A 72089-nucleotide genomic window follows, 5' to 3' on the forward strand; every position below is an offset into this window, starting at 1 on the left:
TTGCACAAATTTTCGCCTTTGCCACTTTTTGTTTTGATTTAGGGTAAATGATTGGGGGAGGGGGAGTGTTTTGATAAATCTGCAGAAATCGCAGTATTTCGGAAGTGAACTTCCGAAATAATGTTTTTGGAAATGAACTTCCGAAATAAGTCAATTTTTTCAAAAAAAGACGCTTTCGGAAATGAACTTCTGAAGCAGGGGTATTTTGGAATTTTCGCTGGGGGTGACCCCCCATAGGGAGGTGGCTAAAGAAATTTTCTTTTTTGTTTTACACTTGTAAAATTGGTTTATATTGTAGTAGTTTCTATAGTATATAAAATATTGGGTTAAGTATGTTTTTTTTTCTTATAAATATTTTAAATTTTATTTTTAGTCTTTAATAAAAAAATGACTTATTTTGGTTCCATAAAATTATCATGCACGTAGTTTTAGTCCATACTGTTAAATCGATGTATATTTTTGAATGATTATATTACAAACATGTTTAAAACGTTATAAAAAGTTTCTAGAAATAAAAAAGAAACTCAAATTTAATTTCTAAGTCGAGATTTGCATTACTTTTATCATTACTTTTTAATTTTAAAAAATTCATATTTAATTTTTATTATTATAAAAAATTATATAATTTGGTAAAGAATATTTTATAGTATTCTAAACACATATGAAAAAATTTATTCAAAAATTTAAAATTTTAAGGGTAATTAAACAGTTTTCAAAATTTTAAAAAATAACAGGGACTAAAACTGCATGAATAAAAATTTAATAGGGATTAAAATATGTCATTTTTTTAATAGAAATTAAAAATAAAATTTGAGATATTTATAAGGATCAAAAATATATTTAACCCAAAAATATTTAATTTTAGTCCTTATATCATTAATAATGAAAAAAATAAATAAAATATTTTATATATTACAAGGTCAATTTAATATAAATTAATTTTTCAAGGATTAAAATTAAAATAAAAAATATTTACAAAGATCAAAATCAAATAATTGACAAATAAAAATTTATTCAATCGGTAAGAAATTAACTCACTTCTCCCGCCAAATGCGTGTCTTCTTTGAGTTTTGGTTTGTTCTAGGTAAACTCCGACGTTCAATTCACATTTATGAAACACAGGCAACATCAATAATAATTTAAAATAATAAATAAATTAAACGTAATCACAAGTCTCAATGCAAGTGTTCGAACACACAATCAGACATTTTTCACTACATAGATTAACATAAGCTTTTTATAAAAAAAAAATATAGAAGTCCAAAATCACTCCAAAATAAGTGGAAAATCAAAATTGCAAAACTTACAATTTTTAATGGTGAAAAGTACAATTAAGCATTATTGTTATTATTATGATGATCATGATTATTATTATAATAAATTAGAATAAATCAACATCATGATAGCTTTTGAAAGGGCATTATTGGCTTCACGTAACGGCAGCTCTTGATTATTTCTAAAAGTCAATGATGAAACCCCTCTATATATATAATCAAGCCAGAACCAGCTGTGAAGAATTCTATACCTTCAACCATCTGAATAGACCAACATAGCAAAAATGGCTTCACAAGTCAAATTCTCATTGTTTGCAGTTTTGTTCATTGTTTTGGCTATGGGGGTTGCTGCTCATGAAGGTCATCATCACATGTCTCCTGCAGAAGCACCTTCAAGTTATGCAAGCAGCCTTAATTACCATGTAATTGGTGGAATTGTTCCTATTTTCATTGCAATTCTCTTTGCCAGAAATGGTATTTAAGATTTATTTGATTTTCATTTGTCTTAATGGATTCAATTTCCATTTTCTTTGTGCTTATTTTTGTATGGTATTTTTCATTTTGGCCTTCTATGTTATGTTTTTGATTGAATTGTTGTATTAATAAGCTCTGTACTTGAGATGTTTTTTGTGTGACTATGTATTTGATGTTATCTACCACATATATATGGAGCATCTTTTTTTGTGTTATCTACTATTTATTATAAGGAAACAGTAAATAAACATTACTCAAGATCACAGTTATAAATTAATTCTATATACTTGTTTCTTTTTTCTAGAGTTTTTGGGCAAAAACTGAATTTAAGGAAAAAAAAACTTAGTGGACAAAAATACTATAATTATATGACTAAAATCATATTGCAAAAACTGAATTTAAGGAAAAAAACTTAGTGGACTAAAATACTATAATTATATACTACAATTATATGACTAAAATCGTTAGTTGTTTCAACGATGATTGACGTTGAACTTGATAGGGAAGACCACGGACCTTCGAATCGGACTAAACTGGTAGTTATAAAAAAAAAACTCAACATAACTGGGTGGATGCCATTTAGGAAATTTCTTATTTGCCATATAGCTAAAGTCTTACACAGCAGACCCTCAAGAGTTCGGTTGGTTTATAAAAAACAAAATAAAAAACAGATTGTTAAAGAATATTTTTGGGTGGTTTTTTAATTTTTTTTGTTTTAAATTTTTTAATGATAGAATTCAATTTCAGTTTTGAATTTAAATTTTAAATTTGAGTTGACTTTCAATTTTTTTATATTAAAAATAATATAATTTTCTAAAAAGAAATAGTTTTTAAAAGAAAAATAATTTAAATATTATTATTATTTATTTATTTATAATTACAATTATAATAATAATGATTAAAAATATTGGTTTTCGTAAATGAGAGTAGATAATTATTAGAGTGATTATTGGAAGAACTTGTAACCAAAAAGTTTTTCTTTTCTTTCGCACTCTGGTTCCTAAGGGAAAGGGGCCCTAGTAATCCAGTTTTGAATGACAATAGAGAGGGATGGAAGAATAATACTTGGGCAATTGAACTATCTGAAATATTTTTTTATTGAGTATTGTATGCATGCACGCTTAGAAGACAACCAATCCTAACCAACGAATGTGCTTAATTATTTTAAATGACTTGTGTTGCAAGTAAAATACTCTTAGTTATACTTTACATACACAATATCTCTCCTAATTCATATATGATAGTCTTCTCCTTCTTATTAGTTCATTTATGCAATCAAATCTTGTTTTTATTAACGGTTTAATGAATATGTCTGCAAGTTACACTTCACCTTTGCGTACTCGACCTCTAACTTGTTCTTGTTCACTTGTTCACTCCAAAAGTGGTATTCTTTTTTTCCAATATGTTTGATCATACCATGACTTATTAAATGATTAGTCAAATCCATTGTTGGTTTGTTATCAACCAACAATTCGATCTTTAATGATCTTCAATTCTTCCAATAAAATTTCCATTCAAAGTGTTTGACAAGTTGCATATGAAGCAGCTACATATTCTGCTTCAGATGATGATAGAGCCACCATTCCTTGCTTCTTAGAGCTCCATAGATTAGAGTTGCTCCAATCATGAAAAGGAATCATGTTGTACTTTTCTGGTCATCTTGGCATCCTCTGATATTTGAACAAGAGTAGCCACATGTCTCTGCCTTCTTGCTAGTTTTATTTTAGTTTGGCATAAGTACATCATGATCTATTGTGCCTCTGATGTACCTTAGAATACTTTTGGGTGCTAGTATGTGACATACTCTAGGATTCTCGATGAACCTACTTACCAATCCAACACTTTGACAACATTCTGGTCTTTGGTTACCTAGATACATTAATGAGCGAATAATTTACTTGTGTATAATTATATCTATAAGCTCGTCATTTGCTTCCTTCTTCAACTTTATGTCTGTTTTCATATGAGTGATTGCATGATTGCAATTTCTCATTTTGAATTTCTTTAGTATATTTCTTATAATGAAAGAAAACTCCACTTATTGTGTTTACAAACTCCACTCCTAGGAAACAAGCCAAACTCCATAGGCCTAACATTTCAAACTCATTCATCATGCTAGCATTGAATCTTGTCACCTAAATTTTATTTGATTGTGTAACCAATAGATCATCTACATATATGCATAAAATGATTTGATCATACTCATTTGAACTCTGTACATATAGTCCATATTTTAGTGTGTATTTGTTGAATCCTAATTTGATAAGAAAGTTATAAATCCTCATGTTCCTTTCTTTAGGGACCTACTTCAGTTTATGCAGATCCTTTTTCAATGCATACACATTGCCCTTTGATCTCAAATACTGGTGGTTGTTTGACATAGAATTCCTTTTCTAGTGGTAAACTGACAAAAAATAGACTTCACATCAAACTAATGCATTTTCCACATTTTGTATGGTGCAATTGCAACCACTATTATTATGATTTCAAGCCTTGTAGCTGGTGCATACACCTCATTGAAGTCAATTGCAGGCCTTTGAAGGAATCCTATTGCAACTAGCCTTGACTTGTACTTAGCTATCTCTCCATTTAGTGCAAGCTTCAACTTATAAAGCCATTTTAGATATATAAATTTCTTGCTTAATCTATTTACCAACTCCAAGGTTTAATTCTTCAAAATTACTTTGAGTTCCTCCTTCATAGCTTCTATCTAGTTCAGATCTAATCTTTCAGTGCTTAATTTATGTCTATTTGTTATGATCCAACCATTATAGCTTATTCATGTCACCTTCTTCATTTACTGATTGATAAATAAATATCTGATAATCAGTTAATCTTATTGATTAATTTCTTGATATAGTTGACCTCACTTTTTTCTTGTGCAACTTCCTCGAATTGATCTTCTTATAACACATGTCTGACATTGTCTAAGTTTTCACCATTTTGAATTTGATTACTTGAAACTTTTAGCAACTTCCATCCTTTCCTCCCATCATATTGTACATCTTTTCTTATTACTGCCTTATTCATATTTGGTGATAATAATTTATATGCACCTATTGAATGATAGTCTTATGGGAATCATAATTAACTTATATCATCAGATTTTTTCTTGATTGTTCGGGTACATGTCTCAAAAAAGTGATCAAAATATTTTGAAATGAAAAACACTTGGTTTGAAACTTGTCCATGCTTTGTATAATGTATTTCTCCTTAGCTTATTTGTTGGACAATTGTTAATGATATGTACAAGAATTGAGGTTGCTTCTCTCAAAACATTATTTTGCATTTGTCATGATTTGTTAATGCTTATTGTCATATTTAATATGCTCATGTTATGTCTTTCTGCAATGCCATTATGTTGAGGTGTATAACAAGCTATAAATTCATGCTTAATACATTCTTTCTCACAAAATTGTGCAAACTCATTGGAAGTGTAATCACCTCTTCCACTAGCTCTTAATTTCTTGATGCTACATTCAACCAGTTTTTTAACCAACAACTTAAATTTCTTGAACTATGCAAGTACTTCAATTTTCTTATTCATTAAGTAAATCCACACACACACACACACACACACACACACACACACACATACACACACACACACACATATATATTGAATTCATCTACAAATGTTAGAAAATAGCATTTGTCTCCCATTAATTTCACTTCAAATGGTCCATAGACATCTGAATGAACAACCTCCAATTTTTGTTTTGACTATATAGGCAAGTCATGTTCGAATGACTTTCTTATATGTTTGGCTACACAAATTTTTCACATAGTTGGTTTGGCATTTTAAGTCAAGGAAGGTCATACACCATTTTCTTCATATACATCTGACTTAAACTCCTAAAATTTAGGCGACCATATATTTAATTCCGTATATAGTTATGACCATCAGTGATTATTGATGCAAGACATTGATGGTCAAACATATTAATCATAATTTGCAAAATCTTGTTGGTCAAGCATATTAATCATAATTTTGTAAGTAATTTTATTTATGCTAGACATTCTAATTCTTCCTTTTCCATTATTTTTTTCATTTGCATATTTTTGATTCATCATTTTTTCATTTGAAGAATTTTGCTTGCAATGCTTGTTTTTATCACTTTCTCATAATTTCTTTACTTCAGTTTCATCTCAGGAGCTTCCAATGAGGCTTGTACTTCTTTAAGCTTCATCTTAAAAAGATTTTTAAACTCTTAAATTTCCCCAACTATGTGATCAAATTTGGTAGTTAAAGTTCTCAAAAGTTTCACAATTTTGTGTAATTCAGTAATCTTCTCACCACATGATTTCATTTAATTGGTTAGCAATATCAGTCTTGAGAGTAAGTCTGCAACACCTTCGCCATCATTCATTTGTGTGATCTTATACCGGTTCCTCAATGACTGCAACTTCACCTTCTTTAGTTTTTCATCACCACCATATAGTTTATTGAGTGTATCTCATGCACCCTTAACCGTTCCTTCTTTGATAATATTTTCAAATATGTTTGAATCCACACATCAATGGATAAACAACATAACTTTCCCATCCCTCTTGCTTTACTCACGATGAATAGTTTTTTGTACATCAGTTGCATTGGCTTCTAATGTAGGTAAGCCATCATTCATTATTTCTAGAACATCTTAAAATCTAAATATAACTTTCATTTGTACACACCACCTATAATAATATTCTCTTTTAAACACTTATAGATCATGGGAATTGGTTTGAAGTTGTTCTTTCATTTGCCATTAATGAAAGCTTAATTGAACTAGTGGTCTATGAATGGCAATAAAGAGAAATGAAAAAAATACTTAGGCAAGTGTATTATGTGAAGTATATTTTTATCGAGTGATTAACCAAACTGAATGGCATGTGCATCCTATATAGGGATGCTCAAATTAACCAGTTTAATGGTTTATCTATAACCATATCCATATCCGGTTATTAAAAACCGGTTAATTTTATTTTGGATTTTCAACCAATCCATTTTAAAATTTATTTGGATATCCATAACCAATTAGTTGGATAACAACAACCAAATAAAAGATCTAATATGGCCCAAAGCCCAAAAACCTAATCACGTTCCACGCTTCTCTTCTCCTTTCTATCGATTGAAAACCCAAACCTTAAACACTATTCTATCTTCTCCATTCTCGATCGATTCGGTTTCATCAATTTCTCCATTCTCTATCGATTCGGTTTCATCGATTTCTCCATTCTCAATCGATTCGGTTTCATCAATATCGTTTTTGTGCTCTTTCATTCTTAATTTGTGGAAGGAAAGAAGAAATCAACCCAGGTAAATTCATTCATTTCCCACCATCCACAGCATGTGATAGTTTTGTTTATAATTTAGTGAATGAAATGAATTTTTTTCTTTATCACCATCTGCAGCATGTGGTAGCGTTTCGTTTGTTCAGCTATTTTCATGTTATTGTTTCTGAATTATTCTATTTCAATTGTCAATGTTGGGATAAAAAATTGAGTGTTGATTATATTTCACCCACTATGAAGATTTGTTAGTTATTTTATTAGAAAATGTTAATTGTTTGTTGTCAGTATGTTTCTTGTTGAAGAGTTCTTCAGGAAGTGAGCTTTGAAGGTGTTGAATCTGAGGTCTAGGTAGATTAAGCTTGGCATGTTTAAGGTAACTGTCGGAAAAGAACCTGAGAGTTGGTTGTTGCTGAGGTCTAGCTCTTGAAGGAAAGTGAAGTCTTGGAATGTTACAGAAACTGCGCGATTTTGATTAAAGGAATTCTGACACTGATTATGGTCGTCGCTGTGTGAATTAACCTCAAAGTTAGAGCATGTTAAAGGTTTTAGAGTGTTTGGTAGTAGTCCAAGTCAATCCGGGGTTGTCACAAATCTTGCAAAGTTTCTCATCAATACCTTTGATATTTACCTTATAATTAACCACTATCTTTTTCACAATGGAACTTGATGTTCTAGTTTTTTGAGGTTTAATTCATGGGTTTTCAATGCAAGAAATAATTCAGGTTAATTCATGGGTTTTCATTGCAATTTCATGATTGAATATGCACTTAAGTTGTAGATACTATTTAGAAGTAAACTAGTGGCACTAGAGTGCAAGGATGCATGCAAAATCTGTTTTGCTGCATAATTTCTTGATCAATGATAATAATTGAAATTATTAAGAGGTAGTTTAGTAGAAGAATAGTTTGAAAAACATTGCACACAACATATAAAAGCTTGGAGTTTAATTGAAGCACTCTAAAAATGACTTAGTGTGTTTGTATGGCTAAATTAAAATGCTGCATAATGTGTAACAAAGGACCCAGTACAGGTTCATTATCTACTTATTACGCATTGGAGTGAAGTATTAACTATTGGAATATGGTTTAGAATTTAGAACTTGCATGCTTGTAAGAAGCTTGATTATGTTTTCTGTAAAATTGCTGATTTTGATGTTTAATTTGATTCTTGGAAGAATTATTTGACATGATTAAAATTTTGCTTAAATGAAGTATGTCTTTTCAATACATTTGGTTTTAAATCATAGACACAGTGTAGCATATGCATTCTGTTGTGAATTCAATACCAAGAACAAAGTATAATCCAAGGGAAGAATAAAGGACAAGGAAGAAGAGGAACACAAGAATTGGTTATAACTGCTATTCTTTCACTTTCTCTTAAAACAAGATTACAAGTTTACAAGAATAACAAATAACCTCTCACACCCTAAATTAGGATTTGCAGCTTAGCAATGATGAGAGACTAGTATGCTATTTATAATAAAACCTAACATACTAACTAATGGGCTTTTTCAGCAAGGCCCATTACACAAGCCAACTTAATAAACAAGCTAACTTAACAAATTAGGGTTTAACCACTAAAACCTAATTTAACATGCTAACAACTCTAGCATCTTCGACACAAGCATGTGAACAACCTTCGACTTCATGCTTAACCCTGTCGAATCAAGAAGCTACCCTTCGGCCATACTAGAGTTCGATCCAATATCTCACAAATCTCCACCTTGGATCTAACTCTACAACATCAAAGGAACAAACTAGCTTTCTTCATGCAGCTTTAGCAACTGCATACAGTGGAAAAACTTGCAACTCGGTAATGTCTTCTTCGCTGACGTCAATTCTGCATTCATGGTTGCCTCTCCCCTCAACGCTTCCAAACAACCTTGCTGAACCAGTAGGGCTTTCATCTTCAAGCGCCACAGACCGAAATCATTCACTCCGGTGAACTTTTCAATCTCATACTTTGTTGACGGCATCTTCTCCACGCTCACCGCACCAATTTGTTGTGAATTCAATGCCAAGAACAAAGTATAAAACAAGGAAGAATAAAGGACAAGGAAGAAGAGGAACACAAGAATTGGTTATAACTGCTATTCTTTCACTTTCTCTTAAAACAAGATTACAAGTTTACAAGAATAACAAATAACCTCTCTCACCCTAAATTAGGATTTGCAGCTTAGCAATGATGAGAGACTAGTATGCTATTTATAATAAAACCTAACATACTAACTAATGGGCTTTTTCAGCAAGGCCCATTACACAAGCCAACTTAATAAACAAGCTAACTTAACAAATTAGGGTTTAACCACTAAAACCTAATTTAATATGCTAACAACCCTAGCATCTTCGACACAAGCATGTGAGCAACCTTCGACTTCATGCTTAACCCTGTCGAATCAAGAAGCTACCCTTCGGCCATACTAGAGTTCGATCCAATATCTCACAAATCTCCACCTTGGACCTAAGTCTACAACGTCAAGGAACAAACTAGCTTTCTTCATGCAGCTTTATCAACTGCATACAGTGGAAAAACTTGCAACTCGGCAATGTCTTGGTGATCATATCAGCAGCATTGTCTTCAGTCGAAACCTTCAGCACTTGGACTTCTCCACGCTCGATTACTCCTCTGACGAAATGCAGCCTCACATCAATGTGCTTAGTTCGCTCATGATAGGCTGAATTCTTCGACAGGTGTATTGCACTTTGACTATCACATTTAACAGTGATACCTCGACCTTGAAGTTTCAGCTCCTTCGCAAAACCTTCAAGCCACAATGCTTCTTTCACAACTTCAGTTAGGGCAATATACTCCGCTTCAGTGGTTGATAGAGCAACAACCTTCTGAAGTGTTGCTTTCCAACTAATTGCAGTGCCAAACATAGTGAAAACATATCCAGAAATAGATTTTCTGGAATCCATACAACCTGCATAATCAGAGTCGACATATCCTTCTATTACTGCTTTATTATCTTCACCCAAGGCTCCACCATAAATTAGGACTCTATTCAGAGACCCATTTATGTACCTTAAAATCCACTTCAATGCTTGCCAGTGAGCCTTTCCAGGATTCGCCATGTACCTGCTTACAAGACTTACTGCGTATGCTATGTCGGGTCTAGTACAGACCATAGCATACATCAAAGAACCGACTATATTAGCATATGGGATGCTATTCATATAGGCTCTTTCGACATCAGTACTGGGACACTGATCAATACTCAGCTTGAATTGAGGGTTTGTTGGAGTCACAACTGGCTTCGAATTCGACATACCAAACTTTTCAAGAATCTTCCGTAGATATGCCTCTTGAGATAGACATAACTTCGACTTCTTTCTATCTCTTCGAATGTCAATTCCAAGAATCCTGGAAGCAGCTCCCAGATCCTTCATATCGAACTCCTTATTGAGTTCAGCCTTCACCCTCATCACATCTTCAACATTGTTGCTTGCTATGAGAATATCATCCACATAAAGCAACAAAATAACAAATGAATTACCAGGTCGAAATCTGAAGTAAACGCAGTGGTCGAACTGACTTCTAATGAAACTTATGCGTGCCATGAACTTGTCGAATCTCCTATTCCACTATCGAGGAGATTGTTTCAGACCATACAAAGATCTCTTTAACTTGCACACATAATCTTCCTTCCCCTTTTCGACATACCCTTCAGGTTGCCTCATCAGGATCGTTTCATCTAAATCACCATACAAGAACGCAGTCTTCACATCCATTTGTTCCAGTTCAAGATCGAACTGTGCCACCATGGCAAGCAACATTCGAATGGACCTATGCTTCACAACAGGAGAAAACACATCATTGAAGTCGACACCTTCTTTTTGAGTGAAACCCCTTGCAACTAACCTTGCCTTGTATCTTTTCGACGTCACTCCTTCAATTCCTTCCTTAACTTTGAAAATCCATTTACAGCTGACTAACCTTGCCCCAACAGGTTTCTTGATCAGTTCCCAAGTATGATTATCATGAAGAGATTTCATCTCATCATCCATGGCCTTCAGCCATTCAGTCTTATTTCGACTCCTCATAACTTCCTTATAGTCTCTAGGTTCTTCGTCTAGAACCTCACTTGCAGAGATTAAGGCATAAGCTATAAGATCTGCATATCCAAGTCTCTGAGGTGGCTTGATGACTCTTCTCGACCTATCTCTCGACAATAGGTAGTCATCGTCAGTTTCCTCAACTTCAGCATCTTCTGCTTCTTCTTCGACTTCATCTGGGATATGCAATTCAGTATCAACATGCTCCACCTCAACAGGAATCTCTACCTGTTCCAGCTCTTCGTCAGATGTTTCTGTACTTCGACCAACATCATCAGTTTTCTTAAAAGCCATTTCAGCTTCATTGAAAACTACATCTCGACTGGTGATACACCTCCTGTGACCTGGCTCTAGGCACCATAGCCTATAAGCTTTGACTCCTTCAGGGTATCCCATGAACATGCATTTCAGAGCTCTAGGTTCGACCTTGTCTTGCCTAATGTGAGCATAGGCTACGCAGCCAAATACTCTCAGTTTGTCGAGATCTGGTGGATGTCCCGACCAAACTTCTTCAGGTGTCTTCATATCTAACGCTGTCGAAGGACATCTGTTTATCAGATATGTTGCTGTCGAAACAGCCTCAGCCCAGAACACCTTTGTTAACCCCGCACTAGTCAACATGCATCTGACTCTCTCCAAAATAGTTCGATTAAACCTTTCAGCCAAACCATTTTGCTGTGGAGTACCTGCAGTAGTTCTATGCCTTGCAATACTAGAGGCAGCACAAAAACTGTCGAATGCCTCATTGCAAAATTCAAGGCCATTGTCGGTTCTCAACCTCTTGACCTTTCTGCCAGTCTGATTTTCAACCAGAGTCTTCCAACTTTTGAAATTCTCAAAAGTTTCATCCTTAGTCTTCTGGATGAATACCCATAATTTTCTGGAATAATCATCTACTATGGATAGAAAATACCTTGCTCCTGAATGTGATGGACACCTTGCAGGCCCCCAAAGATCAGCATGGATGTAATCAAGGGATCCATGTGTTCTTTGTTTGCCTTTGTTGAACTTCACTCTGCAAGATTTTCCAAGTACACAGGGTTCACAAAACTTCAGCTTTTCGACTTTGTCTCCACCAAGCAGACTTTGTTTCCTTAATTCGACCAGACCCCTTTCACTGACATGGCCCAATCTCATGTGCCAAATTTCTGTTTTCGACAAAGGTTTCGTGGATGCAACATTTGTCGAACCACTTACAACTTCAGCCTCAAGGGTATACAAGCCTTGTTTCTTCACGCCTCTCAAGACTTCCTTCGAACCCTTCATGACTCTTAGGATACTTTTCTCTCCTTGGAAAACATATCCTTTCTTGTCGAATTCACCAAGAGAAAGCAGATTTCTCTTCAAATCAGGAACATACCTGACTTCAGTCAACAACCTTATTGACTCATCATGGAGCTTGAATCTCACAGATCCAACACCTGCAATCTTGCAAGCCTTGTTGTTTCCCAGCAATACTGATCCACCATCTTGATCACATAATTCCTCGAACAAGTCTTTGTTTGGAGTCATGTGCCAAGTTCAACCTGAATCCATAATCCACTCCTTCTTAGAGTCACTGCTTGAAACCACAAGAACATCAGATGATTCGAAATCATCTTGAACAATGGCAGCGTTGCCATTATCCTTACCTCCATGATATTTCAAGCGTTCAGGGCACACCTTTCTTGTGTGACCCTCCTTCTTACAATGGTAGCATTGAATGCCAGATGCTTCGCCACTGTAAGTCTTCGACTGGCTTTTGCCTTTCTTCTTGTCGAACTTACCATCCTTTCGTAAGAGTTTTCCTTTAACGGCCAAACCTTCGCCAACAGTCGAAGGTTTATGCTCATTTCGTTCATTCAAGTCCTTAGAGTACAAGGCTGATTGAACTTCTTCAAACGTCAGGGACTCCCTTCCATACAAGAGAGTTTCTTTGAAGTGAGCATGTGATCGAGGCAAAGAACACAATAGTAACAGCGCTTGATCTTCATCATCGATCTTCACATCAATATTTTCAAGATCAAGAATTAGCTTGTTGAACATATCCAACTGCTCAGCCAATACTTTGTCTTCAATCATCTTGAATGAATACAAAGCTTGCTTCAGGTAGAGTCGATTTACCAGCGATTTGGTCATATACAAACTTTCAATTTTCACCCATAACCCTGATGCCGTCGTCTCCTTTGATACCTGCCGGAGAACCTTATCACCAAGGCTCAGCAAAATTGCGCTGTGTGCTTTCTCGATCATATTCGTCTTCTCCGCTGCCGTCAATTCTGCATTCATGGCTGCCTCTCCCTTCAACGCTTCCAAACAACCCTGCTGAACCAGTAGAGCTTTCATCTTCAAGCGCCACAGACCGAAATCATTCACTCCGGTGAACTTTTCAATCTCATACTTTGTTGACGGCATCTTCTCCACGCTCACCGCACCAATTTGTTGTGAATTCAATACCAAGAACAAAGTATAATCCAAGGGAAGAATAAAGGACAAGGAAGAAGAGGAACACAAGAATTGGTTATAACTGCTATTCTTTCACTTTCTCTTAAAACAAGATTACAAGTTTACAAGAATAACAAATAACCTCTCTCACCCTAAATTTAGGATTTGCAGCTTAGCAATGATGAGAGACTAGTATGCTATTTATAATAAAACCTAACATACTAACTAATGGGCTTTTTCAGCAAGGCCCGTTACACAAGCCAACTTAATAAACAAGCTAACTTAACAAATTAGGGTTTAACCACTAAAACCTAATTTAACATGCTAACAACTCTAGCATCTTCGACACAAGCATGTGAACAACCTTCGACTTCATGCTTAACCCTGTCGAACCAAGAAGCTACCCTTCGGCCATACTAGAGTTCGATCCAATATCTCACACATTCATTGTGCTGAAAATTGAAGTGCATGATAAGCTATTGGATGTAATGTTGAAGGTTGTGGATTGCAAGTGATATCTAAAGAGATTGTGTGTAGACAAAACAGTAAGTCGGAAATTATTTTCATTTTATAACTAGACACATTAGACATTTCAAAATTCATCATCATGCATCAACCTGAATTTTCTTACAGGCTCTTACTCTGTATCAGTTATATGATGTAAGACTGAAGTTGTTATGCCTAGTGCTTATACATAATTTTTGTACCTTTTTACAGTATGTATTTGATCTATTCTCACACAATGCACATGTTCTTTCAAATGGATATAATGAATTAATTTGACATTTGGTTGGTCTTTTCAAAGCAGGAAATGTCTAAATCAAATCTTATGACGGATGAGACAACACAAAGCTTGGGAACTACTTCTACTCGAAGAAACAAATCTTCTGTTTGGACTCACTTCACTCCTGATTTAGATTTGATTGGTATAGCTAGATGCAACTACTGTGGCTCCAAGCTAAAGTCCAATAATGGAACGTCTTCCATGGCTGCTCATTCAAAGAAGTGCAAGAGTAAAAGAATGAAAACAACTCCTTCATCAACAACAAATGTGGCTTCCCCTTCAACAATGGTGTTAGTCAAATTTGACCAAGAGAAATGTCGAAAGACAGTGGTTGAGATGATTGTGGAAATGGAGCTTTCGTATATGCATGCGGATCATAAAGCTTTTCGTCGTTGTTTGAATGTATTTCAGCCAAGATATATTCCAATCTCCCGAAGCACTGTAGCACGTGATGTTTTGTCTTTGTGGGATTTTGAAAGGGAAAAATTGAAGAGATTTCTTTCCGAACATTGTCGAAGTGTGTGCTTGACCACAGATGGTTGGACTTCATGTCAAAACATGAGCTACATGTGCATAACAACACATTTTATAGACAATAACTGGACATTGCACAAGAAGATTTTGAATTTTGTTCAAGTCTTAAGCCATTCAGGAGAAGTAATTGCAAATACGATTTCACAATGCTTGGACAATTGGGGGTTGAAAAATGTTTTGAGTGTGACAGTTGACAATGCGTCATCAAATGATCGCGGGATTGAAAATCTCAAAAGGAGGCTAAGTTTGAGAAATAATTTGGTTCTGAATGGAGATCACTTTCATACAAGATGTTGTGCACACATCATGAATTTAGTGGTTAAAGAAGGTCTAAAAGAAATTGATATTTCAATTTCAAGAATTAGGGGTGCTGTCAAGTATGTTAAGTCTTCTCCGAGTCGAGAACATAAGTTTTTCGCATTTGTTAGAAGTAGACATATTCAATACAAGGGTAGTGTTCAATTCGATTGTGATACTCGATGGAATTCAACATATGACATGTTGAAGGCTGCTCTACAACTTCAAATAGCCTTTCTTGAGTTTGAGATTATCGATGCTAAGTATTGTGAAGAACTTGAGAAAGGGAGTGGCATTCCTACCGCTTTAGATTAGGAGAAAGCACGCGAGGTTGCTCACTTTTTGGAAGTTTTTAAGGCTTCAACTTTGCGCATATCAGGTTCAACATATGTGACAAGTAATATGTACTTGGCAGAGCTATTTTCAATTGGTTTGGCTATAAAAAACATGTGCGATTCTAAAGAGCCATCTTTAGCTCATACAAGGAATATAGCTTTAAAGATGAAGGAGAAATATGATAAGTATTGGGGAAGTCCTAAGAAATTGAACATGTTGCTGTTAATTTCTTTTGTGTTAGATCCTAGGAAAAAATTGGTGTATGCTCGTTGGTTTATCGAAAAAAACTTTGATAAACAAAATGCTGAAATCTTGAAGGATAAATTAGAATCGGATTTGAAAACCATATTTGAGGAGTATAACGGTGGTGCGACAAGTGGATCTCAAAGTAGCTTTGTTGAACCCCCTGAATTAGTTGGACGAATTGGAAATCCCGAATATTATTATGGGATATTTTTGCAATCCAGTGGTCTCAAGTCAAGTGGATTGAAATCAGAATTAACAAAGTACTTTGAAGATGGGTTAGAAGGTGATATTCCTAACTTTGATATCTTGACTTGGTGGAAGGTGCATTCAAGTCGACTTCCAATCCTAGCTAACATTGCGAGAGAGGTTCTAGCTATACTCGTCTCAACGGTAGCTTCCGAGTCTGCCTTCAGTACTGGAAGAAGGGTGCTTGATGACTATCGCGGTCGCCTAACCGCTAGATCCGTGGAAGCACTTATTTGCACAGAAGATTGGCTTGGTGGATCACCTTCGCCATTGCCTACGCAAGATGATATCGACGAGCTTGAGAAAATTGAGCGAGGTAATTTTAGTTTTATTGTTATTGTTTGCATTTTAAAGCTTGAGAGACATGATGTTACTACTTTCATTCCTAAATCTGCCTTCGTCCTGTTTTTTTATAAATAACATTGACATAACATTGTATACTAGTGATTCTCAAGACAGATTTGATCCTAAGAACTGTTTTCTGTTTTGTAAATAAACATTTGATGTGAGTTTTCTGTTTGAAATCAATTGCAAATAATTGTTTTATGAAGATGAGCAAATGGGGCCCCAACAATTTTGTAAGCCACTAGCTTAGCTTAGCATTTGGTGTGACATTAATTAGTGATGTAGTTAGTCTGCAGTTTGCTTTATACCTTTTGTACTCCAAATTTAGATACTAGATGCACACCGCCCTTAAGAAAAATTTAGATATTAGATATGGGACAATCCTCCGAAAATGGAACCTCAGGCTAAGAAGCTCGAGGTCTCTGTTTCTAGTCTTCTTGATGACTAGACATCGCAGACGAATCAGTGCCAGTGATTATATAATAGACAATAAGAATAAAAACCTTTGTAGGAAGCTGTGCAAGTTTATCTTATTGCATTGACCCGTGACCAGTAGAAGTTGGTATTTTATTTTGAAAGAAGAGAAAGTAGACACATTCTTTGGTCAACAAAGTGTAATATCAATCTTGAAATAGGATGGACTCTGTGCATAAGAAATCAAGAGTTGAGAGATGGAAAGGGGAAATGCATTTTGGTTGGGATTGTTTTGGAGGCTTTGATATTTACGGTGGATCCTCCGATGATACCGTGAATCAGTGGAGGATATTCTTCTTGCTTTCTATTGATAATGTTGTAATGTCTATAATGTCTGATCTCGACGATTCGTGCACGATAGCTAGCTTATTCTTTTTAGATTATGAATATGGTTGTCATTTTCCACTCTACAATCCTTATTTTTCTTTCCTTTTGACATCTTTTATACTATAGACTGGATACTAGATGTTTGCTGGTTCTGCATGTACACACATGCATGTCTTACTAACTTGCTGACTAATTTAATTTTTGGTTCCAAAGTTTGAATTATTGATTCAATTTGTGGTGCTTTATAACTAGTATATGTTCAATTATGCTGTACTTGAATTCTCAAGTCTAGCTAAAGTTTTAAGTACAATAGTTTTCTTAGCTGAAGAATTTATGTTTGAAGGATGTCTATTTCTAGCATTTGATGTTTATATTCTATGGCTTTTATATTTAAGACTTCTAGCTTGATTTTTCTGATTTTTTTCTGCAAAGTGCATCTAATGGAGATAATAGTTATGTTGCCCTTGATGAGGATTGAAGACAATTATAACTGAGGTATTATCTTGCTTTAATGCTTACTTCTTAAATGTCGGTATTCCTCTAGGATCAATGGTGTTAGTGTTAATTTAAGGGAATGTTTGAAGGTATTATCTTGTTTTAACATATTGTTTGTTTGTCTTCCAGTTTGGTACTAGTTGTCTCAGCTGTGCTTTGGTATTGGTTCTGACTTAGTTGCAATTTAGAATTGGTTCTATTAGATTATCTCATAGGATTAGTTTCTTATCATAAAGTCAAGACTGTCATAATTGGATTAAAATTGTGTCAAATACACAGAAACACCACTTTCATGGAATCCAAAAGGAAAAGATGCAGCTATTGTAGTCAATAATGAAACACCGACACAACACCGATACACCGATACATGTAATAATTTGATAAAGTTGAATGGAGTCACATGTGTTGGTGATTACTAATTAGGCTACATCTGATAACTTTTGTATCTTTTGAAGGGTGCGATCAATAGGAGATTCACTTATGCTGCTGCAAGGAGAATGGATAATGACAGAGTGAATAGTTACTGCAAAATGCCAATTTTTTAGTTATATATTGTTTTAATCACAGTCAAGAGATTTTTTATATGTAACAAACATGTAGCCAATTTTTTAGTTATATATTGTTTCAATCACAGTCAAGAGATTTTTTATATGTAACAAACATGTAGCTTTAACAGTTTATCTCTTGTAATAATTCCAAATGTTTGCTGAAATAGCTTATCAGTTTTATGCCGAAAACGATTATAAAAAAAATAAATATTCAATTTTTAAAAAGTGAATTTTTATGTTCAAAACTAAATAATTTTTAATAAGTTTAAATTTTAAATCCGGTTATCAAACTAAAAACCGGTTATTAAATCAAAATCGATTATTAAATCTGGTTATGGATATAACCGGTTTATAACCGGTTTTGAAAAAATAAATCCGGTTATGACAATTGGTTTTAAAATCCGGTTATGTTAAATGGATAATATATAAATATGGACTTATTATGCATAATAACCGTCCATGAACACCCCTAATCCTATATACATATTTGTAAATAGAAGGCAACTAATCCTAACTAAGTGCATATGCCTAGTAGTTTAACTGACTTATGATGCAAGTAACGAACTTGCAACATAAGTAAATTCCTTTTAATTATAAATTAGGTATATAATAGTGTTAATCAATGTTGATCAAACTAATACTAGTAACTAATAATGGTTAGAAATGATCAAAGTGGCAATTAAATAAAAAAATTGAGAGAAGCGTCAAGGATTATATGTTAGCATTTAAATAAAAATTAAAATGATAAATTTATTACTACGATTTTGAGATCTAAAAGAAATTTGTTTTCAAACTAAGTGAAAATCAAATCCATTCCATTCAATTTTATCAAAAATATTTTGTTTTTAAATTAAATCTTTAAAATAATAAAAAATTTACAAGCACAATTAGAAAAGAAACAATTTATGACATAAAGACTAAAATCAAATATTTCACAAGAATTAAAAAAAAACAAATAAAATATTATAGTTAGAATAAAAATTATATATTTAAACGTTAAATTATGGGTCATGCTAACATGTGCCCCAAGGGCATATGTTAAAAGTTAAATGTAGATTTTTTTTTTAAAAAATTGTGCATTGTTTTCATAAAAAATTTATAATTAATGTGTTTATTATGTTTTCCAATATAAATGTACTATATTTAGGTTTCTTAACATGTGCTCTTGGGACACATGTTAGCTTTATCCTATAAATAAAATCAGGAAGAATAAGAAATAATGAAGTCCTTAATTCGCGTGCTATCAAGTTACATAAAATGTATAATTTCAAAATCGTCTTTGAATACGTGCCACATAGGACTTCAACTTTACCAAAGTTAAACTATAGTTAAATAAACCCTCGTCAAATATTTGTCACAGTAAAGTACTTCTACAATGTGTGCTAAGTTGAGAAAATAAACTCAATTTCCATAATCAACTTTCAATTCCTGTAAACATGTCTAGTTTTTGCTTCAGATAATTATTGGATGATGGGTATACACCAACCATACTTCAAATTATCGAATGTTTTTTTCCCACTAAAAATGCTTTTGCACCAAATTTAATTCCTAAATGATTCCCCCCTTACTTCAACATTTTTTGTTAGTCTACACTTGTTTCAATTAAATCACAGTGACATCATTTGCTAGCTTACGATTACAGTCCAAAACATATGAATCAACAAATCAAAAGAATGGTGTCCGACCAAGAAAACACAACAAATTAACAGCTGTATAATATTTCTCTCTCAACAAGAAGACCATGATAATAATCCCAAATAAACACAACTTTCTCGATGAAACCGAAGCATATACATAATATTTGTTCAACTCAATTATTTAATCATAAGTAAAACAAGAAACATAAAATTTACAACCAAGTCCTAGACTTTCACGTACACCAAAGTTCTATATATAGCACAACACACTTTGCTTCAAAACAGCAATACCAAATATATCAACTAGTGCAATAAGCAAAAAGTAATTTAAGATAAATATATCAATGGCTTCACCAATGAAATTCAGCATGCTCATAGCTTGTGTTATGGTTTTGGTTATGGTTGTTGCTGCTCAAAACAATGGAGTAGACACTGTTGATAAAGCGTCTAATGATATGCCTGGAATGTGGATGGGTGCTGCTCCTGCACCAACACCGCAATCTTCTGCTTCTTCGCCAGTTCTCACTTATTCTGCTGCCATCCTCGTTTTCCTTCCATTTATGATTTCATTGGTTGTTGCCAAATGAGATGGATTTGGATTTTATTAACTCTACATGTTTTTCTGGTTTGTCTTAATTTGGTTGCTATTGTTGTATGTGTTGATGTTTTATTAGGAAGTGCCTATTATGAGTAAGGGATAATAAGCCTTTAAGTCATATGATGGTTTTATTTATGTTTCATTTATGTTGTGTATTTTATTTATAAACATTTAAGTTGTGTACTTTTGAAGTTATACTTATGGAATAAAAGAAATCATCATCTTGCTAATGATAGTTTCAACTATATTTATATGCAATCATAAGTATTTAGACGTTTGCAAGGCTTTTCTTTTTGAGTTTTCCAATATGAAACTCAAGTTTACAATCTAGGGTATAGGACATTCGAACAAGACGTTGAAGTAAATGTTGATCGAAACCTAGTGACAAATTCTAGGAGTGATACCTGCAAACACTCAAATGCACAATCAGTAGCTATCAAAGGTAGGCGGTCTTTTTAGGTTTAGAAAGTGTGTATCTGAATCGGAAGTCTTTATGAGGCTTTTATAGTGAGGTCTCAAGAACCTAGAACCATTTGTTTCCTAGAACTGCTAGGGATCCAGGAGGTCTATGTTGTCTAATAATGTAGTACGATCTAAGTAGGTCTTGATCAAGTGTGTTTGCTTAGGAGATTCAATTGTCATCTTTAATAAGTGACACTGACAAATTCAAGCAAAAACATATTGTATGTGTTACTTTTATAAGTGAAATCCGTGTCAAACACGTCATCAAAATGTTTAAAGAATCCAATTCACCTCTTCTAATTTATTAATTTTTCATATTTAAAATGATATTTAAAGAATTCAATCATCTTACAATTGTTTTCTCTAAGCACAATACTAAGATTCCATAAACCATTAGTAAAAAAAATAACCGTCAATCTAAATGAAAACTCAAATTTTAAGGATGATGTGTTTTTGACAATTTATTTTATTTTTGTAATGTTGATATGTACCACGTTCTTTCACATAACACAACAACTTTTTTTTTCTTTTAAATATTTTCTCACATAAATATGAATTCGCAACAATTACAATAATAAATCTTAACCTCTATTTCGTCTCTAACCCATGTCACCAACTTATGTCGTGAAATAATTTATCTATTGGCTGTGAATCGTAGGCAGCAATCAAAGCTAGCACAACAAGAAAACTTGTGATTGGCTACAACAGAAACCGTAGCTAATATGTAGCAAATCTCTATCAAACAGAGTTAGTTGGAGATTTGTTTCGAGTTAACTAGGATTCATGCCGTAGCATGGATTGAGTGGCTAATCACCTAGTACAATATTTCCTAGCAAAATTCCAACTAATAATTAATAATCCCTACCTAAACCAAAACTAAACTGTAGCAAAACACCGGTCTTGAGTTTATGTTTCCCAACTATACAGCCACAATTTCGCCACAATAATATCACAGTAAATCTCTAGCTAAATTAGGATTATCCATATTTTTAGTAATCAAAACTAATTAGGCTGTAAATGGTAAAAAAAAACAAATTTTTTGAAGATATTTTAATTTTCAATAACTAAGCAGTGATTTAAATATACTCAATTACAATTTTAAAACATTATACTCATATACATATCGTAATTTTGGACTAAACACGTCAAGTTGACTCAAAATCAAACAATTTTAAAACTATTATACTCCTATACATATCGTAATTTTGAAGGTAGTAATTGTTAGAAGATCAATCACTTAGAAAAACTAATTAAACATGATAATCATTCTCTTTACCAGCAGATACAACAAAACCTAAAGTTAATATGAGTGTACCTAGTCATTAAAGGAAAGTAACTTTTCCAAAGAAGCAAGAATCCCTGGAGTCTCTCCACTACATCTTGTTCCTATTGACAGCAACAAGATTTTGAAAGACTCACTTGCTTTTATTGCAATGAAATCAGAATTCTTCTAATTCAAATGTTGTATCACTTCACTTACTGCAAGCAAAGCATGAATATACACATTTTTAACATGCCATTGTCAAGCTTCATCGAATGTGTATCCACTGACCAACATGAATGGGGAAACATAAGTTTCATATAAATTTTTTTAAGTATTAGAATTTACCGGACTAGCAGCAGTGAGAGCCCCATAAACTAAATTGAATTCCTTATCACCATTCTTAAAGCCATAGGGTGGTAGTTGAGATGGTGCAGCTGATGTCCCAAGACATATTAGAAAGTTTTGCATCTAGGCTAGGAATTGTCTTTAGCTGCTAGCATAAACAAAGTTTTACATACAAAAAGTCGCGCAAATTACTCTTTTCTTTCACTAATCGCAAGTTAATTCAAACACCTATTTAACAATAAAACATCAATTGTATGCAACAAAATAATAATGCGAACACAATGCATGGTTATAGAAAGAGCTAACTTATCCACTTAACCTAAGGCTTTAAGAAATAAATGATTTTATACACCACCCAACAACAGTGACAGTTCTTTTAAGACATTGGCAATTAAAACAACATCAAAAAATTATCTGTAATACAGACTTACTTTTAAAGCGGTCCTGCTCACGGAGCCTGTGTTTAGCAGCCTTTTACGTTCGGTTTTCTCCTCAACCTCTCGCTCACTAAACAAAATGCATTAATATCCAACTTTAACTATCCAAGCACACACAATCAATTATTAAATCCCTCAGGTTGTGGACTATTACAAAATCATATGTTGATTAACATGATGATTCACATGTAAACTAGAGAATGACATTTAACATTGTATCCGAAACCCAAACACACAGACAGGTAAAACACAAAATTACTTAGCTATGCCTAATTTCCCATCAATTGCGATCTAGTGGTTTCTAGATTCTTCTCACAAAGGTAAGACTATTGCTATTTATCTTCTATAGCATATGTTGATTAAAAACAGGACTATACTACAAATGCAGACCATAAATGATTTTTAAGCATAACCAACTTACTGCTATGTTCATGCAATAGGTGTCATTTTCCAGCAATTACTTCCATGATACAACATTAACATTTGTGATTTACTCCTTGAGAATCCATATTAGCAAACCATTGAATTACTTAATCAATCAAATAGCAATTTATTTCACAACAAGTATTTCCATAATTCTAAACTAAGAATGGTTTCAGATTAGTTTGAGATAACAGAAACAAAGGTAAAACTTGAATACCATCAATGTGAGGGGTAAAATATGAGAGCGAAAGAATCATACCGCGTCATATTGCAACGGGAGGGGTTACAAACACTCAAATTTTCGTCTTCGTCATAGAAACCCAAAGGTAAAGGATCATTTCCCAACTCGAACATCAACGCATCCACAAGCCATGAGTTTTGTTACTAAACCAATTAAGGCAAAATGATGCCACAACCAATTACAAATTTATAAAAACAGGGCAACAACTATTAAAGCAATTAAGATTTAAGAAAAATAAACAATTTTTTTAATGTTTAAGCAATAAATCCCATGTATTTTAATTTTAGTAAAGTAACAATACAATACCTTTTACCCTTTCAAATGTTCCTCTCTCTTAAGAAAGAAATAATCTTCACTCTGAGATGTTAATGCTACACATCATAAATCAGAAAAAAACATGAACATGTACATTAATTTGGAACATATAGAATCATACAAACTCTACAACTAAAGAATGAGCTTTTCAATAATGTACTTACCATGAAGCAATTCTAAGGACATTATGTCCCATCCCCCTCTATTAATCTTCAGTCTCGAAATCTCCCAATAACTCGACACCGTAATTCTATACTAGGATCTTTATGCATCCATCTCCTTTCTCGACAGCAGGTTAAAGTACTTACATTTACTATAAAAAATATTGAAATATTACTAACTAGACCTTGCTATATATTATTGTAATAATGCGATTATAGAATCAACTTCCTAGAATTACTTTACTATTATTCCTAACAAGAAATCATTTTTAAAAGTGAAATACTTAGGGAAAATGATGTATGTTTAGGTAGTGTTGTTGGACTAGTGCATGATTGAGAAAGTTTGGGTGGATCATTTTGACCTCTCCTAAAGTAAATTAAAATATAAAAATGCCAAAGACAAGATCAACAAAACACCTACTGTAACAGAACATCAACATAAAAAGCATTACCATTGTTTTTGACAAGTCTGTCCCTTAAAGCTTTGTCCCCTTAATTTATCATTCACTTGATCTACCTCAAGTTTTATGAACAACAAAAACATGCAGCAAAATGAGAAGAACCATGTAAATAGAAAACAATTTCTTTGTTTTAGTCATTTTCTCAAACTCCTAATGTGCATTTCAGCACAAGCATATAATATATACCTTTTGTCCAAAATGAAATTATCCAACAACATTAACTAGCTACTAAAAAGCAAAAACGAAAGTAAGAATTGAAGAGAGTAAAATCGAAATCGAATGAAGAATCTTGTATAATATTCGAAGTTATGGTAAGAGCTGTGAGCTTAGAATTATAAGACACAAGGTATATATTTTTTTGTAACAGCAACTGGGTTATTTGAATTGTAACATAAACCGGGTCGAGCTGTTTAATCAAACATGACCCGGTCTGTTTTATAACCCAAATTGGATATACCAAACCAAAGCCTAATTAGGTTACAAGATTAACATAAAAAAGCATTACCATTTTTTGTGACGAGTCAGTGCTTGCACTTTTTGCCTAAAAGATAATAGGCTACACAATAACAATAAGTAGTAAACTATGATGGAAAATTAAAACAATCAAACAGTAAGACTGAAATAAATATGAGCTATGAATGACTTCCGAATGGTGGAGATTACAACACAAGCTGCAGTCTTCATCTGATTTCAACGATGAAGATGAAGAATAACCACAACAATCTGTCTCACATAAGAGCTGATAGTTAGTGTCGTTCATTCGCACCAATACATACCAAAAATAGTAAAGCTCCATGAAACAAGAAACCTGAAGTAACAAAAGAAGAAGCCACACAACACAATGCATTTTGCTTACCCATCGCAACAGGATAGTCAAACTTCTCAGCAGCAGGGATCAAGGCTCACAGTATGTATTGTCCGTCGTACAGTTTCACAATGTTGGTACAAACTTGAGCAATATGTAGACTAATCAACAAAGAAAAACACATATATTAGTTATAACTATCTCAACATTTGATTAAGGGAAGAGAATAGTGTGATAGTATAATTGCAAACACATCAAGGTTGTGTTTGAATAAACATCTTAATTAAGCGCTTCTAGCATAAGGGCATATGAATACGCTATTTCTTTAACTAAGGGTTAAATAAAGTCATATATTTTCATATAGTTATAACTTGTTTTATAACATGTCTTTGAGGATTCATAACAATCGGCATCAAAAAATTATGGACATGTTATAAGTTGTTACCAATCCATAAATATCAAACAGTCTTGGGAATGTTTATGTTAGTAAATAAGCTAAAATGGTTAATCCAAACAAACCTCAAGTACATAATACCTATTACAAACAAAGCAAGTATAACAAATTACCTTGCCACTGTCAGTAGGACCAATAACAAGTTGTGCATAACCCATTTTAGTCTTATGAAATTGTGAACAGTTTCTTCGTCGAGCTCAGAAAGTGGTGCAGTGATAACTGACGGCTTGAAAAGAAGCAAGAATTGCAACAGCAGTGTAAGCAGAACCCCAAACGACGATAATGATTAATGAACTCATCCCCAATTAATTAAATTGATAAATAACAACACAATTGCAATGAAAATAGAATGCACCTTCATCAATAACTTTACTTCACGTGCGATTGTGAAGATTGACTCTTGAGACACCGCTGAAACAGGAACCCTAAAAAGCATATCAAAAGTAATTGAAAGTGTTAGACACGCTATCAAAATCGTAAATTGAGAAAGAAAAAAAATGAAGATTGATGTTGTAGATGGCAGAGAATGCAGTGATTCAGAGAAAAGTAGTTCGAACATTATCGAAATATCGATTCTAAGCGAGATCGTGCGAACGAGAACATTCTAAGATCGATTCAGAGCGAGAGTTTGATCAATTTGGAGCGAGAGTTTGATTGATTCAGAGCGAGAGTTCGATTGATTCAGAGAATTTGTGATTCAGGGGAACACAGAGGAATTATGTTTCTGATGCTTGATCGAAAACGAATACCAGAGAAATAGGGTTTTTGGTTTATGATTTTTTTCTCTATTCACTGGTAACAAGAATGAGAACGATGGCGTGAAGAGGATTTTTATTTTTTGTTTATTTTAGGTCAATAAAAAAAAATATTGTTGGTAATTAAAGTTAAATGGTTGTTTTTTAATTGAGATTAACTATGAAAACAATTGGAAGTTAAATTACGGTAGCTAATCCTGTATTTTCTTGTAGTGTAGAACTCTCGTATCATTCATGAACTCCACTAACCATTTTCCATGAAAAAAATGTTGAGGTTTTCAAAGCTTGAACTCTCATGTCAGCCTGAACTCCACTTTGACTCAAAAAATATATTTTTTTGAGTGTGAAGTTTCGACCTTGCAGTTGTTTCTTTTTTCTAACATGTCATTTTCTTTTAGCTGTTTGTTTCCGTGAAATTTCAATCAAACAACTTTGTGCATAATTTCAAAGATACATTAATCATAGTGGGTCACTTGTTGACTTGACAAAGTTTTACTCCAAATCATCTCCTACCACTCACTCAATCCTTGTTCATAATCTTGTTTCCTAATAAACAAACATTTTTCCATTTTTATTCTTTTGAGTTTGATCTTATAACATGGCTGAAGCTGTCATCGAATTTGTGCTTGATAATTTGGGCTCACTCATTCAGAAGGAGCTTGGCCTATTTCTAGGTTTCAATCGTGAATTAGAAAGTCTTTCCAGCTTGCTATCTACAATCAAGGCTACACTTGAAGATGCTGAGGAGAAACAGTTCTCAAACAGAGCTATCAAAGATTGGCTTCTTAAGCTTAAAGATGCTGCTCACGTCCTTGATGACATCTTGGACGAGTGTGCCACCCAAGCACTGGAGTTGGAGCATGGAGGATTCAAGTGTGGACCATCACACAAGGTACAAAGCTCTTTCTTATTCTCTTTTCATCCAATGCATGTCGCTTTCCGTTACAAAATTGCTAAGAAAATGAAGAACATAAGAGAGAGATTAGATGGAATTGCTGAAGAAAGGACCAAATTTCATTTGACTGAGATTGTTAGAGAGAAGAGAAGTGGAGTCCTTGATTGGCGCCAAACTACTTCAATCATTGCTCAACCTCAAGTCTATGGAAGAGATGAAGATAAGGATAAAATTGTAGACTTTCTGGTTGGTGATGCTTCTAGTTTCGAGGACTTATGTGTTTATCCAATAGTGGGTCTTGGTGGACTTGGAAAAACAACACTTGCCCAACTTATCTTTAATCACGAGAGGGTAATTAACCACTTTGAGCTAAGAATCTGGGTATGTGTTTCAGAAGATTTTAGTTTGAAGAGAATGACAAAAGCCATCATAGAATCTGCATCAGGCCATGCTTGTGAGGAATTAGACCTAGAGCCGTTGCAAAGAAAACTTTTGGATTTGCTACAAAGTAAAAAAATATTTGCTGGTGTTAGATGATGTATGGGATGATGAACAAGAGAATTGGCAGAGATTAAGATCTGTATTGGCTTTTGGAGGCAAGGGTGCTTCGATTTTGGTAACCACTCGTCTTCCAAAGGTAGCAGCAACCATGGGAACAGTTTCTGCTCATGATTTGTCAAAGCTATCTGACAATGATTGTTGGGAATTGTTTAAACAACGAGCCTTCGGACCAAATGAGGAAGAATCTGCAAAACTCGTGGCCATAGGGAATGCGATAGTAAATAAGTGTGCGGGAGTGCCTCTTGCGGCAATAGCACTGGGAAGTCTCTTGCGTTTCAAAAGAGAAGAAAAAGAGTGGCTATATGTCAAGGAAAGCAAGTTATGGAGTTTACAAGGTGAGAATTCTGTCATGCCTGCTTTGAGATTAAGTTACTTGAATTTGCCGGCAAAATTGAGACAGTGTTTTGCTTTCTGTGCACTGTTTCCCAAAGATAAAATAATAAGCAAACACTTTCTAATAGAACTTTGGATGGCTAATGGATTTATTGAAGATGAGGATATTGGCAATGAAGTGTGGAATGAGTTATATTGGAGATCATTTTTTCAAGATATTGAGATAGATGAATTTGGAAAAATTACAAGTTTCAAAATGCATGATCTTGTTCATGATCTTGCTCAATCGGTTGCGGAAGAAATATGCTCCATTACGGATAACAATGAAGTATCCAGTACATCTGACAGAATCCGCCACCTCTCAATTTATCGGAGGAAATCCTTAGGGGATATCAATTCAGTTCAGTTGCCTACTGTGAAATCATTGAAGACATGTTTAAACCATGTTGACCAACTTTCACCTCATGTATTGAAATGTTATTCTTTACGGGTGCTCGACTTCGAAAGAAGGAAAATATTGTCATCTTCAATTGGTTATTTAAAATATCTAAGGTACTTGAATCTCTCTGCTGGTAAGTTCAAAACTCTTCCAAAATCCATATGTAAGTTGTGGAACTTGCAGACTTTGAAGCTAGACCATTGTTATCATCTCCTTAACTTGCCTAATAATTTGACACAATTGAAAGCTCTACAAAGTATATATTTGACCAACTGCTACTCATTATCAAGCTTGCCCCCCAAGATAAGGAAGTTGACTTCCTTGAAAACTTTAACTCTGTATGTAGTTGGCAAGAGAGAAGGGTACCTTTTGGCAGAACTAGGACAAATGAACCTTATCGGAGATCTTTACGTTAAGCACTTAGAGAGAGTAAAAAGTGTAATGGATGCCAAAGAAGCCAATATGTCGAGCAAGCACATGAAGCAATTGCGATTGTCGTGGGAGAGAAATGAAGAGACTCATTTACAAGAAAATGTTGAGGAGATTCTTGAAGTGCTTCAACCTCAAACCCAACAACTTCAAACTTTGGGGGTAAAAGGATATACAGGTTCCTATTTCCCACAATGGATGTCTAGTCTTTCTATGGAATGTTTAACTTTTCTACAACTAATAGACTGCGAAAGTTGTTTACACCTTCCACAGTTGGGGAAACTACCTAATCTAAAAGATCTAAGAATATTGAACATGTGTCTTGTAATATATGTTGACGAGGAGCCAAAAGAGGGTGGAGTTGCAGGATGTTTCACTAAATTAGCAGTTCTGGTTCTCGAAGAGTTGCCAAACCTAGTAAAGTTATCAAAGGAGGATAAAGAAAACATGTTCCCATGTCTTTCAAGGCTTCAAATTACTAAATGTCCTAAACTTTCGGGCTTGCCATGCCTTCCGTATCTCAATGATTTGCGTATAGAAGGGAAATGCAACCAAGATTTGGTAAGTTCAATTCATAAACTCAGTAGTCTCGAATCACTTCGGTTCAAAGATAACGAAGATCTAACTTGCTTTCCAGACGGGATGCTATGAAACCTCGCTTCTCTAAAGGTATTAGACATTTATGGGCTATTCAAACTTGAGCAACTCCCAACTGAAATCATTTACCTTACAGCTATCCAAGAAATACATATCACCGACTGCGAGAACCTTGAGCCATTGGCAGATGAAGTATTACAAGGGTTGCATTCTCTTAAGTTACTGGAAATTATGAGGTGCCAAAAGTTTGATACGGAGTTGCTCAGAAATAGAAGATTTCGATGAGGCTTTACCAAATAGAAGGTTTTGACAAGGCTTATGAAATATGTCTACCCTGCATTGAAATCATATTTTGTTTGATTCAGTTTAATACATGCTCTCAATGATTTCCCTAATTCTTTCTATATTTTTGGCACTTTTCCTAATTTTTATTTGGTATTCAAGTCATGGATGGACCTAGCTTGGATAAGAGAGCTAGCTATATGTAACTATTGCTGTAATATGCTCAAGTGTGAAAATACAATTAGTTCCATGCAATGAAGCACGGACACGATACGAGTATCGGATACGATACGTATCCGATACGGCGATACGTTACTAATTGAATAATACAAGATACAATACGTTTAAGATACGCATATAAAGATTAAAATAAAATATTTAGTTAAATTATAGTCTAACAAATAGAACTTTCAATACATAACTATATTACTAAAAAATATTAAATCTAAGATATTGGTATAGTATCAATGTTGGAAAATGTTAGTCATATAAATAGTCACTAATAATAGTCACTAATGATCAATATTATTGGCATTGAAAACTTAGCATAGTTATTATTAATAGTTATTGCCTATTACTTTTATCTTAACGTGCAACTATTGCCTAATATGCCTAATAGGAAGTCCCAACTAATGATGAATAATGATGAATTTAATTAAATAAGATATTAAAAATTGATTTAAAAAATTATTGGAATATAAATATTAGGAAAGAATTAAGTAGGGTGGGAAATAAATAATGACTATTAAAAAATAAAAAAATAAACGAAGAGTCGTTAAAAAAATAAAATCTGCAAAAAAAATTGAAGATCACGTATCGGGACGTATCGGAAGCGTATCGCAGCCGTATCGGATTTTTTTTTATTTTTTTATTTTTTAAAAAAATTCCGATACTCCTTCGATACGTATCGGCAGCGTATCGGAGCGTATCGGCGTATCGGAGCGTATCGGATACAATACGACAGGGATTTTGAAGTATCGGTGCTTCATAGGTTCCATGCCATTACGTTCGAGGAATTGCAAAAATAACTATGACGACTAGTTTAGCAAAAGGCACAGAACATTTCCAATTTTCTATCATCAATGAATGTTGAGGGTCTGAAAAGTTTGGAAATTTGCAATTGCAATGATCTAGGTAAACAATGTGATAAGGAAACAGGTGGCAGACCCAAAGCCTAAGGCAAATATTAAAATGAGGTTTTTTTTCAAACACTTATAATTAAAATATGGGTAATGCTAATTTGTGCTTTATGGGCACAAGTTAAGAACTAATTGAAGAAAGAATATTTTGGAACTTGTCTATTGATTTTAATGAAAGTATAAAATTAGTTTTTCTTATTGTATTTTTCAAAATAAAATTTCTAAAAGTAGGTTTCTTAACTTATGCCCTTGGGGTACAAGTTACTATTACCCTTAAAATATTTGATTGTTATGAGACTTCTAAGTGATCGCGACTTTACGTGTCTATTAATCTGATGACTGCAAGTGAACAGTCGTGTCGTGTAGTTTTAAAAGATATTGAATCCACAGGGACTATGAATCGACCTACCGTTATCTAAGGTTACTATGTAAAGCTAAGGCTAAGAATACTTGGGTTGTTACTAAAGGGAAACTAAAAATCTCAATTCTAAGGAATATAATAATAAGCGGATATCAGTATGTATTTTGTCTAACTTAGGTGATCCGAAGTTCCATTGGCTATGGTTCTCATTTAATCAAAAATCTCTATTAACTATATCATTTAAAAGTCCTCCTCTTAAACTCTCGCTCTGTTGATTTAGACTACTATCTTAACTCTTAACGTACGCTCTCGCTGTCCCATTAGATTTAGAAAAGCTTTTTGAAAATATCACAGTTGATAAAATGCTCATTTCATGAAGAGGTTATTTACTTAAATCTCCTAGTCTCAAACTCTCGCTCTGTTGACTCGGATCATGCTAGTATTCCCTAACGTACGCTCCCGTTGTCCCGTGTCGAGTTTAAAAACACTTTTTGAAAATAAATAAATTCTAATTGGTTTTAATACGCTCTCGTTGTCCTTAAAACTAATGTTCTATGTCTACTATCCAAATAAAGATCTCAAACTCTTGCTCTGTTGATTTTAACCTTTATCAGTTCTAAAATCTCAAACTCTCGCTCTGCTGATTTTATAACTTTAGCAAATTAAATTAGACACAAAACCAGAAACGAGTGATTTTTAATAAAACATATTTAAGCCAATTTATTTCGGATCCCTACGGTTAAATTACTTTACATACCGATATCTTAATTAAATTAGCCAGACATATTGATACGGTTAAACATGCATAAATAAATTCGGTTCATAATTTTAGGCATATTAATTGGCATACAATATATCATGCAACAAAATAATAATTAAAGTGATAAATAGAAACCTGAATAATGTAAATATGAAATAAAAACTGGAATCTTCGAGTACTTGAACTTCCACCGCAGGTCGGTTGGATCGTTCTTCAGAAATTATTCGGCGTAAATTAAACAAGAAAATAAAACTAAATCTAACGTAAGGTTAGACCTGTTGAAGGTTCACAACAATTTCCGGTGTAGAAATTGTTGTGAGAAAAGAACAAAGGAAATAAAAATGCTCGTGTGTATACTCGCGCGAGGCACACGTTTAAATTTATGAGATAGTATGATTGATTCCGATAATAATGACTAAAACGAAATTAAAGATAACTATATAAGGATTAAGGATATACTCATGGCCTTGGATCGTATAGTATGAATTTACATTAGCAAAAATATCATATGAATATATATATATATATATATATATATATATATATATATATATATATATATATATATATATATATATATATATATATATATATATATATATATATATATATATATATATATGTATGTATATTATACATTTACATTTTTCCATATTTCTTATTAATATTTAATAAATAATAAAATAAATTAAATAAAAAGAATGACAAATTTGTTTTTTACATAAGAAAGTTGTGATTTATATACATCATAATTATCTTACGTTTTTTGTTAAAATAAATATTATAATATTTTTTAGTATAAATGTTATACCATTTTAGAGGATCCACACACCATAGAATCTCCACGTTATTTTTTAAATCTCTTCCCTTTGAGTTTGATTTTTTAAATATATTTTATAATAAATAATAATATATATAATAATAGTAATATTAACATTTAATAATAATAATATTAATAATAATATGTAATAATAGCTGATTTATAGATAAAAGTATATTATTTCATTCATTAAAACAAAACAAAAAATACATATTGTGAGAGTACATTAGCCATTAAAATAATTTTCTTTTACAATTAATAAATATTTTTGTTTACAAATAATATTTATAAAAATATTAAGAATCTTTGTTTTTAATATAATATTTACTTGTGATTTTGTATTAACGTATTTAAAAATGGTAGATAATGAACCAATATAAAAATTATAATAAAAAAGAATATCTAAGTACATCTTCTTTCTTCTTTCAAAGATATCCTAAACCCTAACAACACATTTCAAAGTGCTAGGTAAAGTAAATTGATAAACAAATTATTTGATAAATAATTTATTATTATAATCATTTTAAAGCATTTAAATTTACATTATCTTGATTATTTTAAAACAATTTGATTTAATAAATTAAATAATTTTTTTATTATTTATTATACTTGTATAGATGAAAGATTAGGAAGAGCACAATAAAAATCATAATAGCACCTCACATCATGTAGAAACACATCATTAAAACACAAACTAAATAAAATAAAGATGATAAACCGTATCTTAAACCAAAAACCAAAAATACATTGTAAAATAAAAAAAATATTAATATTCTAAATATGTCATTGATATATTAATCGATCAATTAAATGTTACTATATATATTATATTATAAATTTTGTGAGAAGCGTGTTTCTTTTCCTGGTTGTGTGGATCAATCTTTCTTTCTGTTAGAAATGTTCAGTATAATTCATTTAGTGCTTATGGCAGGAAATATAGATACAGAGGGTTTGGAGGCCTTGTCTATTAAGGATGAAGGCGGTGAAAAGGGGTTCTCTTTTGATGTTGATAATGAAGGTGGAGATTTAGGAGGGCTGCAGTTTTGTCTAGTTGGAAGATTCTTGAGCGATAGGCCAATACATGTGAAATCGATGAAGACCCGCATGGCGGATATCTGGAGGCCAGTAAAACAAGTCATGATCAAGGAGGCTACAGATGGTAGGTTCCTGTTTCAGTTTAGTCACCGACTGGATATGGAGGCGGCACTAGTTGGAGGGCCGTGGACGTTCGATAATCACCTGTTGGTCCTTGAGAAAGTGCAGGTGGGTGTGTAGATTGATAATATACCACTCTATCATGTGGATTTTTGGGTGCAAGTTCATAATTTACCGGCATGATTAATGATAGAGAAAGTAGGGAAGGCGATGGAAAATTTTATAGGTACGTTTGTTGAATACGACAAGAACAACAATTCCAGCTTTTGGAGACAATATATGCGTCTGAGGGTGAAGATTGATGTTAGGGCACCTTTGAAGAAGAATACGAAAGTGAAAACAAAGGGCGGAGAATGGTGTACGGTCAATTTCAAATATGAGAAACTTAGTATCTTTTGTTTTGTTTGTGGTGTCCTCGGCCATACTGAACAGAGATGTGTTGTTCGATTTGAAATGGAAGAAGATACGGGTTTTAGGGGTTGGTCGGTGGAAATCAGAGCAGAAAATAGAAGAGTGGGTGGTGGCACTTCACGGTGGTTGAAGGAAGAGGATGGTGGTGCAAAATACCCTAGTGCTGAAAGTAGTCATTCCCAGGCGCGTGAGACACAAGCTCCCCAAGGAGGGAGTGTTAGTGCTGAAGATGCAATCGATGTGGTCCCACCAACGTCCAACGTTCAACTTTCGCAGGGGACAAGTATTAATGGGCAATCATTAGCTCATATTGCTGTCTTTGACGTTTCCTCATTGAAATCATTCTCCAATCATAGCCAGATTGTAACTGCACCAGACAAAGCTTTAATTGCTCACCGACAGCCAAATGAAGAGTTTAATAATTATGTCTTGGAACCTGTCTGGGACCCCATCAAGTCTGGCCCACGTGATGCTTCCCACCCTAATGCCCTCACTTCTGTCCCTACCACTTCCCATAATGTCCCTACCTTGTCACCCACATCATATCTCTTTAGTGCTACTACCAATAACATGAAAACACTTATTCCCCCTAATAATCATACTGTGTCGGCCATAGGGAGTTTTCAACCAACCAATTTTGACTTTGCTTTGCCACCCACAAAAAATAACCGTGCCCAACTTGATTACTAGTGAAACCATGCAGCTGAATAATACCCACTCGAAACACCATCTAAAACTCAAACAAAAACCTGTTGTCACTAAAACTCATAACACCAAGCCCCATAAACCCAATGCAACCCGTAAGTATTCAACCAGTCCCGCTATCCCCCCATAATACAGTGTTCTCCCAGCAGTGAATTCACCCTTAGTACTACACACTCCAACAACTCTTTGGACTTGGTGCAGACAGAAAAGAAGCGGAGAAGAGATGATGATGTCGTATACGGGGAAAAGATGAATATAGAAGTTCAACATTTTTTATTGGCAAGTCCTGGCAGCCAGGACTGCCGGGATTAATGAAGATTCTAAGTTGGAATTACCGGGGCTTGAGCAACCCGAGAGCGATTCCTAATTTGCAAGCTCTGGCTCATCAACACCATCCTGACATTATTTTTCTTTCAGAAACTTTAGCTAATTCTCAGAAACTGGAACGTGTTTGTGTATCTCTTAAATTTGAAGCATGCTTATCGGTGGATGTCGTCGGTAGAAGTGGTGGCATTGCTGTTCTGTGGAATAACAGTAAGAAGTGCAGTATTAAGAACTTTAACAAAAACTATATTAACATTCATGTGCAAGATGCTGAGAGAGGTGATTGGAGTCCCACGTGTTATTACGGGTTTCCGGAACGGAATAGACGAAGGCAAGCTTGGAACATGATTCGCGAGTTACATAGTATGTCGAATCTACCGTGGTAGATTATTGGAGATTTTAATGATATGCTGTCTCAGAATGATAAAAAGGTTTAAATATTCATCGGCACTGGTTATGTACTGGCTTCCAAGAAGTTGTTACTGAGTGTGATCTCACTGATATCCAGTTGGAGGGCTATCCTTTCACTTGGACTAAGAGTCGAGGAGCGGCGAATATGATTGAGGAAAGGTTGGATAGAGCTCTTGTTGATTCGGTTTGGCTACAGTCATTTCCTTCTGCTAAATTAACTAACCTTGTGGTATCCCATTCGGATCACAGCCCTATTTTTCTTTGTTGTGATCCGGCGAAAAGTCGGCATAAGAGGAGAAGCTTCAAATTTGAAAATTGGTGGCTTAAAGAAGAGGGGGTGACAGAAGTGGTTCAGGAAAGCTGGAATGGGGTTCTTCAACAGCCTGTTGTTGGTAAAATAGCAAGTTGTGCTACTCATCTTGATCATTGGAATATGTTACGTATACGGCAGAATAATTAGGAAAAAGACCGACTCCGTGCAACATTGGAATTATTTCGTGGGAGTAGTGAGCCATTAGCTGTAGACCAATACATGGCAGCGCACAATGATTTTAATAGAGTTCTTATTCGGGAAGATACTTATTGGAAACAACGGGCAAAGACTCATTGGCTTCGTAATGGTGATCTCAACACTCAATTTTTCCATAGGTCCGCGTCTATTCGTCGTAACTTTCAGCAAATAAAAGTGCTCACAGAAGACGGGGGTGATGAAATCCGTGATCAAGAAGGTATATGTGGAATTGCGAAACGATATTTTGATTCTTTTTTTGAAGCGAGGGCAGGAAGTTATGAGCCAGTGTTGAATTTGATTCAACCGGTTATTTCCGGTAATGATAATGAGATACTCACAGCCCCCATTTTAAAAGAAAAAATGTATCAGGCGCTGATTCAGATGCATCCTGACAAGTCCCGTGGGCCGGATGGTTTTAATCTGGCTTTTTATCGGAATTTTTGGGAGATTTGTGGGGAGGATATTTTTCTTGAGGCAAAGATTTGGTTAGAAAGAGGTTATTTTCCGGATACGCTTAATGATACTAATATCTGTTTGATCCCGAAGTGTGGTAACCCCAACAGCATGAAGGATTTACGTCCGATCTCTTTATGCAATGTAGCCTACAAGATTGTATCCAAACTTCTGGCCAATAGATTAAAGACATGTTTGGATAAATGTATTGGTGAGGAGCAATCAGCTTTTGTTGATGGGAGATCTATTCTTGATAATGCCATGATTGCGTTTGAAGTTATCCATGCACTAAAGAGAAGGACTTCGGGAAATAATGCCCAATTGGCCTTGAAGATTGATATAAGTAAAGCTTATGATAGGGTGGATTGGGGATTTCTGAGAGGAATGCTGACTAGTTTGGGCTTTGCAGAAAGTTGGATTCGGTGGATGATGATGTGTGTCACGTCGGTGAATTATTCCGTGCTTGTGAATGCAGAAAGTGTTGGTCCAATTACTCCAGGGAGAGGCTTGAGACAGGGGATCCTCTTTCCCCGTATCTCTTTATTCTTATTACTGAAGGTCTTTCGGCTCTTGTCAGGAAAGCTGTCGCTAGTGGGGATCTTCACGGGGTCCAAATTTGCAGAGGAGCGCCCAGTGTGTCTCACCTGCTTTTTGCTGACGATTGTTTTTTATTTTGCAGGGAAAATCTCACTGAAGTTCACAATATTATAGAGATTCTTAATCTTTATGCTGATGCGTCCGGTCAAGATATTAACCTTTCAAAATCTGAGGTGTTTTTTAGCAGGAATATCAGTATACCTGCTTAGGAGGATCTGGCTAGTATCATGGGGGTTCGTCATGTTCTTGGTACGGGTACCTATTTGGGACTCCTGTCCCTGATAGGTAGGTGTAAGAAGGCCACTTTTGGTTATGTGAAGGATAGAATTTGGAAGAAGATTAATTCGTGGAGAGGTAGACCGATTTCTAAAGCAGGGAAGGAAGTGATGATTAAATCGGTTCTTCAATCTATTCCTACCTATGTTATGAGCCTCTTTATTCTCCCAGAGGATATTGTTTCTGACATTGAGAAAATGCTTAATTCCTTTTGGTGGGGAGGTGGTGGAGAGCGAAACTGTATCAGGTGGATGTCGTGGGATAGAATGGCAGGTGCTAAGTCCGAAGGTGGGTTAGGTTTCCGTGAACTTAAGTCCTTTAATATGGCTATGGTGGCTAAAAGAGGGTGGCATCTCTTGTCTAAGCCTCACTTTCTGGTTTCCAGAATCTATAAAGCAAGGTATTATCCTCATACGTCGTTCTTTGATGCTAATTTGTGTAATAATCCTAGCTTTGTGTGGAGAAGTATTTGGAAAGCTCGAAAGCTTTTAACTCTTGGTTGTAGGTGGAGCATTGGTGATTGTAGGAATATACCTGTGATGGGTGCCTCGTGGATTAGAGGAGAGAGTGGAGGAATGGTGAAAGGTCCTCAACGACAAGGTGTGTATGATCTCACTGTTAACGACATATTGTCCAATAATGGAAAATTTTGGAACATACCTTTAATTCGGGATTTGTTTGATTTTGTAGCTGTGAAGGATATTATCCAAGCCCCGTTGGTGGATGACGTCTTGGAAGACAAATGGGTTTGGAAAGAGGAGCAGAATGGTTGCTATAGTGTTCGGTCGGGGTATAGATTGTGGTTAAAGGAGCATGGAAAGTCGGGTTTTAGCAGAGTGAATGGAGATTGGCGTAGTCTTTGGAATATCAAGGCACTACCCAGAGTGAAACACCTTCTCTGGAGGATTTGTCGGGATTGTTTACCGACTAGAACAAGGTTGCAACAATATTATGTTTCTTGCCCGTTAGAGTGTCCGTTATGCAATCATCAAATGGAAGACTCTTGGCATGTCTTCTTCGGGTGTAATATTACGAATCAGAGTTGGCATACAACAGGTTGGTCTTATATTATTGATTCCCGTTTTCATACTTTCCATGACACTTCTTCTCTAATTCTGGATATCTGTAGTCGGGAGGATAGTATGGTGGCGGGGAGAGTCGCTATGTTGATAGACACTCTTTGGAGAAACCGTAATAACATGATTTAGAATAATGAGAGTGAGGCGTATTCTAAACTTGGGTTGAATGCTTTTTATAGTTGGCAAGAATGGTTTATGGCTCAAGAAAGTAGTGGCCGGGAGCAAACTCATCAACCTATTTTGAATTGGAATCCACCGTTAATTGGTCGGTTGAAATGCAACGTTGATGCGGGCTTTAATGTTAATCGGGGTACCACTAATAGAGGTTGGTGTATAAGAGACCACATGGGAAATTTTGTTTTTGCTGGAGCAGCTTGGGATTTTGTTTCATTCCCAACTCTAGAAGCGGAAGCGTTGGCTCTCAAAGAAGCTATCCAGATTGCTATTGATCTTAATTTAGAGAATGTTACCTTTGAGAGTGATTTTCAAAATACAGTTCATGCTATTCGTAAGGATTTTGGTGGGTCCTCCGATTTTAGTGCTATTATCTCATCTATTCGTAGTTTATTGTTTAATTATCCTAACTTTGAGGTAAAGTTTGTAAAGCGCCAAGCGAACTCGGTTGCTCACGCCATAACGAAGGCGGCCGATTCTTGGAATATGCGTAGTTTCTTTCATTTGGCACCTCCTTGTATTGAATCTTTACTTATTAATGATATGAGTTGATTTTCCTTTGGTCAAAAAAAAATTATAAATCTAACGCATTAAATGACAATGATTAATATTAACACAAATTTATTTGTCTTAAAAATCATTTACAAAATAATTAATATATTACTATAAATTTAAAACTCAATAAATTACCATAAATTCATATATTACCATATTATTTTCTTTAAAATTCAATATACTTTTCTGTTATACGCTACAAACTGATTTCATTAATAAACTGACCAAACAAATTGATAATAAAAAAAAATTCAACAAAATTGTGTCTTAAACTCATATGGGTTGAAACTTAACAAAAATAGATATAAAACAAAAATGAAGAATCATTGATGCATCAACAACTCCAATCAAATGAATGTTTTTTATTTTTTTAACTAACATTACATCTTGAGACATTTTTCCAATATTTATAGTTGATTAACATTTTTCTAATATTAATAAATAAATAAGTTAATTATGATTTATATTATATGAGGTAGTATGATAATTTAAAAATTTAAATTATAATGGTTAAATTTATAAGAAAGGGAAGCTAAATTAAACATGGTATACAAAATGATGTCGATTAAAAATCTCATACTGACAGATAAAGAGGGCTGAAATTATAGAATGGGGTGAGAAGGGTGTAGCGGTCAAAAAAGTGAGAAGGATAATAACGCCTTTTGAGCATTAACATCTTCCTCTTTTTTTCTTCTTTTCTTTTGGAAACGGCACGCACAATTCTTCACGTGAAATTTGGAAGAAAAACAGCCTTCCTTGGGGGGGGGGGGGTTTCCTAGCCACACGAACTTTTAATTTATCCTAAACTAGTAGGAAGGGGGAAAAAATCTCAATCTACCCTAAGTTGTCTAGGTGTGAGGATTTCTAATAGAGATTTCTGAGGTCCGGTAGGCTGGTTATACTAAGGGAAGGTATTAGCACCCTAAGTATATGTAGTACTTTACGAGAACCTTTTCTACTATCTGGGCATTGATTTTATGTTTGTTTGTTGCTTGATTATTGGGAAAGTTTCTCCTTTGTGTTAGGAGAGGAAATGAACTGAAGATTGACATATGAATTGAATGTTTTTGATGTTTTGTTTGCTCGCAAAGATTCCTTGTGAACCTTTTGCCTACATATCCCTAATGGAAGTCAGAGTTTCTGTAGTTCGGGGAACTAATTAGGGAAATGAATTAAATTTGAAGGTGCCTTGCTTAAAGCTCAAGGTTGAAGCTTGAATGACCTCTGTTTACAAGAAAGAGACGAATAGTCATCTTTACAGAGAGATATTTCTACTGTTCCACCACAAACATTTGAAGTGACAGAAAAGGGGTTCGTTTCATAAGAGATGGGACCTTACTTGGATGAAGCAGGTATGTCAGTCACAGTCTCTTGAATGAAAGAACAATTCTCAACCAATTTAGAGAGAGATGACAGTCTGGATGTGAAGTCGACAAAGCTGTGCATCTAGTCAGTCTAAATGGGAAAATATTTGAAAGTGAACTGAAAAATGTTTGTATATTGAATGTGGAAAAATAGGAGAAATGTCTCTTTGTAGAGATAAATCATGTCTATCTATTGTATGAAAGATCTGGATTTGACTGGCTTGTACAAGGCCCAAGCTTGAGGCTTAAACTGACAGTTTGAGACTGACTCTAAGGGGATGAAAAATCATATTTCAAAATATCATGTCTAAACTGGATTAAACCAAATAATTCGATTGAATAATTAGGTCTCTATAACAAAACTATATAGTTATTAAACTGGTCGAACTAGATGATTCGGTTTCTAAAAAAATCACGACACCTTCAAAATTTTAAAATATCATAATTTTACATGTTCATTTTTTAAATTCAAATTCTAAACCTAATCATCACACACAACACAATAGCACAAACAAATCCAAATAAATTTTGCACATAATTATAATTCTAATTAATATAAATTTAATATAAGAAAGTTGTTCTAAATAAGATATGAATAAAGTCTACTTATATTTTAATATTATTTTTAAAATATAATATCAAAACAATGTCGTTTTGTCTTAGAAAAAACAACCATTTAACTCGTCGGTTTTCCAAAATTGTTAGTTCACCGGTTTTGGCTGATTCTGACTTATTCTCACTGGTTCAATAATTTATCTAGTTCAACACTCAAATCAGACTGATGACCCCTCTAATTCTTGATTTGACCGGCCAGTTCGATCTGATTTTTAAAGCCTAGTCTGAACATTTTAATTCCATAAGAATAACAAATAATTTTAAAATCAAGTATCCAATTAAACCCATTACAAGTTGATCCCAATATTAACTAGTCTAAACATTATCAAATAATTAATCATAACATTAGTCCAATTTTTTTAGAAAAAAAAACACACAATTAATTGTAACCTTTAAAACAATTATGAGTATTGTAGTTGGATGAAATCCTAAAATTTATATCATGCTCCCAACTTAGTCGTTGGTTTTCAAACTTGCAATTTTATGCTAAGATATTGTAGATAGCTGGCAATATTATAATGCATATCCATATAAACGATGTGCCAAACATCATCACTAACTTGGGTCTGTAATTTAATTAGCTTTATTATTATTCTTCCCTCCATTGTTGTATTGTATTAGTTATAAACAAGAAACATGCCAGCTATTACCTTAACTAGCTCTCTCTTGTTTGTTTATTCTATAAGAAAGAATCATTTTGCCGAAGCTTTACAATCATTCTCCATTATTTATAGCATCACTCCATTTTGGTAGAAAACATCAAACAAATTATTTAATACTATCATCAAAGTGCATATATCTTCAGCAATGGCTTCACCACTCAAGTTCACTGTTTTTGTAGCATGTCTTTTGGTTTTAGTTGCGGTTGCTGCTGCTCAATATGGTGGTGGATCTGACTATGATGCAAATGCACCTTCTGCCTCTCCAAGAAGCCTCAGTTATCCTATAGCCATCATTGTTCTTCTTCCTTTCATGCTTGCTTTTCTTGCAACTAAATAATGTGTTTAAATTTAATTAATACTTTCTATTTTTGTCTTGTCTTACTATTTTTATGTTATTGTTTCAATTGTTACCTTATTAAAGGATCATTATTCATGTCTTAAATTTATTGTTTTTATCTATTAATTATTATGTTTCTTTGAAATTGTACTCATGTAACACAATAAATCAATCTATTTCTTATTTTATATATATCTTTATATCATTGGAGTTTTTTTTATTGTTTTCTTTTTATAAAAGGTAATCGATAAGAATGTTAAAAATTTATTGTGGGAAATGTGAATCCCATGAATAAAAATAACTTGGATTTTTGTTAATGATAAGAAGACCGGTTTTATCTGTGTTCTATGAATATACATTGATTTGAGGGAAATATGACCGTAACATATTCAACTAGAAAGTTTAATCTATTATTAATTGAAAACCGACCTAGTAGTTCTTGAATAAGACCAAGAGTTTTTCTTTACCCACATCTCTATCTTTTTGGTCACCTCTGGTGAAAAATTCAAAATACCCTCACTTCGGAAATGCACTTCCAAAACGCTTTTTTTTTTGAGTTTTTCTTTACCCACCTCCCTATCTTCTTGGTCACCTCTAGTGAAAAACTCAAAATACTCTCACTTCAGAAATGCACTTCCGAAACGTTTTTTTTTTTCAAAATTTGTCTTATTTCGGAAATGTTTTCGGAGATGCATTTCCGAAAACACCCCTTTTTTGAGTTTTCGGAGATGCATTTCCGAAAACACTTTTTTTGGGAGGGGGTGTCTTCGGAGATGCATATCCGAAATAATCCAAGACTAAATTGGTCTTGGAATGTTTCGGATATACACTTCCGAAAAAATTCAATAATTATTAAAAAATTAAAATCAAGGTGAATCAATACAATTAATAGGTATAAAATCAAGGTGAATCAATAAAAATAAAATCAAGTTGAATCAAAATTTCCTAAACAATTTTAAAGTTAAAAATTATTTTATTAACTTATATAAATAAAAAACATTTAAAATTCCATAAGTAAATTTTGAATTATATAGAATTAAATATAAAATTTATTTATCAAAATAAAATTAAGACAAAATCTTTTTTTAATTTTTTTAAACTAAATAAAAAATTATAACTCATTTTTAATTATGAATCACAATAGAAATATATAAATATATAATAATAATTATTAATTTTGTAAGTGAAATATATAAATATATAATAATTAATATATAAATATATAAATATATAATAATTATTATAAACTAAAAGACTCATTTTTTTATTTTTTATAATTATTATATAAATATATAAATATATTTATAATTAATATATAATAATTATTATATAAATATATAAATATATAATAATTTTTATAAATATATAATAATTATTATAATTATTATATAAATATATAATTATTATTATAATTATCATATAAATATATAAATTAAAACACTCATTTTTTTAATTTTTTAGTAAATACATAATAATTATTATAAATATATCAATATATAAATAAAAATTGTAACTCATTTTGAAAGTGAAATTATTTTAATTTTTTTAATTAAAATTATTATAAATTTTAAAATATGAATCAAAATAGAAATATATAATAATTATTATTCATAACTCATAAATTATATCAAAATATATAATTATTACTATTCATTACTCATAAATTATATCAAATTTATGATATATGAATTAATTAATATCCTAAAATTAATTTTTGGGACTTTTAGATTTTTCTTTTTGTTTTTTCGGTGATGCATCTCCGAATTAATCAAAATCTCAATTTTTGGGATTTTTTCGGAAATGTACTTTCGAAGTCTGGAAAAATTTAGAAAAAAAATACTTCGGAAATGCATTTCTGAAGCAGGGGTAAATTGAGTATTTCGCTGGGGGTGACCCCCATAGGGAGGTGGGTAAAGAAATTTTTTTTTTTTATTTCGGAAATGCACTTCCGAAAACACGAAAAAAATGTGTTTTCGGAGATGCATTTCCAAAAACACCCCTTTTTTGAGTTTTCGGAGATGCATTTCCGAAAACACTTTTTTAGGAGGGGGTGTCTTCGGAGATGCATATCCGAAATAATCCAAGACCAAATTGGTCTTGGAATGTTTCGGATATACACTTCCGAAAAAATTCAATAATTATTAAAAAATTAAAATCAAGGTGAATCAATACAATTAATAGATATAAAATCAAGGTGAATCAATAAAAATAAAATCAAGGTGAATCAAAATTTCCTAAACAATTTTAAAGTTAAAAATTATTTTATTAAGTTATATAAATAAAAAACATTTAAAATTCCATAAGTAAATTTTGAATTATATAGAATTAAATATAAAATTTATTTATCAAAATAAAATTAAGACAAAATCTTTTTTTAATTTTTTTAAACTAAATAAAAAATTATAACTCATTTTTAATTATGAATCACAATAGAAATATATAAATATATAATAATAATTATTAATTTTGTAAGTGAAATATATAAATATATAATAATTAATATATAAATATATAAATATATAATAATTATTATAAATTAAAAGACTCATTTTTTTATTTTTTATAATTATTATATAAATATATAAATATATTTATAATTAATATATAATAATTATTATATAAATATATAAATATATAAATATATAATAATTTTTATAAATATATAATAATTATTATAATTATTATATAAATATATAATTATTATTATAATTATCATATAAATATATAAATTAAAACACTCATTTTTTTAATTTTTTTTGTAAATACATAATAATTATTATAAATATATAAATATATAAATAAAAATTGTAACTCATTTTGAAAGTGAAATTATTTTAATTTTTTTAATTAAAATTATTATAAATTTTAAAATATGAATCAAAATAGAAATATATAATAATTATTATTCATAACTCATAAATTATATCAAAATATATAATTATTACTATTCATTACTCATTAATTATATCAAATTTATGATATATGAATTAATTAATATCCTAAAATTAATTTTTGGGACTTTTAGATTTTTCTTTTTGTTTTTTCGTGCATCTCCGAATTAATCAAAATCTCAATTTTTGGGATTTTTTCGGAAATGCACTTTCGAAGTCTGGAAAAATTTAGAAAAAAAATACTTCGGAAATGCATTTCTGAAGCAGGGGTAAATTGAGTATTTCGCTGGGGTGACCCCCATAGGGAGGTGGGTAAAGAAATTTTTTTTTTTTATTTCGGAAATGCACTTCCGAAAACACGAAAAAAATGTGTTTTCGGAGATGCATTTCCGAAAACACCCCTTTTTTGAGTTTTCGGAGATGCATTTCCGAAAACACTTTTTTTGGGAGGGGTGTCTTCGGAGTTGCATATCCGAAATAATGCAAGACCAAATTGGTCTTGGAATGTTTCGGATATACACTTCCGAAAGAATTCAATAATTATTAAAAAATTAAAATCAAGGTGAATCAATACAATTAATAGGTATAAAATCAAGGTGAATCAATAAAATCAAGGTGAATCAAAGTTTCCTAAACAATTTTAAAGTTAAAATATATTTTATTAACTTATATAAATCAAAATCATTTTAATTCCATAAGTAAATTTTGAATTATATAGAATTAAATATAAAATTTATTTATTAAATAAAATTAAGACAAAATCTTTTTTTAATTTTTTTTAAACTAAATAAAAAATTATAACTCATTTTTAATTATGAATCAGAATAGAAATATATAAATATATAATAATAATTATTAATTTTGTAAGTGAAATATATAAATATATAATAGATAAATATATAATAATTAATATATAAATATATAAATATATAATAATTATTATAAATTAAAAGACTCATTTTTTTAATTTTTATAATTATTATATAAATATATAAATATATTTATAATTAATATATAATGATTATTATATAAATATATAAATATATAATAATTTTTATAAACATATAATAATTATTATAATTATTATATAAATATATAAATATATAAATTAAAACACTCATTTTTTTAATTTTTTTTGTAAATACATAATAATTATTATAAATATATAAATATATAAATAAAAATTGTAACTCATTTTGTAAGTGAAATTATTTTAGTTTTTTTAATTAAAATTATTATAAATTTTAAAATATGAATAAAAATAGAAATATATAATAATTATTATTCATAACTCATAAATTATATCAAAATATATAATTATTATTATTCATTACTCATAAATTATATCAAATTTATGATATATGAATTAACTAATATCCTAAAATTATTTTTTGGAATTTTTAGATTTTTTTTTTTTGTTTTTTCGGTGGTGCATCTCCGAATTAATCAAAATTTCAATTTTTGGGATTTTTTCGGAAATGCACTTTCGAAGTCTGGAAAAATTTAGAAAAAAAAACTTCGGAAATGCATTTCTGAAGCAGGGTAAATTGGGTTTTTCGCTGGGGGTGACCCCCATAGGGAGGTGGGTAAAGAAAATTTTTTTTATTTATTTCGGAAATGCACTTCCGAAAACACGAAAAAAAGGTGTTTTCGTAGATGCATTTCCAAAAACACCCCCTTTTTTGAGTTTTCGGAGATGCATTTCCGAAAACACTTTTTTTTGGAGGGGTTGTCTTCGGAGATGCATATCCGAAATAATCCAAGACCAAATTGGTCTTGGAATGTTTCGGATATACTCTTCCGAAAGAATTCAATAATTATTAAAATAATTAAAATCAAGGTGAATCAATACAATTAATAGGTATAAAATCAAGGTGAATCAATAAAATCAAGGTGAATAAAATTTTCTAAACAATTTTAAAGTTAAAAATTATTTTATTAACTTATATAAATCAAAAACATTTTAGTTCCATAAGTAAATTTTGAATTATATAGAATTAAATATAAAATTTATTTATTAAATAAAATTAAGACAAAATATTTTTTTAATTTTTTTAAACTAAATAAAAAATTATAACTCATTTTTAATTATGAATCAGAATAGAAATATATAAATATATAATAATAATTATTAATTTTGTAAGTGAAATATATAAATATATAATATATAAATATATAATATATAAATATATAATAATTAATATATAAATTTATAAATATATAATAAATATTATAAATTAAAAGACTCATTTTTTTAATTTTTATAATTATTATATAAATATATAAATATATTTATAATTAATATATAATAATTATTATATAAATATATAAATATTTAATAATTTTTATAAATATATAATAATTATTATAATTATTATATAAATATATAAATATATAAATTAAAACACTTATTTTTTTAATTTTTTTTTGTAAATACATAATAATTATTATAAATATATAAATAAAAATTATAACTCATTTTGAAAGTGAAATTATTTTAGTTTTTTTAATTAAAATTATTTTAAATTTTAAAATATGAATCAAAATAGAAATATATAATAATTATTATTCATAACTCATAAATTATATCAAAATATATAATTATTATTATTCATTACTCATAAATTATATCAAATTTATGATATATGAATTAATTAATATCCTAAAATTAAATTTTGGGATTTATATATTTTTTTTTTGTTTTTTCGGTGATGTATCTCCGAATTAATCAAAATCTCAAGTTTTGGGATTTTTTCAGAAATGCACTTTCGAATTCTGGAAAAATTTAGAAAAAAAATACTTCGGAAACGCATTTCTGAAACAGGGGTAAATTGGGTTTTTCGCTGGGGGTGACCCCCATAGGGAGGTGGGTAAAGAAACTTTCTTTTTTTTTTTATTTCGGAAATGCACTTCCGAAAATACGAAAAAAAGGTGTTTTCGGAGATGCATTTCCGAAAACACCCCCTTTTTTGAGTTTTCGGAGATGCAATTCCGAAAACACTTTTTTTTTTGGAGGGGGTGTCTTCGGAGATGCATATCCGAAATAATCCAAGACCAAATTGGTCTTGGAATGTTTCGGATATACACTTCAAAAAGAATTCAATAATTATTAAAAAAATTAAAATCAAGGTGAATCAATACCATTAATAGGTATAAAATTAAGGTGAATCAATAAAATCAAGGTGAATCAAAATTTCCTAAACAATTTTAAAGTTAAAAATTATATTATTAACTTATATAAATCAAAAACATTTTAATTCCATAAGTAAATTTTGAATTATATAGAATTAAATATAAAATTTATTTATTAAATAAAATTAAGACAAAATATTTTTTTAATTTTTTTAAACTAAATAAAAAATTATAACTCATTTTTAATTATGAATCAGAATAGAAATATATAAATATATAATAATAATAATTATTAATTTTGTAAGTGAAATATATAAATATATAATAATTATTGTAAATTAAAAGACTCATTTTTTTAATTTTATAATTATTATATAAATATATAAATATATTTATAATTAATATATAATAATTATTATATAAATATATAAATATATAATAATTTTTATAAATATATAATAATTATTATAATTATTATATAAATATATAAATATATAAATTAAAACACTCATTTTTTTAATTTTTTTTGTAAATACATAATAATTATTATAAATATATAAATAAAAATTATAACTCATTTTGTAAGTGAAATTATTTTAGTTATTTTAATTAAAATTATTTTAAATTTTAAAATATGAATCAAAATAGAAATATATAATAATTATTATTTATAAATCATAAATTATATCAAAATATATAATTATTATTATTCATTACTCATAAATTATATCAAATTTATGATATATGAATTAATTAATATCCTAAAATTAATTTTTGGGATTTTTAGATTTTTTTTTTGTTTTTTCGGAGATGTATCTCAGAATTAATCAAAATCCTAATTTTTGGGATTTTTTCGAAAATGCACTTCCGAAGTCTGGAAAAATTTAGAAAAAAATACTTTAGAAATGCATTTCCAAAGCAGGAGTAAATTGGGTTTTTCGCTGGGGGTGACCCCATAGGAAGGTGGGTAAAGAAATTTTCAAAACAAAAGGATAAACCTCGATCTGTTTAAATGGGATTTTCAAGGTAGATATTCTAATAATGTTGGGTGATTGAAATGTTCAACCATATTAAATTTTGAATTAACATCTAAAATAAATGGTTTCAAGTAAAAATTTAATGTGATCATAAAATATTGCATAACAACATCTCCTCTTTTCTATTTTAGTGTTTTTCAATCTCTCATTCACTTAATATATTCACTTAATATATGAATCACACAATCTCTTAATTCAAACTCCAAAATGGCTGAAAAGTCCTTTTTATATGTGTAAGAGGAAACACATTGTATTTCCATGAAACACACCCCGTTTAAGGAAAACACACACGGACGCAATGCGTTCCTCAGGGGCACAATGTATTCTGGAAACACAATGCATTTATGTCAAACACATTTCCTTATTCCAAAACATCTCATATAAGATTACCACAATTCTCTACATTGACTTTAAAATTGATGGTTATGTCAATTTATCCATAAACTACATTGCCACTCTATCCAAAAAACATGAGTCATTCTTCAAAAAACTTTTTTTCCTCCTCTTCCTGTTCTATTGATCAGAAGCATCCAGCAGCGTCACGTCCAATTTATCCATAAACTACCTTGCCACTCTATCCAAAAAACATGAGTCATTCTTCAAAAAACTTGACCAAGTATAAGAAATGCTTCAACCTTGATCTAAGAAATAATTTGGTGAACATATTTACTAAATTCTCTTTCGAATCCACCTTATAAACCAAAATCTCCCTTGACTCGGTCATGTCCCTTATGAAGTGAAAATGAGTGTCATTATGCTTTGTCCTTTCATTATATACTTGAAGATAAGCTAATTTATCAATGTCAATGTATATTTACACATTCTTGAGTGATTCAGCTAACTGAAAAATTAAGCCTCTCAATCACATGGCCTTCGTGCCCCCTTAACAAGGGTAATATATTTTGCTTAAGTAGTAGAAAAATAACCATCGATTGTTATTTTTTCTTCCAACTTATGACTATTCCAAATAACATAAACAAAGCACCGGTAACAATTTTCTACTTTTCACATTTCACGCATGATCTACATCTATAAAACCCTCCAAAGAGTCTTCATTTGTATATTTCAAACCACATGTTAAAGAATAATTCAAATATCTCAATACCCACTTTAAACTTTCTCAATGAATTAAACCATGATTGACCATAAACCAACTTACTATGCTAACTGCATATGCTAAGTCTACTTTACTACAAACCATATCATACATGGTGCTCTCAACCCCACTTGCATAAGGAGTAATTTCCCCCATCTTCTTTTCTTCTTCAATTTGATATCATCAACATATAAAAGAAGGTAGAGAATCACTTTTTCATTCATTTTCAATATGTATACACAATTGTCATAACTACTTCTCACGAAACCTTGTTTAAGAAGATATTCATCAAACCAAATATACCACTATCTTGGATTTCTTCAATAAACATACCTTATACTTGTCCTCTACAAAACTATCAGGTTGCTCCATGTAGACTTTCTTTTCAAGGTAACCATATAAGAAAGTTATTTTAATGTCCATCTATTCTAAATCGATATTATATTGATTTACAATTTCATTAAGTACATTTATAAAAATGTTTTACAGCACGTGAGAACACCTCAGTGTAAGAAATCCTGTCGGCCTAAGTAAACACTTTCGCTATAAGTTGTGCCTTAAACCTTAGTTCTTAATCCCCGAAATACCTTTCTTCTTCTTGATAATCCACTTTCATTCAATCACACTTTATTTCGTAGGTACTCTCACAAGCTCCCTAGTATGATTATTTATTAGCAAATGCATCTCGTCATTCATCGCCTTCAACAATTTTTTATTATGTTTACCTACAAAATCTTTCCTAAAGGTCTTTTGTTATGAGACTTACAACCCTCCTGGCACATTTAAATCATAACAAATAAGATCATCATAATTTTTCTTATGAGTTGGTATAATTTCCATCTTTACCCAATCATGTGAGGATCGTTAGTTTGGAAGCTAATTTAGATTATCCCTCAATACAACTAAAAATAAACACCTTAACTTCCTCCTTATATCTATTGGACAAGTGACCCTAAACACAATATTGAAGGGTGAGAGGTTAAATTGTTGAGGTTAAAAAAAGGATGTCCAATAAAAAATATTTAATTTAATAAAATTTGCAGTTAATTTTATAAACCAATTAGAGAATAAGCAGCGAAGTAAATGAAAGAGAAAATCAGAGAGAGAAGAAAACACAACAGAAAGAAAAAGAGCGGAAATGTAAAGAGGAAAAGGGAAGAGAGAAATTCACATGAGGGTTATATAGGTTCGACCCAATAACTTGACTTACTAATGTCCCTAAGAATTCTCTCTTGAGAGTTTCCAGTATAATCAAATGTTAGCTTTTCACATGTTATGCCCATAAACCTTCTTACAACCAAACATGAGATTTAACACTAGGCCTACGCTAATATCAGAATCAAACATAGATTTTACACCATACTAAATCAGGAACCAAGCGAATATATTAACTAGCTAATCTGACAAACCAATCAAGAGTTTTTCATAGACTGGGCTCACAAACCAAATCATAGATTTTAACTGGCTAACCTTAAGAAATGAACAAGAGGTTTTCATTGTTTAATCTCACAAACCAAACAATAACATTACTTAAATATCTTACAAAAGATCCAAATCCTTTTTGAGTAGATTATCAAATAACCATGTCACCAGAACAAAAACTCTCATATATATTTTTCACTTTCAAAGCACTAAAGAAAATATAACTAAGAAAAGAAAAAAAAAGTGAAGAAAAGAGTTAAAAGTGAGAAAGTATGAATCAAATATGTTTTTGGGTGAAAAATGAAATGAGGAGAAACCCTCTATTTATAAAAGAACATTTGAGTCAAAAAGGAAAACTATCAATGATATTTTTATTGCTTCTAATTGATTAACCTTAGGTTTTAATTGATTAGATAAGCCAGAAAAGGAACGTTTTAGAATTGGGCCTCCATTAATCTTTTAAGGCTGCTATAAACAATCGAGATGGATTATAAGAATGTTAAAGCGATTAACGCTAATGAAGTAATCAATTAAACCATGTAAAAACACCCCTAATTGATTAAAACACAACCTTAATCTATTAGGTACACTTATAAAACATTTTATGGTGATTTTATAAACCAAGAGAGGCTTCTAAAACATTTGAGTGTGTGTTAGATTTTCCTTAGCATATTTATAGTTTCTATTATACCTCTAGACGATACTGATCACTCATACACATGCAAAGCGCAAGACAAGTCAAGCTTTCAAACTTCTTCCCTTTCAGAACTCTGAAGCTTTAAGTCCTTTTGCTAGATTCATTGATAACTAATCACTTCATCACCGGGTTCCATTTGACCTAAAGTGTTGTCTTTATTGAAATATCTTATACATTTGATATAGGGCAACTTAAACGCTTGTTTCGTAATAATTAATAAGGAATTCAATGAATGCCACAAGTGTCTTGAAGTCTATTCATTTAAATAAACACATGTTGTTCAGGTGATGTTTTTTAAGAAAGAACTTCACCCCAAAAAATATTTAGTTCCCAACCTCCCAATAACATCAACCTTGCCCTCTCCAAAATGGTCATATTCATGTATTCAAAAGGCCTTTTTGTAGGGTCATTTATTCTATTTCTCCTTATACCTTGTTTCTTGCAAAATTAATTAAACTTCTCTAAAACAAACTCCAAACTATTGTCAGTTCTCAAAATAATTAGCTTACTTCCCAATTGATTTCAAATAAGAGTATGAAATTCTTTGAAGGCGTGATTTAATTTTTCAAAATATAGACCCATAATTTCTAGAAAAATAATTCATAGTAGTGAGAAAATATAAATCACCCCATGAGTTTCCACTCTTTCTGGACCTCTTAGATACGGGTGAACAAACTTAAACAATCTACTAGAATTATGTATGTCAATCCCAAACTTCACTTTGTGTTATTTTCTTAGTATGCAATTATCACAAATTCTAGTTTACTAAATTTCTCATTTTCTATCAAACCATGTTCCTCTAGATCAACCCAAACCTCCTTCATTAATAAAGAGGAAATATGAACCACCCCCATGAGTTTCCACTCTTTGTGGATCCCATAGATCTGAGTGAATACACTCAAATGGTCTACTAGAATTAGCCATGCCACTCTCAAACTCATGTGTTGTTTGCATAGCTTGCAATAATAAAAAATATATTATTTATTCAGTTTCTAACTTTCTAGCAAACTTATTTTTCTAGCTCAACCAAACCTCTTTCACTAATATGCACTAATCTCTAATGCCATATATTGGTTTTGTTATGAAAGTCATGATTAGCTAATGATGCACAGTCAATAAATTTGGAATCATCTAAAATATACATCCACATATTTTAAACCATTTATCCATAATCAATGCACCATGCAAAATTTTCAACACTCCATATTTAATTTTAGTAAAATAGCCTAAATCTTCAAATATGCTTATAGATAATAAACTTTTCTTAAGCTTGTAGACATACCCCACATTATGTAGAAGGAACTCATGATCATCAAACATTTTAAGTCTAATCCTACCAATACCACGAACTCTCCAAGCCTTATTATTACCTAGTCAAATGACTCAACCTTCTTTTCAGCTCTAAAGAGTCAAAGTATTATTTCCTTGAGGACATAATAAAAGAATCCTTAGTACACGACCTAACTATTTTTTTCTCCAAACGTGTCACCACTAGTTTACCAACACTTTCATAACATGCTCATTTGAGGAAAACACAATTTGAAGAAAATCAGAGATGCTTCCCATCTCGGGACAATGCTTATTAAAGCGAACAATTTTATGACAAGTGAGACATTTTAAATTTGAAGTATCAAATCCCCTAGAATTAGACTTCAAAATAGACATCTTCTCTTTTTGGTTTCCTCTACTCTCACTCATGCCTCTTGAAATAATCAAGCCTTCACCATTATTCTCAATGTTCAAGTCTTTTATTTTAGTTAACTCATTGGTTCTTATAGTTGATTAGACCTCCTCAAAGGTTATAATGTATTCCTTACAATAATGAAAGGAGTCCTTGAAATGATCAAAATATGTGATTAATTAGCCTAACAACAGTAGAGGTTTGTCCTCATCATCAAACATTAATTAGCCGAACAAGAGTAGAGTCTTGTCCTTATCATCAAACATTACCTTAATATTTTACAAGTCATCAATGATCTAGTTGAATTTTGTTAATTTCTTAAGAAATGGAATTGCTCTCTACCATTTCAAATGAGTAGAGTGGTTATTTCATACATAATCATTGTGTTAAATACTTTTTCATATACAACAATTCAAGATTGACCCATATCTCTACCACGATCTTCTCACTAGTGACTCCCATTAGGACTCTATCTTTGAGGCACAATGTAATGACACTCTTGGACTTATCCAAGATTCATGTCTTTTCTATTTAAGTAGCCTGGCAGGCATCAATGCACTGCCTTTCAAAGCTTTTATCCACTTTTTTTGAATTAGGAATGCTTCGATATTCACTTTCCACACCCTAAAATCATTGTCTCTAGTAAAATTCTCGAAATCCCATTTTGAACCTATGATGTTCACTCTTAAACTTAGTCCTTTTGTCTCACGATAGGCATCAAGAAAAATTATTAGCCTTAAGCAAAAAATTTGATTGATTGATCAAAGAAGAAGAAACCAAAATGAATGGCCTCAAGCAAAAATTAAACCTACCAAACAATGTAACCAAATCACATGAACAAGAGGAAATAAAAACGAGTACAGACACATAGTTTTTTATCTAGTTTGATCAAAACGATCTACTATGGAGAGAGACAAACTCTAATACCCATTATACTTCAAGATTTATTACAAGAGATTATAAGATGAGTTACCACAATAAATTTTCAAGTTCAAAAGAATATCTCATATTTTGTACACAAGTTTTTATGAATCTTTCCTCAATTAAACATATGAATCACACAAATCCAATGTCTTTAAAAGTGTTTACCAACCCTCTTGAATACCCGAATGTTCTTCTAATTCTTAGTACAATAAAACCTAAAAATCCCTCTCATTTTCTCTCTAAATTTTTCTCATTAGGATTTCAGCTCTTAAATTTCATGTCCATAAAAGGTTGGAAAAAATACCTTTTATAGGTATCACAGCAAACAAATTGTGTTTCCTTGACTTAAAAGTTTCAATGTTCAGACAAGTCAATTCAATTTTGTTAAAAAGTTTTGCATAATTTTATCGTTGTTCGATTAATTAAAAATAGGGTAAAATGTGTTTTTGTCCCTATAAACTACCAACTTTTTGTTTTTGGACCCTATAAATGCAATGACATGTTTTGGTCCCTAAAAAATTATTATACACGTAGTTTTAGTGCCTATTGTTAAACCAATGTGTATTTTTGAATGATTATTTTGCAGACATATTTAGAACGTTTTAAAGGGTTCCTTGAAAAAAAACTCAAAATTTAATTTATAAGTCGAGATTTTTATTATTTTTAATTATCTTTTTGAAATTTGAAAAATTTATATTTAATTCTTCTCAATTTAAAAAATTTTAAAGTTTGGTGAATAAATTTTTTTCAGTATTCTAATCATTTTTAAAATAATTAATTAAAAATTAAAAAATAATTAAACAGTTTTCAAAATTTTAGAAAATAATAGAGACTAACTACATGTATAAAATTTATAGAAACACCATTCATTCATTGAAGAAATTGAGCACAACTTCAATCACACATGTTATTATAGGAGAGAAACCGAAATTGAGCACAACTTCCGTTTACCGAAATTGGTCTTCTTTAATGTTATCATTTCATCCTCATCAACAAATTTGATAAAGTGCTAACAACAAATTTGAATTAGACATATACAATCATTGACCTTAGAATATTTTATTGAACTAGCCGAATATTATATAAAAATATTTCATTAGGCCACAACGACGTGTACGTATATGTATAGAAGACGTTACCTAATTGAGTGAATATTCAAACGCGCTTTATCATCAATTCTTCTATGCCTGATATTTGACAGTATTCTTATCTATATTAAAATTGACCAATAAATGGACTTTGATCCATTCAAAATGAAATCTCAAGTATTTAAAGGATACACATACATTCATAAACATATATTGATTAATCTTCAAGATTATAGTTTAATTTACTTATCATCATAGAAAATGTATGCAACAAGACTCCTTTCCATGTACAAAAGAAATCCAAGTGCTCTCTCAGATCCACCTCCATCAGGGCCAAATTCAGGTTATCTTGTGATATTTGATGAAGAAGCTCAAACCTACTCTTGTTTTGGATTATGCAAGAACAATAGAATCAAGAATTTTCCATTCCCTCAGAACAAATATTTAACCATCGAGTATTCAGTAGGAGAAGACACTCATACAGAAAAAGCTATGTTCATTCCAGTATTGAATCAACCATTGTCTTCAAATCGATACTATGTTTTGAAAAGGAAGGGGAAGAATCAAGGGTATGTATTTATGTTATGTAATCATTTTTTCTTCATGAAATTAAATTTGAGTAATTTAAAATACCTGCAGCTCTTTCGAAATTAATTTTGATATTTGAATTGATTTCAGGCAAGCTAGCACAAGTTCAAAGGAAGAGGACAAGGCCACATGTTTATGCTGCAGTTTTGTCCGTGATGTTAAACCAAAGCCTTTGGAGCCTTTCGATGATTATCAACAGGTTGAAATAATCAAAAAACGTTATGGTTTTCAAGCAAAATCGGTTGCTTCAGATGGAATTCCTCCTGGTTTATTAAGGGAAAAAGGATGGACACTTCATGCCAAAAATAATAAATGACAAAAATCTTTGAAACCCTCACCTTAGATTAACTTGAGAAATACTCAATGCTCCCGTGATAAAAATAGGTCGCAACTTAGGTTTCTAGAGTTATTGCCTTTTGGGCCAAAAATATTGTGATCCTTTCAACATTAAAAGACTTCTAAGATGAGTTTCAAACACATAGATCATTAAGAAACATATCATAATCACTTTGTTTCAATTGTCATTTCTTATGTTTTTTTTTTCTCATTTTCTACTCCAAAAGGTTGAAGCATTCACACTTTAATAAGGATGAAGTGGTATTCTATATCCATCCCTCACATGCAAGGACCAAATATCTTAGGAATCTTTTTCTTCTATAGGAGTTGGTGTAGAAATATGTCACCCAGGTTTCAATGACGAAGCAGAGGATGGAGTTAAAGTAGGCTTAACCACGTGAGACATGATATCAGTGATGTATGGAAACTCTATTTTTATGAACTAAAGATTGCGTTCAGGGTTGTTGAAACGATGGAGAAGGGTATCATGCCTCATCTCATGATGAATAGATGTGAAATAGTGGATAGGGGTGAAAATAGACTGGGTCGAGTTCGGCTTTGTCAAGCCTCATCCTGGCCTGTCAAAAAAACTGAAGCCTAAGCCTGGCCCGTCGTTTGTGAGACTATTTGTTTAAGAGAACTTATGAAAACAATGTTCATCACGTGTTTTCATCTTATTTTCACAAGGTCTTTAAGATAATCAAGTTTTATTTATGTATTTTAATTAAAAGTACAAAACATAACATAATGACAATAAAAAGTTATTCATATTTATTTAAATAGGCCGCTCTGATAGACTTAAAAGGTTTTTTTTAGGGTCTGAGGCCTAGTCTTTTTAACTATATAGGCTTATAAAAAAGTCTAGGGCTTTTCTCTTTAAAAAAAGTGTGGCCTAGCCTGAACCTGTATAAACTAGTCTGTAGGCCCCTGTTATCGGCCTGGCCTATTTCCACCCCTAATAGTGGACATAAAATGAGTTTATGTTAGGTGTGTTGCACTTTTTATGGTTTATTGTGAAGGGGGCATGTTCATTATTAGCCATTATAGTTGGATGTGGTTTTGTAGGTTTTAGAATTGGCTTAACACTAAGGGCACATTTGGATTGATGGAATGGAATATGTTTTTGGTATATAATTAGACTCCATTGTTGAATTTATAAATATTTGATTGAGTGGAATGGAAAATAATGGAATTCATTTCATCCTATTTCATTCAATCCTTCAATTTTTATTCCACCTAAATTGGGATGTATGCAATGGAATAAGCTAAGTTGTTATGTTTTGTTCCATTAAATTATAAAAAAATACACAAACAATGAGATGGAATCTCTATTTTATTCCGCTTTACTCCACTCCATTGTATCATGTTTCATTCCGCTCTGCTTCGTTCTAGACCATTAATCCAAACATAGCCTAAAGATTCTTATGTGAAGGAATGAGAGAATTCAAACTTTTTAAAACTTCACATTATCAAATATTTTCTCAAATAGAGGTGTGAACAAGGGTAGTTACAATTTCAAAACTCAACAATAACATAAATAACCAACAACTTTTGCACTGCAATGTAAAAGCCAACACGGGGAGAGTGAAGTTTTACACTATGGTGTAGTTTTTATTATTTCAAGTATGACAATATGACCATTTTTGCCCTTCCTAAAGCATGCCACCCGCCTTTTCATTTAAATATCAACATCAAGGATTGTCTCTGTAACGCCCCGAATTTACTTAGAATTATTTTCGATTAGTTGTGATTTGATGACGTGTTAGTGTTTGTGTTATCTGTGATTTCTTGATGTTTTGATACCTTGGATAAGGGTAGTTGCCTTAGAATTTATAAGGAATGAAGTTAGATGCTTTGGTGTGGGGTATTGCCTTAAGATTTATAATAATTAAGGTCTTGTGAAAGATTAGTTGGACTTGAGATGTGTTGGGAATATGAAGTGTAGTTGGAGAATAATTATTTTATAATTATTATTATTAGCAAAATAATAGAATGAATATTAATATAATAATTATTTGGTTTATTTTAATTAGAGAAGGGCATTGTTGGTATTATGATTTAAGGGTATGTTGGATAAAAGAAGAAAAATAGAGAGAATAGGTTTTATTTTGATGGATCATGAAAAACAAGAGGAAGAGGCAAGAGAAGAAGGAAAACCTAAGGGAAGAGAGTGCAGGAAGCCATGGCAAGAGCTTGAGGAATCTGAAAACATAAGGTAAGGGGGATTCTTCCGGTTAGCATCTCTTATCGTGTTATAGATGATAGGGCTGATTAGATGTATTGTTTGGGTCAATTGGATCATAGGTTAGATTGGGATTTGGGGATGGTTTGATGAAAATTGTATGATTTGATAAATTTTGCATAATTTGATGATGTTATGATGATAATAGATGCAAATTGGATGCTAAATGTGTGCTATAATATGTGTTGTGTGGTTGTATGTAAAATCTTGTCGATTGGAATCGGGTTGGTCAGGGTTTGGTGGAATTGGGATAAAACTCGTATGCTGTTTTCTGCGATTGGGGGTTTTGTGAAATCGCCAGTTCGCGCCGCGTCCAAGGGTTGGCGCCGCGAACTGTTTGGCAGAAAGGTCAAGAAAAATTGACTTATTCAATTCGCGCCGCAAACCTTGTTTGCGCCGCGAAGTACTTGGCAGAATGTTCAAGGAAATTTGATTCGCTCAGTTCGCGCCGCAAACCTTGTTTGCGCTGCGTGCTGTTAGTGATAGTTGTTGGAAAAAATTTAAAGATGCATAATTTTCAAACCGTAAACCCGTTTTTAGTGTCGTTTCGAGTGTAACGCACCTTATGAAATAATCTATTTGTTTAGATGATGAAATGAGGTGTAAATTAATTATTTTAAATTATGATTTAATTGCTTGTTGAAGGATGTATTGTACATATATGTGATGAGAAGTGTTAATACATGCTATGTTTGAAGCTATAATTATGTGATGATCAATACATTGTATGAAGATGAGTGGATGGTATTTGAATGATGTTAACTTATAAAAACATGCTTGATGATGATGGTGATGAGGATGATGATTTGAGTATTGGATGAGATTACTCATAGACTTGACGAGGATATAAGTATGGTTCATATATGTTTGCATTAATTCATAATCATATGTTTGCAGGCTGGATCCGAATGAGGTGTGGATTCAGTGAAGGGAATAATTCCCTTTGTGCGGAATTTATGCTGGCAGGGCCGTATCTGGATGATGATAGATCGGTCGGTGGGTTATTCCCATTGATGAGGATTGGTACCACATGCATAGTGTCAGTTCATACATATGCATGATTAGTGTGTCTTGAATGATGAGTATGATTGTATGTTTGAACGATGTATTATGTTGACGTTGTGTAAATGATGGATGTTTCCTGATAATCTGAATATGATGAAATTGGGTGAATAATATAACTATGAGGTGTTATTGTTTATGATGCTATAATATTTGTTAATCGTTAATGAAACTCACCCTTACATGTGGTCATTTTCAAATTGAGGATAGCGGCTTTCGACTTGGTGAGGATTAGCTCATGAGTCAGTGTGTTAGTTTAGCGTTAGGTGTCATGCTCTGATATTGTAACACTGGGGAACGCGAGTTTTAAGTTTTTGAGTCTATAATTTTGTTTGTTGTTTTGAATTATTTGTGGGATATAGATTCAAGGATGTTGAGCTTATCTATATGATTTAATTTCCGCTGTGCGAATATGAGATATTATTAATTATGATGAATTTTCCTCGGTGAATGCTTGATAATGACACACTACGTTTATTTTCAATTTAAATTGTGGCACCCTTGTTTCATGTTACTCTGATATAATTATTTAAATTGTCGGGGGGGTTAGAAGGGTGTTACAGTCTCCCTACCACCACACTGCTATATCGACACAAAAGTGTGTTGGTTTAAACGTCTGCCATGTTATGGTGTTAACAATAAATGGAACAATAGTTTCGGCATCATTGACAACACTTGTCATATGACTTCCACTCATTTTGTGACATCATCAAAACCTAGTTTTGACTAAGTAACTCCCTCCTACTATTTTCTCTCCACTCTCTCACTATTTACTCTCCACTTAGTTGAATTATTTACTTATTAATATGATTCTTAAGTTTATAAGAAATGTACGCTAGATTTCTAAAATTTTGGAATCTATCTTCTCCCTCTCTATTCTCTTCATCTCAAAACAAGTTCTTTCTTATTTATTTTTTTAGTTGCCTTGTGCGCCATCAAGGACTGAAATTGTTTCAGATACTACGAGTGGTTTAAACACCGTCTGAAGGTGTATTTCTTTAAACAATTCATCACAGTGCAAGTGATAATCATAACCCTTTTGTGAACGAGCTATTTTATCCTGGAGGCGTTGTGGTTATGAAAAGTTATTTTGCATAATTTTGGCAGTACCGCAAAATGTCTTAAAGAAAATGTAGTGTTCCACAACTCAACCGATAACTTCCTCCATGGAAATCTTTTCAAAATACAAAAAATAACAATTTTAAGATGTTTGTATTAACTTCCATGTCTACTGAAAAAATTATTGGAACTATCGCGGCCGCTACTGTGTCTGACAAACCATTTAAGTTTGAGGGTTCTCACTTCAAACATTGGCAAGCTAAGATGAAATTCTTCTTAACTTTAAAGAAGGTTGCCCATGTTCTGACTAAGGATATCCCTGTTGCTTCTTCTGGATCAGTTGAACTAATTAATGGTAAGACACCGTGGAATCAGACGGGACTCTAAAAACGACTGATTTAGACTCTGTTGCATAAAATAAAGATGAGACAGATAAATTACAACTCGAGAAAGAAATCTCCCTATGGCAAGAGAATGACTATCTTTGCAAAAATCACATTTTGAACAGTCTTGCTGATGATCTGTATGATTACTGCAATAATTATAAGACTGCTAAATAGGTATCGGAGGCTCTGCAAAAGAACTACGATATTGAAGAAGCAGGTGCAAAGAAATGAGTTGTCAGCCGCTACTTGAACTATAAGATGGTGGATGAAAAATCTGTGGAATCCCAAAGCCACAAAATTCAGAAGATCGCTCATGAAATCATTACAGAAGGTATGCCCCTCAATGAACAATTTCAAATTGCTATTATCATTGACAAACTACCCCCTGGTTGGAAAGATTTCAAAAACGTGCTTCGGAATAAAACAAAAGTGTTTTCAATTGAGAGTCTGATCATTCGCCTCCGAATTGAAGAGGAAGCTAGAAAACAAGATTAGAAGGATGAAGTCTTAGTTGTTTCTAACAACAAACAGAGATTCGGTGCGATTTTAAAGCCTATAGAAAAACCATAAAAGAATCAGAACTGCAATGTTGTGAACCAAATTAAAAATTAGAATCCCTCATGGGGCCCATCTGCACCGATTGCTAGACTGCAACCACCAACTCGAATAAATGATGCTCCAGTTTTCACTTTCTATAATTGTGGAAAATCGGTTCATATGGCTAAGAGATGTAAGAGCAGGCCTAAACATGTTTGCTCTAATGCACAGGTTAACCTGATTGATGAGCAATTCATTGCTATGATCACTAAAATCAATATGGTCGGTGGGTAGACACTGGCACCTCTCTTCATGTCTGCTTTGATCATGTTATGTTCAAGACATACATGAATGTTGAAATAGGAAAGTGTTGTTGGGAGATGCTCACACCACTGATGTTGCTGGAATTGGAGACATTGAGTTGAACTTCACCTCAGGAAAGATTTCAATCTTGAAGGATGTCATGCATATTCCTGAACTTAGAAAGAATCTTGTTTGTGGTTTTCTTTTGAATAAGGCAGGGTTTAGTCAGTTGATAGGGGAAAATTTGTACACCATCACTAAAAATGGTATTTTTGTTGAGAAAAGGTACGCACTGATGGCATGTTTAAGTTGAATGTTGATTTGAATAAAATTTCTCCTTCTGTTTACTCTTTGTGTGATTTTAATATTTGGCATGCTAGACTCTGTCACGTTAATAAGTGAGTTATTTATAATGCAAGCAACATAGGCCAAATCCCTAAATTAAATGTCAATTATTCAAATAAATGTGAATATTGTAGTCAAGCTAAAATAACTAAGACTTCACATAAATCAATTATTAAAGAATCTGATCTCTTAGATCTTATACACTCTGATTTATGTGAATTAGATGGAATTTTAACTAGAAATAGTAAAACGTTATTCTATCACTTTTACTGATGATTGCTCTGATTATACTTATGGACCATAATTTTTACTGAAGTCTTTTATGTAGAAAAAGAGGTACATCAAAGGAGTTTTGTAGTTGTTGCACCCCAAAATTTTCCCTCTTTATTTGAGCTATAAGTTATCCAAGACGTTTATTTCTTCGTTCAAAAAGGGAAGAAAAATAATAGAGTTTTCATGGTTTTAAGGAGATATGGTGTGAAATGTGGTTTATACAGTGAAAATACGAGAAAATTCACAAGTCTTATTCGGAAGGTATTATGAGCTTGGTTCCCATGTGGCCGAGACTGTTTCGACGTTCTCTACAACTTTCGTGTTTGACTCAGAAACCAATTCCATGAGGAAGGTTGTCGAATTCGCAAATTACTAGAGTGTTCACAGTGAAAAATGGTGTTGAATGTAGGTTTTCGGGCCTTAGAAAATTCATATCTCATAATCCGTTTGTCGGATTCGATCGAAAATTTAACTGGAGCTTCGTGCCATCATTCTCGAGATTTCATATGTTCGGGCCGTCGACCAATTATGCACTGAAAATTCCCAGCATTTTGAAGATTGTCGTGATTTCCGGTGAAAAGTGTATTTTCGTGTATGCCGCGACAAGTTTGAAAATTCATAACTTCTTCGATTTTTATCGTACAAATTCGATTCTTCGTCACACATGCTTGTTCAGATTTCGAGTCGAGGATGGAATTTTATCGAGTTCTTTGAGCGGTACGTGTCATACCCCAATTTTTGACCCTAAGATCATACATCATTTGCATCATCAATCAAGATCACAATCTTGAGGTATCTTTTTTCCTAATGCTCACTCTATCTCTGAGGGGAATCATCAAGCACTTCTTGCTTTTTATTTGTTTTATACTAACCAAAATCCAAAAATATGCATTTTTGTTTCCTTTGTTTGTGTTTTGCAGGAAAAAGATCGGGCAAAAATCAAAATAGTGCAAGAAAAGGAATTTTTGAAAATTTCACTGTGGAAATCGATTTACCCATATAGGAAATCGATTTCGCTGGACGAAATTTGAAAAAAAGAGGGAAGCATGACATCATTTTGGCACCAAACACATTTTCTTTAATCATTTTACCAATTTTCCACCTCACCAAAATTAATTCCCTTCATTAAACCCACTTAAACCATTTAAATACCATTTTACCATTTAAATACCATTTAAACACCAATTAAACACAAGCTAACTAACCAAAAGCAAAAAGACCAAATTGCCACTACTCTTGCTCCCATCCTATAAATAGAGGTCTCTACTCCCTCATTTCTCAAGCTTGGATAGCCAAAAAAGTTCTTGCAAATTCATTTCTCAAGTTTGGAGAGCCAAAAAATTGCTTGCAAATTCATTTCTCACCCTTTCCAAAACTCTCACCCAAAGTTCATTTTCATAGAATTAGTGAGATTCACATTGAATCTTACTAGTTTTGAACTAAACCTCTTACATTTCTCTCTTTTCTTTGTTTGTTCATCTCCAATTTTGAAGGATCTACACACTTTGTGCTTGTTCTTGAAGCTACTCCAACAATTTGGTTCAAGAATTGGTAAATTCCTAAACTCTAAGATGTAGATCTTTGTTGCTTGTGTTCAATGCATCTTTGATGCTATATTGGTCCTATTCGATAGTGATTTGATGGAAAATTCGTGCTCCAATTGATATGTGATCATAAGGTGTTTGTATGTTTGCTTAAGTCAAGTTGTATGCTTCCTAATGCTGATTTTTTTGAAAACTGCACTGAGGAAATCGATTTCCTCCTTAGGGAAATAGATTTCCATTCCGTTTCTGCGCCAGATTTGAAAACCTGCACTAAGGAAATCGATTTCCTCCTTAGGCAAATCGATTTCCCCTGGGACAGAATGTGTTTTTTGCCTTTTTTTGCTTGTTTTGGCTTCCTTCTTCCTCCACTTCATTAATATCATTGGATCTAGGATGTTGATAGGTTGAAATGACCAAATCCATAATATTAGATGAATGATATTAATGATAGTGTGAGTTGATTATCTTTTATGCATTTTATTCTTCTTCTCCTTGTTTTTTTTTTATCGATGAAAGTCTTAACACCTTGAGAATTCTATGGATTCTTGGTAAAGACTAGATCGCTACCTTTTTTCTTTTTGTGCGGTATTGCTTTCGGAGAGTGATCTACATATCGCTTCTCTCGCATGCATTAGCACATAAAGTTTTGACCGGCCTCGTTGTAGGGTGATTTCTACATAAATCACTTGGCGATCTGCTTAACATAGCACAATATTTCGTGTCCCGAATAAAAAAAGATCAAATATGGAAGAGAATTGTATGCGGTTGATTTAAGACTTATGGAGGTTTATCGTGTAGTCGCTATGATTTTATCAAGCTTCTGATAAATGTCCATTGAATTTAAATCCGAGAACATCCTTCACTCACCATCGATCTTTCTTACTAACTTTGATAACATACTTGACAATTTTCAAGATGGTTATCTTTAACATCTAACAATTGACTTTAATTTTCGCAATTTATTATACCGCTCTTTATTTTTTTGCTTTAAGCTTTACTTTATCATTTCATCACGTTTATATTCCGTTATTTTCTCTTTGTCCATTTGGACACTATGTTTATGTTTCCACAGCTTTCCCACCAGTGTTCTTTGAAAGACCTCCACTTTGCTACCTCATCACCTTCCGCCTTCACTCCCTCCTCTTCCTCCTTCGAGAGCGGTAGGTTCCGCCACTTATCCATATCTCCCCAGCAAACAGGCACCAGAAGTAAGCACCAAGACCCAAACCAAAACCCCAAAACCACCGGCACTAGATGGTAGGATAAAGAAAACCACAGTGGGTGGTGAAGAAACCAGAAAAACTCTGGGAAAGGAAAGCCTACCACCGCTGCTTTACACAAGGCTAGAAGCGGGCAGGAGAAAAGACATGATAAGTTTTTTAGAGAGAGATGGTCTCCCTTCTCTCTAGAAAAACACGTGAGTCGTATTGCTATCTTTCTGGTTGTGAATTGTTGATACTTGACAAGAAAATTGATTGAAAAATGTGATAGAAATAGTAGTTTAAAACTTGTCTCGTGAATGTACATAGTTTTGATTTGTTGCTAGTTTGTAAATACTATTTGAAGATATTTCATAAAAATAAATGGATTAATGTGGATCTATACTTGTGGATTTACCATTTGGAAACCATGTTTTATGTCATAATTCCACTTGTAAACATATGTCATTTTGTGCTAATTGTTGTGAGGTTTTCTCTTGAGCTTAGGTGTGATTTGTGGTGAGTTTTTGGACTGTTTTACTATCATTAATATGCAGAATTTTCCATGGTCCCATTGCACTACATTCCCTTTCTTTTGACTCATGTAGATTGGTATTTTGTTGCATATTTGACATGAAACTTGTTGCATTTGATGGTTGTTAGATTCTAAGTGTTTACTTGACATGTTTAGATGCTAATAAATGATGTTTGAGCTGCTTCTTTTTTCTGTTTCGCGTTTTGGTCGCGTTTGGCTCGGTTTTGCTATTTACGCGCGTCGTGTCGGCTTTGTGTCATTTGGCCATATCTTTTGATCTACACCGAGTTTTTGAGCATGTGAATAATGTTTTTCATACGTAATAATGTTTTCGGAGCTGTTTGAACAGTTTATTTTCGGTTTCGGCTGACTTTTTTTACCATTTTCGCTACTGTCCCTGTTCTGAAAGTCATGCTTCCGGGCCGATTTTGTAAATTCTGATTGCATATTTGACTTCTTTAGCACGTTTTAACCTTGCAATAAAATTTTGGCTTTATTCTGACGAGTTTAGTTTTCACTGTTTTTACGCGGTTTCGCCGTTTCGGTGTACCGTTGTGCATGTAAATACTTGTTTTGGCTTCCGTAGTTTTGGTGTACAAATTCGATATGCTTTTGAATGCAATTCCATGTTGATATCTTGCTTGCTTTCGCTATGTGTTCACTTTCTATTCCGTTATCCATTTTCGGTTTAGCTTTATAATTAAATAACGCAATTCCGATTGTGGTGTCTTGTTATCTCTAACGTGTGTGCTAGTATGCAAGGCAACGTGGAGGCTCTGGTCGATACCCGCTCTCGTGTTCCGCTTTATTTGCGGGACACGACATTTATCCTCTCTATGATTCGCGTTTCTACTCGCATCCTTTATCATTATACTTGCTTGTTCGGATTTCTGTTTCCCTTGTCAGTGTATGGTATTCATTGTGCTCGATGCACACGTCGGCGCTTGATTTACTTTCATCGCGCCGACTCTTGATTGCTTACCTGGATTTTAATCGGAGTGCTGACATGTTTGTTGTTGGTTTTGCTAACTCGCTCGCAGGATCTCTGGTTTTCTTTTGTTATTTGCTGCTGTTTACAGATCATAATCCGTTTGGTATTGATCTCGTTTCATTTTTTTTTTCCCGCATTTTATTATTCTGCATCATTCAATAACATGAGAAGTAGGATTTAGGCATTCATCTGACCAAGCCCTCGAAAGAGGCTTTGTTTTTGTTGGTGTGTTTATATTTGTGCTTTGCGGCAGGGAGTCACGGTGTAATAAGACCTTTAAAGGCACTCCGTTAAGTCCTCATGATAGGCATGCGGAAAGGGTTAGCAATCAACCCCCGCCCAGTCTCATCGAGTCCGTTTAGTAAGCGCACGCTACGCGTTGCTTGCTTCTAAACTAACACAAGATCTTGTTATCGAGTATGTCAGGTAAAGGGTTCATGCAATCAAACCCCCATGTTTCTTAGCTCACGTTGACCGACATTGATGCTCGGTGTAGCACACACCATTTTCCTTTTAGATCTGTGACGGCTTGGTTGCTGTGAGGGATTCATTCCTCTTTTCTGTGGCCCGATCGCTTTGCGTGAGGTCTAATGCTTGGTTGACTCGGGTGATCCGCTCCCCTTGGCTATGGCGGAACCGCTTTTCTACTACTTGGCCTGCGCCAATAGATGTTTACTTTACGAGCGAGACTCGTTTGTGTGATACTTTTGTTTGCATTCGTATTTCCCCAAAGGTTGTCAGGCTAGTTTAGACTTGTACCCTTTGTATGATAACATAGGTAGCAAGCTTTCCCCCCTTAGCTTAGGTTTTCCTCATGCACTCTTTAAAACACAAACCACACTCTTTCATTTTCTTTTCTTAAGGGCCTGTTATTTCCGCTCCATTCCCAAGCGTAAGACTCCAAAGGTCGAGCAGCGGAGTGCGAATGTAACTCGTTCACCTAAAAAACACAAAAACAAACAGAAATTAGTTAGCTGAGCTACGGGTACATCTTATTCCTTAAAAAGGATACGTAGGCAGCGGGGTAGGGCCCGTGCGAGTATAACTCTTTCTTTTCCCTACATTTTGCATGCATACTAGTTCAGATTAGTGCAGTTTGCTTACACACCCATATTTTTAGACACAAGCGTGGATACCATCGAGTACGATGGGCACGTGGGGTGCTAATACCTTCCCCTCGCGTAACCGACTCCCTTACCCTCTTCTCTGGTCGTGAGACCGTTGTTTTGTTTCGTGGTTTACTGGCATTCGCTTCCTTTTTCAGGATAAATATGTTAGTGGCGACTCTATTGATTTTTGCGGTAGCGACAGTAGCCAGTCACAACAAAATGCAAAAGTGTTGAAAGAAGGCATCGACATATTTTAAACATCATGGCAAGTTATAAAATGAGGTATTATATGGGATTGGTCATATGTTGTTTCAAGCCAACTTGCCTAAGGTTTTTTGGTCATATGTTGTTCAATATGTGTTTTTAATAAACATAACTCCTGCAAAGCTCCTTCATGGCAAGTCATCAAATGAGGTATTATATGGGATTGAACTTAATCTTTGCACATTGAAAATATTTAGATGTTTGTGCTACTCAATAACCTTATCCCCACAGAGACATAAATTTGATCATAAGATTATGTGTTCTTTGGTCACAAGCAAAGCATGAAAAGATATTTGACTACATTCTAGAACTATTTCCATCTCTCAAAATGTATAGTTCTATGAACATTAATTCCCTTATGGCCATAAAATTAATAAAGTCAACACCATGAACCACCAAACACCTCTAATTGAGTCTAAAAATGATAAGCACAATGAAACAAAAATTAAGCCTAATCCTTTAACTGTGGCACCTGCATCATAAATATATGCAAGTAATGCCACACAACCTCGGTCTCAACCCTTACACACCCAAAATGAATCATTTGTTCTCCTTAAAATTTCTATAACATTCATAAGACCTAAAAACACTCTCTCATACCTAAATGATCATGTGTGCCATTCTATCATCACCACACCTCATCCCTTGCCCTCTTACATAAACAATGTTAATTTATCTTCTCAACTTCAATATACCATGTCCCTCACTAATGGTATTGAACCTACCTCTTATATTACAAAGAGTAAAGATCACAGATGGATATCAACTATGCAGACATAAATAAATGCCCTAAATATCAATCATACTTAGGAATTCACATCTTTCCTGAATGGGATACTTCTAAAGTTAGAAGAAGGGGTTTCAAGATAAAAAGAACATATGCATATGGGACATTAAAAAGATACAAGGTCAATCGGGTTTCCAAGGGCTTCACACAAACTATAGGCCTAGACTATTTTGAGACATTTTCACATTTAGCCATGGTTTAAAATTGTAATTGTGTGTGATGCAATTACAATCATTGCAGTTGTTAGGATGCGCATTATGATCGCTACAACATAAATTTTGATTGAGAGGTGAATTAATTACAACATTGAAAAACACTTAATGTATGATTTCTCATTGCATTAGAAATGAATTGAGTTTTTTGGGGTTATGAAGTTATGAAGTTATGAGTTTTGATGAAAATATTTAAAAATAAGGATAAAATTGTCTGATGGGCCAGTTGACTGGTAATTTCGATATAAGTTGGGTCGAAGAAAATAAAGTATTTTTGTGCCTTGGGCCTTAATTGAATAAGGTTGGATAAAGCCTAAATTGTTTCAAGGCCAAAAAGATCGAATAAATTTGTATTCGTTGGTGAAATTCGAAATTTGAAGTTGTTTTGTTAAGACTCATCAAAGACTTGGCGCCTGCGAAATAAGAAGATTCTGAATTCGAATTGAAGTGTTTTACCCGTAGAGACGCGTGGAAGTATGTGGTTCGAAAGAATCATGCAAACGTCGAACGTGGCATGTTCCTGAAGGAAGACCGTTAGGTTCGAGTTAGTATAAATAGGAGTCTTAGTGCTAGGATTCGAGGTGTTTATTTTGTACAAATTAGGGAAAAAAGTTGCAGAGAATGTACGTACAAAAACACCATTGTTTTTATTTCAAAGTCATTTACTATATTAATACAAAGTCATTTACATATCTCTTATGTTTCTTTAATTTCCAATCGAAATCTTTAACATTCCAGACATTTAATTTCTTCAGTCGATTTACTTTACTTTGCATTCCTATTATTCATTATCTTCAAGAAACATTTAATATCTTTGTCAACAAAATGTTTTGTCGAAAACATGAGTTCCATTGTAAGCATAATCGTAAAAACTTAGACACATGTCCTAGGATCAATCTAGTCGATCATGTAAGTTACCAAAGTATTTGATTTGGAAGACTAACGGTTGTTTACCAAATTTCAAGGTAAACAGGGCCACATGGCCGTAATTGCGGTTGCTAACTGCAATTTAAAACCACGCATGTGGCCAATATGTATACTATCAACATTTTCTACTCATTTAACATTCTTATAATTTTCCGTTAGTGTTAAAATGTATCTTTTTAAATTTTGATATCCGCCCTTACGACCGACTAATCCAAGTGAGTTAATCTCACCATCCACTTACGACAGTCCCTTATTTAAAGCTAGAGCAAAGTCCTATATGAATTTAGCTCAATACATAAATTGTTTGCACTTAATAAAAATTAAAAATTTCTTCACCCACCTCCTAACCTTCTTGGCCACCTCCGGTGAATTTACCACAATACCCCTATTTTCGGAAGTTCATTTCCGAAAACGTACTTTTTTTGAAAAAAAAGTTGTTTTCGGAAATGTATCTCCGAAAAAGTGTTTTTTTTAATATAAAATATTGATTTCGGAGATGCATCTCCGAAATAAAGTTATTTTTCAGAAAATGTGGTGTTTTCGGAAGTTCATCTCCGAATTCAGCCCCCTTGAGGAATTCGGAAATGTACTTCCGAAATATTGTCTGGACAGAAGAAAGATGAAAAACAAGAACGATTCGCTTTATTTAATCGGGTGAAGATTACATCGATCAAATTAGATAAGAT

At 32.6% G+C, this 72089-nt stretch overlaps 2 protein-coding genes, 1 long non-coding RNA gene and 1 pseudogene across 10 annotated transcripts; 3 read left to right on the forward strand and 1 right to left on the reverse strand.

The window, feature by feature from the left end:
- Positions 1-1558: 1558 nt before the first annotated feature.
- On the forward strand, positions 1559-15431 carry LOC131649319 (zinc finger BED domain-containing protein RICESLEEPER 2-like). Its single transcript, XM_058919085.1, has 3 exons — positions 1559-1748; positions 2217-2284; positions 14310-15431. Exons 1-3 carry the CDS (start codon positions 1559-1561, stop codon positions 15429-15431), a joined length of 1380 nt encoding a protein of 459 aa, XP_058775068.1.
- Positions 15432-20122: 4691 nt separating this feature from the next.
- Positions 20123-26799, reverse strand: LOC131651290 (uncharacterized). 8 transcript variants are annotated; one of them, XR_009298388.1, is made up of 8 exons: positions 26294-26797; positions 26092-26161; positions 25850-25955; positions 24469-25443; positions 24020-24168; positions 23847-23911; positions 22440-23683; positions 20123-22309 (listed from the first exon to the last, which is right to left on the reverse strand). It is a non-coding gene; the product is annotated as an uncharacterized LOC131651290 (long non-coding RNA). The 8 variants fall into 8 exon arrangements; XR_009298387.1 differs by having other exon boundaries at positions 25850-25962; XR_009298390.1 differs by having other exon boundaries at positions 22440-22584; positions 22871-22946; positions 23559-23683; positions 25850-26790.
- LOC131651289 (putative disease resistance protein RGA3) lies at positions 26793-32251 on the forward strand (annotated as a pseudogene).
- A 24607-nt stretch (positions 32252-56858) lies between these two features.
- On the forward strand, positions 56859-59536 carry LOC131646264 (uncharacterized). Its single transcript, XM_058916357.1, has 2 exons — positions 56859-57273; positions 57383-59536. The coding sequence occupies exons 1-2, from the start codon at positions 56966-56968 to the stop codon at positions 57606-57608; spliced, it is 534 nt and encodes a 177-aa protein (XP_058772340.1). The 5' UTR covers positions 56859-56965; the 3' UTR covers positions 57609-59536.
- Positions 59537-72089: the final 12553 nt, after the last annotated feature.

This window comes from Vicia villosa, linkage group LG2, assembly GCF_029867415.1.
Source record: "Vicia villosa cultivar HV-30 ecotype Madison, WI linkage group LG2, Vvil1.0, whole genome shotgun sequence".
In the NCBI taxonomy this organism is placed as follows: domain Eukaryota; kingdom Viridiplantae; phylum Streptophyta; class Magnoliopsida; order Fabales; family Fabaceae; genus Vicia; species Vicia villosa.

Bases quoted from the DNA above. Each gene is read 5' to 3' on its own strand.
- LOC131649319 (XM_058919085.1), top strand. From the start codon at position 1,559: ATGGCTTCACAAGTCAAATTCTCATTGTTTGCAGTTTTGTTCATTGTT. The intron at 1,749-2,216 runs GTATTTAAGATT...TAAAATCGTTAG, and splicing joins AATTCTCTTTGCCAGAAATG to TTGTTTCAACGATGATTGAC. The intron at 2,285-14,309 runs GTAGTTATAAAA...TTTTCAAAGCAG, and splicing joins CTTCGAATCGGACTAAACTG to GAAATGTCTAAATCAAATCT.
- LOC131646264 (XM_058916357.1), top strand. From the start codon at position 56,966: ATGTATGCAACAAGACTCCTTTCCATGTACAAAAGAAATCCAAGTGCT. The intron at 57,274-57,382 runs GTATGTATTTAT...AATTGATTTCAG, and splicing joins AGGAAGGGGAAGAATCAAGG to GCAAGCTAGCACAAGTTCAA.